This window comes from Dipteris shenzhenensis, chromosome 25, assembly GCF_047967505.1.
Source record: "Dipteris shenzhenensis isolate YYH24624 ecotype China chromosome 25, Dip_SZ_1.0, whole genome shotgun sequence".
Taxonomy (NCBI): Eukaryota; Viridiplantae; Streptophyta; class Polypodiopsida; order Gleicheniales; family Dipteridaceae; genus Dipteris; species Dipteris shenzhenensis.
The window spans coordinates 9285049-9357137 of record NC_141620.1 but is presented as its reverse complement, the minus strand read 5'-3'; the positions used below and the strand labels follow the sequence as shown (position 1 = coordinate 9357137).

Here is a 72089-nt window from a genome sequence, read left to right as displayed (position 1 = left end):
TGGCTTTTCTCTAGTCAAATAACTTATTAATAACCTATTGAATTGTTTTCCACATCCTATTTGCTATTAACCTAGTCTAAGAGCTAACTATGTATGTATTTATGAGTATTCTACTATCCTACATCCAAGCATTCTCCATTGGAGGTGAGCTAAGCTACTACAGCTCCCTTTCTTAGGCAGTGAGCACCCATGTTCAGTTTCAACTTCTCCAATAGTGTTTCACACTCAAGAGGTAATTTGCAAGAGTGTACTCTCTAGTAAGTACCACACATAGCTTCTATTCTCCTAAAACTTCCCCTCATCTCTATCTCTTCAACCTACTCACTATGGAACTCACGACACTCACAACTCATGAGGCATCCACGAATTGAGTCTTGTATGTAAGAAAACTACAATGATTGTCCTCTGTTAAATGCAAAGATGTAAAATAAGAACCCTTACGTCCTCACATTAGCTCCAAGCACTGGGTGATCAAGAATACTCTTGATAAGAAGGAAAGTTTGCAGCTATCGTGGACTCACAACAAGAGACATATGATGTAAAGAGGTAAAAGAAGTACCATGTCTTCCTCATATCAACTCCAAGAATTCATTCTAAAGGGTATTCAATAATATTCAAGATAAGAGGAGAGTTTGTAACTATCACAAACTCAAAACAAGAGACATACACACAAGCATAATGTGTGGTAGAAAGAAACAAGCAAATGAGTAATTAGAAAACCAAGCTTGAGACATCAAGACCCAAGAGCCAAGCATGGAAATGAGATAGCCAATGCAAAAATGTGTGTGTGTGTGTGTGTGTGTGAAGTAAATACCTACTAACCCCAAAAATCCCACATAAAATAATCATGATTCATTGTAAACCCATTCCATTTCCAATCCCACATAAAATAATCATGATTCATTGTAAACCTATTCCATTGTGTGTGTGTGTGTGTGTGTGTGTGTGTCTCAAGTAAATACCTACTAACCCCAAAAATCCCACATAAATAATCATGATTCATTGTAAACCCATTCCATTGCCAATCCATCCATCATGAGTATGAGTGCAACCATAATGATTTAGTTGTATAGCGTAACAATATTCATAGAATCATGTATAACATTAAAGAAGTGCTTAGAAAATGGTAGATGAATCCAAACGGACTAAATGAAACCCGATAAGTATGGGATCTGAGATCAATTCTCCAAGAGAATTTCCTTTGCTCCCCAAAGAAAGCAACCTCAAACCATAAAGGAAATTGCCCAGGAACATCTCTAGTGTAGCACACTGTAAAAGATTCTCAAGTGTTAAAGTTGTCAAGGGAGATCTTCCTCCATTTTCCTGTTTAGGTAATCCCAAAAAGGTATAGTTCCCTTCACCAATATATAAGTCTGACCAGTCAATGATAAGCATAACAAGTAAATGTACTAGTCTTTCCCATCCAATGTAGTAAGAAATTATGAGGACGGTATGAAGCAATTCTACAAAGGAATAAATTAGACCAAGCCCAATAATTTATATACATATACACAAATTTGTATCCATCAATACACCACTATTCTGGTCTATCCACAATCCCATAGTTATTATAGTGCCAAAACATCCATGAGAGGAAGTAGAGACATTCCTCCTCGCCCAACCAAGGACCTATCAACTGTGAGTCAAACGTGACAGGACTACAACTTCATCAGGAAGAAATAACCAATCATTTAATTTACTTCTTCATGCCATATATCAATCCGATCATAACAAGATCAATGAATGAAAATTTGTGATCCTAACTACTAGGCTCTCACCTCTAGTTTAATAGACCAATAATATGTAATTATACTAAATAGAGAGCTCACATATTTACTTCCATTATTCTCAGAGCTCACATAATTTAAAATATTACAATGGCCATAAGATGAATAAGTTAAATGTAAGGAGACATTTATGAAAGTAATTATATCAGAAAGGCTCAATTTTTCCTATCCTCAATCTCGATGTCCTAATTCTTTGGTGTGTTCTCCAAAGCTTCTTTATAGAACATAATCCTCCTACAAGTAAAAAGAATTAAAAGCCATAACTCCTTGTCCAACCAAGGACTTAACAAGGCTGATTACCTGATTAAATCATCAATCTTCAAAGAAGAAATTGCCAATCAATGCAATATAATAAACGGATCATATATCGATAATCTAACACATCTCTGTATATAGGGGAACCTCACACTTCTTATAAAGTCAACCAACTAAAAAGCCAGCTCATAGAAAAGCCTATTCATTGTAAGAAATCAGATCTATGCGCATGGGGTAAAATTGGGCTCTTGAACTTTTGCTAGTGAAGCAAATTCAAGGTGCTGCAGAAGATTTTCTCCAAAGGGACTTCAGAGAAAAGTACGTAGACAGCCAAAAAAGGCAAGCGACCACCTCGTAGACCTAGAGTGCAATTGATCCATTCGACAACACGAGGCAAGTAGCAGGACATATCTTCAGAACAATATCGTCACTAGCCGGAAGGAAGACGTAACCAAATCTCATTCAAGCAAAGACTCATGAATTGGAGGACTTCATCATGCATGAACGGAGGGAGAATGTCCTGGTCCAACGAAACTAAGGTTTATGGAAGTGGCTGAGCCTATGCAGGCTCACAATAGTTTCTTGCTTTATAACCCAAGCACAGAGCTCCGAAAAAGGGGGAAGCCTTGATGATGCAATGGCAGAAAACATCCCACAACTAAAGCATATTGGCGAGGCCTTGATCCCGTCAGATTGATCATCAAATGTAAAAACATGTGTGAGAAAATAAATTCTACTCTATCGTGGAGAATAGACGTAACAGTGTAAGCTCCTCTCTCCAACTCATCATCTCGGTCGAGTTTGACGTAGAACTGCTTATAGGCAGAGGGACCGGATTGCTTTGTCAATGAATGGACAGAATGCTTGGTCGGTGCGGAGCTTCTCTCTTTGAGCCCATATGCACAATATATTAGAGGCAAGGCCGCGTGACCATGGCCATTACCACCTTTGGGGTCCGTGCCAGGTGGGTTTGGGAAGAGAATCGGGAGTGGAGGAGGAAGCATCCACGAGCTTGGACGGTTACCTGGGCATGCCTCTGCTTGCCGCGGCCCAATATCGCAAGAGGAAAACGCATATGAAGGAAGAAGTGAAAGAGGAAGGCAAATACTCAGAAATCAGCTCGAAATTCCGCTCGAAGGAGGTCGAAACAAGTGGATTGAAGGATGAACAGGGCGTGACGTGAAGTGAGCAGAAGCTTGCCAAGGTTTGTCTTACATGCAATATGCAGAGGGCGGTGAAGACAAATCTAGAGCAGGGCACGTGGCAACCTATCCCTCCCGTAATTTATCACGTGGGGGTGTCAGCATGGTCAGGCCACATGTGCAGGGCAACCTTTGTACAAGTGGGTGCACAACCCCTACGGGAGGGCTCTGGTTGGGAGCTGCTGAGGTGAGAGGAGACACTCTGTATTGAGGGGATGGCTGAGCTGTCTTCTGTTGAGAATTTTATCAGTATCTTGCAGGAGTGCAGGAAAGGAAACAATATAGCGTCTGCAAAGCGTGTGTATGCATATGTTTGCAGTAATGGACTGGATGCTCATAAAGCTGTTGGGAACTATATTGTGCCACTATTTGTGAAGTGTGGAAGTGTGGCTGATGCTCAGCAGGTTTTTGATAGGTTGGTTCACCGGAGTGAGCATTCATGGACTTCACTCATGTTAGGATATATTCAATGTGGGCAAACGCTGCATGCTCTTGACCTCTACAGTAAGATGCAAGAGGATGGTGTACGTCCAAGCAGGTATACGCTTATGGCCCTACTAAAAGGTTGTGTTAGCCTGCGAGATCTGGAAAGAGGCCGAAACATTCATTCCAAAATCTTTCAAGGGGGGTTTGAAAACGATCTTTGTGTCGGAAGCACTTTGGTCAACATGTATGCCAAATGTGGCTCACTATTGGAGGCACAAAAAGTCTTTGACAGGCTGCCCATTCGAAATGTTGTGTTGTGGAATACACTCATTGCTGGGTATGCTGACCATGGACATGGTAAAGAAGTGCTCAAATGCTTTGAACAGATGAAACTGACAGGCAATCCTCCAGACGCAGTCACTTTTATCTGTGTATTGAAAGCTTGTGGCAGCAAGGTCATCCTTGCGGGCCAAGAAATACACATGGAGATTACAGAAATGGGATTTGAAAGGGATCTTTTTCTTGGAAGTGCATTGGTCGACATGTACGCAAAGCATGGCTCAATTTCAGAGGCACGGATAGTCTTCGACAAGCTGCCAGAGCGAAATGTTGTGTCATGGGCTGCACTAATTGCAGGATATACTGAACATCAACTTGGTTACGAAGCACTTAAATGTTTTGAACAGATGCAGTTGGAGGGCATCTTTCCCAATGCTGTCACATTTGTTGGTGTATTGAAAGCTTGCGGCAGCATAGGAGTCATAGGCAAGGGCCGAGAAATACATGCTAAGATTGAAAAAGAGAGATTTGAAAGAGACCTTTTTGTGGATAATTCTTTGGTTGACATGTATGCCAAATGTGGCTCACTTTCAGAGGCACAGGAAGTCTTTGACAAACTGCCAGTTCGAAATGTTGTGTCATGGAACACAATTATTGCAGGATATACTGAACATGGACCTAATCAGGACGTGCTGAATTGTTTTGAGCAGATGCGATTCACAGGCATTTCTCCAGATGATGTCACGTTTCTTTGCATCTTGAAAGCTTGTGGCAGCATAGGAGCCATAAGCAAGGGCCGAGAAGTACACTTGGAGATTATAGAAAAGGGATTTGAAAAAGATGTTTTTGTTGGCAGTGCTTTGATTGGCATGTATGCAAAATGTGGCTCAGTTTCAGAGGCACAGGAAGTCTTTGACAAGCTGCCAGGTCGAAATGTTGTCTCATGGAGTGCAATGATAAAGGGTTTTGGCATAAATCATGATGGTGACATGGCTGTACGATGTTTTGAGGATATGCAAGAACAGGGTGTGAAGCCAGATTCTATTACATTCACATGTCTTCTTGCTGCATGCAGCCATACCCAGTCAGTATTGAAAAGCCGCAAGTATTTAAAATTAATGAAAGAAGATTATGGCATTTCACCGACTATAGATCACTACACTTCCATGATTGATCTTCTTGCCAGATTAGGTCAATTGTTCGAGGCAGAGAAATTTCTCGAAACAATGGGGTGTACTCCATCTGAAGGAACATGGATAGCTTTACTCAGTGCCTGCAAAGCGTATGGGGAAGCGAAACTAGGACTGAGATGCTTTCAGCAGCTTGTCGAGATGAATCCAGAATTCTCTGCTTCATATGTGCTGATGTCAAACATCTATGCAAGTGCTGGCAGGTGGGATGATGCACATAAAATAGAGGAGCTGAGGAAACATGCAGGGGCCAAGAAAAAGCTTGCGAGTGCTTTGATAGAGGTGAACAAGAAGGTACATGAGTTTGTGGTTGGTAACAACCAGAGTAAGACAATCTCAGGAATGCTAGAAATTTTGAGCTCACGCTTGAAGGGTGCAGGTTATGTGCCAAATCTGGATCTTGTTTTGAGAGTCAGCAGTTAGAGGAGCGGGAGGCTGCCTTATGTGAGCATATAGAGAAGCCAACAATGACTTTTGGCTTCTAGACACATTACTGACAAAAAATTTGGGAATGTGCGATGACTGCCAGATGCAGCTTAGGTCATATCCAGGATTAAAAGACAGTAGGTCATCATTCAAGGTGACTGCTCTGTACATCGTTGCTTATGTTCTTTTGGAGATACCTCCTGATCCATTCTTAGGTTAATGGAAGCTTTTGCACGCAGACACCCAGGTGAGCGCCTCTCTCTCTCTCTCTCTCTCTCTCTCTCTCTCTCTCTGCACACACTTAACACAGACACACTTTTTTTTTTTAGTGAAGTCCAGACAATTATATTAACAAAAGTTGTCTTCAAGAAGGAGAGCAATTACATCTTAAGAAAACTTGCATGTAAGCCAGGTAATTAGAGTAAACCAACTGGCCCGGATGGATGCTCGGAAAAATAGAGTTGTTCAGAGAAGAATCACCCAAAACCCAATGGTTTCTGTCCTTCCAAAGAGTCCATAGGGCCCAATAGCGAACCCAGGAAAAGAACCCAATGGTTTGTCTCACACACACACACTTTTTTTTGTGGGGTGAAGATTTTATTGCTTCATATTACACAGTAGCTTCTTGGGAAAGGGGAGTTCAAAAGTACATCAAGTTAAAAGCTCAGTACATCATAGTCTATGTAATGAGTTTGCAGACAATCAAACAAAGATTGTTGCAGAGAGCGTCTAAAAAAACGGAAAGTAGAAAAAGTAGGATCACCAAAGACTCTATGATTTCGATCCTTCCATAGAGTCCACAGTGCCCAGTAACAAACCCATAAGAAAAATAACTCAAACTCATGTCTGCGTGGGTGCATCCCTAAAAGCTAGAAATGCTTGCCAAAGGTAGCAGTAGAAACATCATACACCAGCTGAGAGGCATGAACATGGTCTTCCGCTGACCCAAATCCTGCTTGTGATTTTTGTGCATATACTATTTGTAGAAGCCATGAAGCACAAAAAGTAAAAGAGTAGAAGATTGAGAGTAGGAGAAAGGATATACGAAGGCCAAGGAAGGGTTGAAATAGACCACAGCGAGCAGCGAGCTAAGGATAGCAAAAGGGGCAGAAGAAAGTGACGAAGGGTGCGAGGTAACCGAAAAGGGAAAAGGCAAAAAAAAAAACAGAAAAGGGAACTAGGAAAGGTGAAAATACAACAGATGAAAGGACTGCAAAGCAGCGATGAAAAGAGGTATCCACAAACCAGAACATCTCATATGCACAGACACGCAAACCCACACACATAAGAAGAGATAGAAGACGAAAAAGAGGGCAGGAAAAGCCAGAAGTGCACGCCAAAAGGAAGTAGAGAAAAGTTGTGGCAGAGAGGGAAGACGGATTGAGCAACAAATGCTCCGAAACCCCAATGAGATTGCCTAGGGTGAGGCGAACACGGAGGGGCCACATAGCTTAAGGGGTATGAAAGGCATACCATGAACGAAATTAAATTTTCATGCTTTCCACATTATAAGTAGAGAATATAACAAGTAATAAGGTAATAATGGTAAAAACTTTTATCCAAGGTTGCAAGAATTAAGAGTTTAGTCCCGGGTTTAGAGCACTTTTAGTATCCTTGATCTATGTCTGTATCAAGGCATATTTAGAATCATTACCAAATAAGAGAGGCTAAGAGTAGTAAAAAAGTGGAGGGGGAGAGAGAGAGATTCATCAACTGTCTAGAAGGACAAATTAGCCTATGAGACCAAAGTGTCATGACACTCCTTGTGGGGCGGGTGAACTAGAGGTGCCTATCAGACCTCTAAACATCTATTAGTGATTCAAGAAAAGACTAGATCACTCCGGATCATCATCTCTCCTTGTTATATAGGTGTCTCAAGAACATATCCGAGATCTATTGTTGTCATTCTTGGCTTGTTGTTGAGGGCTACACATGTGGACGATGTAAGTAGCTTGACATTTAGATGTAGAAACCATGGTGCCATCAGTGGAGTGGGTGCTCATAGGCCTTGTGTCCCCAGTTGACCTAGTGTGTCTGAAACTCTCTTGGTCTCATGTCCCTTGCTTCATGCTCTTGTGAAGAAGACTGTGATCTACTTTCAATGGTGTTGTCCTTTGGCAAGCCTCATGAGTCTAGATCTTAGTCGAGTGACCTTATGTACAAAACATGTGGTGTATCTTTGATTGGTGTAGTCAATCGCATCCTTGTATTTGCGAGTGAAAAGAAAATAATCTCTCCCTCGTGACATGCTTCTATGTCTCTACCTCTAGCATGTCACAATGCTTTGTGGTTGCAATCTCACCTCAGCCTCAATCTAGAATATGCTTGATGAGGTCTTGAGATGGCCCATCGTGATCCGTACTACATGGGAGAGATGGATTTTTAGGTGCCCCAAAGCCTAGATGAAGCCATTCTCACTCAAGTGGAGGACTTTGTAGAAATCCATTTTGGTTGCATGTGGTTGTGAGGCCCGATTCTTAGGTCCACACACACACACACTTTTTTGGGGAGGTGAAATACACCCCCCCCCCAACAGACTAGTTAATGGAATTTACTAATCACCATCACAGGGTGTGGCATCTAGAAGCAGTGGGAAAACATTGCTAAAAGATGCAAAGAAATGTCACCCATATGATAAGCATCATATAGGGATGTATGCAAAGAGCACCTAAAGAATACATAGGTATCTAAAGAGGCACGGGAAGACATGCGATGGTTTCTATCATGCCAAATGTTCCAATAGGTAGTAAATCTAACCCACAAGAAGAAAAGACTGTAGTTAGTGGGAGAGGAATGGAATCTCTCGAAAATCCAGAAGTGCTTCGAAAAATAATGTGAGGGGAAGCAGGTCCGAAGGCCATCGGATAGTCTTGCAAGGAAATCCTTAGTAACTGAACACATCCACAATAGATGGATGGTTTTTTCTCTGGGAGAAGAGCAACTCAAACAATGTGTAGGTGCAATGTGGCGATGGGCTAGTGCGGTCCCACTAGTAGAACCCCACAATAGACACCAACACATGAAAACCTTTTGCTTGAGAGGAAGCCCATTCTACCATATGGTAAACAGGCATCTTGCCCACCATTTGAGAGGTTTATTAAATCTCCAAAGCTCATTGACATGATGTTGTATCCATGACGGAGGGACCAATAGTAGCTGATAAGCTCTCGCAATAATCAAGTTCATCATCGAAAGGTTCCAGCAACTAGTTTCTCTTCTTTCAAGTTTCCAATCCTCTAGTCGATCTTGCACTTGAAGACAAGGAATTGGGAGGAAAGGTTGAATTAAGTCCGGCAGCTTCTTCCATATAGGTCTAGAGTGCCCAGAGCATAATGCCTATTTGCTATAGGAAAGGGCATGAAAGTACCATCATCTTGAAGGACATCCTGCACATATTTGACACCTTTGTATGCAAGAAAATATGCCTTGAAAGAGTCTACTCCAATGTATACTTTCCGACGCTATAGTATCTCCCATATCTAGTGGACGTCTGGACTAGCAAATGTATTGCAAGATTACTTGCCAGGGAGCTATCAATCAACTATAGAAAGGCCTGCCATGGATGTGTCCTTGAAAAGATCCCATAGATGAAATCCTAGAAATTGGTCTCCCAAATACCAAATGCCTATGTACGAACCTTAGTGCACATTCCATCTAGCATTTGCGTTTATGGCTTCTTCTGAGCTACAAAAGTAAGTTTCATGGTAACTTTCGAGGCAATCAAATGATAGTGTATGTTTAAAATGTTAAGCCCTCCATGCATTTTTGGGGAATAGACTAGCTCCACTTTTAGGAGGATGCCTATGAGCAGGTTTATCCGAGCGTGTTTTTCAAGAGATTTTTAAAAATGTTTTTCTTTAGGAAACATGGTTTTTACACTTTTATTTTCACTAGAACTAGATCCCTTTACCATAAAAATATACAGACTAGTCACTCATTCATTTTTACACAACATAATTTTCTTATTTAGAGACATCCCTTTGTACCCTTGTTATTACCTTAAAAAAGTGTTGATTCCTTTAAGAAACATTCCTCATAATCACTCTCAATGTAATAATACTATGCATATATAATTACTTATTAACACATTTATATCATATGGCAATATCTTTTTAGTGTTTTTATAGCATATTTATGGACATGTTTCTAAAGAAGTTTAAATTACTATAAATAAGTATTAACTTGGGCTTATATATCACTCTCATAAAATACATGTAATATTTAATACTATATATGAAAGATTTTCCAAAATATAACTCCTTAGATGTGCTCAAATGGGGTGTTCCGATCAATTTGAGTGGTTGAACGACTATATTTGGACATTGGATATGAAAGTTATGTCACTTTTAAAAGTGTTGTCCAAGGTAGTTTCGCCAGCGAAACTACCTTGGGAGACTTGCTTCAAAGGGGTTTCGCTGGCAAAACTACCTGGATGGCTTGCTTCAATGAGTTTTCTTTGAAGAAACTCTTTCATGAAGATAGGTTGAGAGAGGGTTTTCAATGTCACCCCCTATTAAGTAAAAGTTGTAAGAAGGATCATAAGGGAATTTTCATAGAGAAGTCTACTCTACATGTGGGTTTCTTCAAAAGCCATCCCATTATGCTCTCACCATTCCTACAGATTCACCTAAAGATTTTTGTATAAAATAGGCATTGCTATAATACTTTGCATATTTCTAAGTGAAACTATGTTTTCTTCTAATCGATTTTTGCCATATTTATGCATAGTTGGAAGCTTTTTTTTTCCTTCGCTCGGACGCTCGGAAGATTTCGCTCAGAAAATGCTCGTCCCCCTTTTAGGAGGTTGAGACTTTTCTTATCTTCCCTTGTTTTCCAAAGGTACTCCATTGTGACTTGAAAGCATCCAATGTTTTCTTATCCCATGCTATGAGTTATAAGCCATGATGATTGCTTGTAGGATGCGCAGGCGTACATGTAATGGCCATGTAGAGAGCTTCTAGTAATCTAGCTTTTGTTGGATATGTTGCATCACCCGAAAGTTTTCCTCCTTTAGTCATATATACTAGCCAATCGGATATTCCAAGTACCACACTATTTGTCCTGGTTCAAGGATTTGACCCAGCCACAATAACTCGTGTCAATATTTGGCAATCATAGGCAAAATCTTTCACACACACACAGCACCTCGCCAAGCCACAAACCAACAACTAAGAGAAGGTGAGTAGTCCCCCCCTTATTCTTGGTGGGATTTGTTGCCTTAAGGTGTGACGTGAAAGACTAACTTAGCTATATAGGAATCTTTTCAAAGTCAATGCATCAACAAAAGAAGTCCTCCAAGAATGTCATGATGATGAGTTGACTAAACTTCCAATATCAAAGCATCAAGTGATTTGCTATAGAATAACAATATAATAGCCTTGTTCAAAATCAAGGGTCGATGTCTTGTCTGTGAGCCTGAGTAGCCTTTTGTTTCAAGTTTGAGGACCAAAATCTTGCTTGCGGCCTTTTCCTGGTCTAGCCAAGTGAGCTCTTATGGTAGCTCCCTTAACTCCCCAAGCCGTTTAGATCTCTTTCCCTAGAGAACAATCAGTAATTGAAGGTGGTCATTCAATCCTTTAAGGAAAGAGCATTGGTGGGTTGCATTATTGGGCTCACACCCACTTGCTAGGCTCATGATTGGATACAGGTGTGCTTGGCTTTAGAAGATGACCAGATTCATGAGGTCACCATTTATGGGAGAAGTTTTTTTCTCATCCAATTGAGTTTCCTTGCATTATATCATGGCCCTTGTGGAGTAGCATTTGGTTTTCCTTGGCCCACATACAATGGTTCCATGGTTTCATAGCTGATGATATGGATTCTACACACCATGTGCCACGTTTCCTAGTTATGCTCTATTTCCCACGACTATTGAGGGATTATCATCCCATTTTGTCTCCCATCTGTGACTATTTTGGTACAATGCTGGAGACCCTCCCTTCTACAGCCTCAATCCTTATAGATGTTGAGGTTCCTTGGCTCATGGTGATCGCAGAGTACCTAAAGTCCTTTCTCGAGGAGATCTTTCTAAAGACCTTGGACGAGCATGAGTTCTGATAGAGGGTTGACGTTTTGAAACTCCCAAGTTAGTGTCTCCGGTGCAGACAGATTTGACACCTAGTGAGGTCCTAACCCCACATTGTAGGTTGGGTCTCCACCCAGCCGCACCCTCGCTAAGGTCAATAGCAAAAGGGTTGAGCAGATAGACCCCTCATCCATACACATTGCAATATGAGTCATAGACCCCTTGGGTTGAGCCATCCCACAGGGTTTGGGCTCAAGGGGACTGAAAAATGCTAAGCTAGAGAACTACAAAGAACCGCAAAAGCGGTGCATGCCATTGATATTAGGTGAGAAGCCCCCACCATATCCCTTTGCCCAAGAGGAGTAGGCAGAGAGGGATTCCTCAAGAGATCTTCTTTGATATCTTAATAGACTCTCTCCTAGTTGGTTCCCCATGGTTGCCAACTAGCTTAGGTGTCTACCCTGAGATCTACTAGAAGAGAGATGCCCCTTCCTAGCCTATCATTCATTCCACCCTCACTCCTCCACCTCTCTCCTCCCTCTATCTCCACCCTCAACTACACCCCCGCCTTACTCTTTGTCTTCCCCCAACCCATCCCACTCCCCTTGCCCCCTCGCATTCCTGCGCACCATCACCACCTAGGCTCAGGGCATGGCTCCTACGAGGCTAGTGGACATAGGAGACATTCCCATTTCTCTCTCAATGTATGAGACAAAGCCCCACCTAGGGAATGTTGAGAAGGAGGAGAGAGTAAAGAGAGCTTTGCATGAATGTGGGATGAGGGAGATGGAGGAGACACCAAAGGAGGATAAGAGAATACATCAAATTGCTATTAGCTATCAACCTTATAAAGGATAAGGCTCCTAGGTGCTCCCAAAAATACACCAAAATTCCACCTATATCATAGGAAACCAAGTCTCAGTAATCTCATCTAAGATACAATCCTCCCATCACCTTAATTTTCAAATCTCAACACCCTCCTTCAATACAGAATGGCAAAGGAGTATTGCATTACATTACGTGCTATACAAAATAGGAGAAGCCTTTATCAATCAGAATTATTAGAAGGTTTTGGACTCACTAGGAGACATTGTACTAAAAAAACCAGAGAAGTGTTATATGCTAAAGAAGAAGAGGTAAGGTTCCCTTCTTCCTTTTCAATAGTGCACTCTCTATTAAAGTGGCCTTGTTTGCCACATTCCCTTCTTTTTTACACCTAGGGTGCTTCTTGAAGCATTAGCTTCAATGTGCCCTTTCTTTTTACAATAAGAGTAGGTAGTTTTGGTATACAATGCTTCATTAATAATGGATGCACCCAATGTAGATGCTCCGTGGATTTTCTCTACTTCTCCTCATCAAGAGAAGAGATAACACCCTTGAGCATAGGAATTGGGTACATTTGTCAATGTTGTGAACAAATTAGGCATGATTTGATAACGACCTTGAGAACCATTGCAATTGTGCCCTTTTCTTGAATCTTAGCACTTACAAATGTGGTCCTTGGCCATGAGTAGGATAATGCGGGAAATGAAGATGCCAAGATTCTCTTAAGTCTACCTTGCTTGTTCTTCCTTTTGAAGAAGCATTCACTGCTTTTTAACATATGGTAGACCATTGTCACTATCTTCAGTAGAATATCTCAATGGCCTCCACTAGGGTAGACATATTCCTTGTGACTTTTTCATCTTATCGACCTTGTTCTTAAGTGACTCCAATGATATTATACCATTCTCAAATGCAATGCATACATCCACATTGCACAATAGATCTGAATATTTCTTCATCTCAAAACACAATATATGTGTAATACATGTACCTCATAACAACCTTTCTCATATCTTGGAAGCTTGCCTGAAGATATGACTTCCACACCCGTACCATATCTCTCTTTCTTTGATTGGACACTCCAAAAGAGTTGATTTCTTTTTCTTTTGAAATAGTTCATTATTTAGCCTCATAGATTCCAAGATGTACTTTTTGTCATCTTCAAATAGACAAATAAAAGATAGACTCTTAGAAACTTCTTTATGTCCCATACTATAACAAGTTCTCTTTTGTAGCTTCATTAAATACAATTTTGCATGCTTCACAAAAGTGTTGTCCATCAAGGGCTCCAACATACATATTTCTAGGAATTTTTACCAGGAGAGTAGATACTTTTTCTCATCATCATCATTGTATAATGGCCCTTGTAGGTTGTGGCTTCATGAACTATATCAATCTATCTAAACTCATCAAGTACATTGAAGAAGTCGATATGCTTTTGAAAAGTTACCAGTGGTCCCTCTAGATTATTTGATTCACTTGGAATCCTCTTGAAGAATATCAGGCATCAAGTAATACTATTTCACTTTGCATCCTCATATAACTTTCATGCAAACTTCTCATCAAGCTTTCTTCAATCGGTTAACAAATCGTTCATGTGCGATTTTGCGAACAGAATATTAAGAGGTTTCCCATATGTATCCCCAGCATATATACCTATGGTTATAAAAGCATCTACAAGAATTGAATTTGTAATGAAGGCTTCTATAGTTTCTTCATCGCCACTATCACTATCATCATCACTGTTCAACCTCTCCCCTTGATGGAATGGGGTCACTCTTTGGGTAGCTCTTTGAGGTGGGGGTCTTTCTTCTCCTCTTCTAGATACATGTAATGTGCACCGGCAATTGGACAGTTGCTATTAAAGGTGAAGGTAGTACACAACCTTGAGCAAATTCTTGAACTGCTCCAACTAAACCAGTACCCTGGACTTCTAGTAATGCATCGCATGTTGCATAAGGCATCACCTATTTTTGGATACTTTTTTGGATTTGGCGCTTTTCTCAAGAAGAATTTCTTATCACTTGTTGACAACTGCACAATACGCTCTCCTTTTAAGCTATGATCATGGAAGGCTTGCATGAACCCATCATTGGTCACATTTAGCCTCATGATTGCACTGCCACTTCCAAGTGCTTCAATGGTGAATTTCAAACTTGCCAAGTGACAATATTTTGGCTTTTCCATCTATTACCAACCATAATTCATGTCTCTCTCAAGGTCATCATTCTTTTCCATTGAAAGCTTCTAGGTGACCATTATAAATTTTTGAAATTTTGAAAAGCATTAGATAAGAAACCATTATCTTTTTGGAATCTCCTCATCAAAGACCACTGCAAATTACTCAATTTTCAAAATTTCATGCAATCACTCAGTAAAAAATATTTCTCTCTAGATCCTAATTTTGCAAGTATGATTGGATCTTTTCTAGAGAGGATTTTGGATATGCTCATCCTTTTAGATTTATCATACCATCTTTCAGGATCAAGATATTAAAGCGGAGCTTTGTCGCTACTCTACACACACAATGCTCGCATAGTTGTTGTCCTAGACTGCACTTCTAGCCCTTGTTGCCATAGGGTTAACAAACTCCACTGGACCAATTTGATTACCTATCCTCGGGTTACGGTTGAGTCTATAGACGATGTTATGCTGCGGTTGTCTTTACCCAATGAGTATGGTAAAGATGGTGGCAGTGATAGATGGAGCGAGTTTGTTGTCAATCTTTTCGTTGTAATCCACGAACACCATAGATTGCTTGCTCAGTTTTTAAGAAGGCAGTGTCAACCATTTCTTGAAACAAACACACATAACGCCCTTGAAGAGATATGGCTCTTTGAAAGAGGCGACTTGTTGTTTGATCATCTATCTATTGATTTGGATTGAAGCTGATGTTGGGCAAATGGTCATCAATGGGTAAGGGCCACCTCTCAGATGGCTGCTAAAGCTTCACTATATTTTGCACTTTCCTTGAGTGTTTTGTCATAACTGCCTTGCATAATTAATGCATGTTTGTCCAAGGATCTGATGAGTGTTTCCTAGATGGTCCATTTGATTTTAGAGTTTCAATTTATTAATGACCAATTGCGAGGAGCATCTACATTATCTGGATCATGATGATTTGCATCCCACCGGTAGCGACGGGGCACCGCATCAAATATGGGATGTGTGCGAAAGGAAGATGGAGCCTACATGTATTCAAGGAGGTACTTTTCATTGAGCAGCTTTGGTCTACGCCAAGCAGTCTGTGGCTCCAATTTCTTGCTGATGTCTGGAGTGATTTGTACTCATTGAAATTCTGGAGAGGTCCCATCCTCCTCTTGACTGCATGTTTGGGTATTGCCTCCAAAAATCATCAATGGGATTACCGAGCATTGGAATCCTATCTGTATCTTGTTGCAATTCCCTTGTGGGTGTGCGAATTGAAGCTCATTGATAGAATCATTAATGGTGTCTTCCATTGAAAACTCAAGGGAGATTGGAGGAACATGTGGTCTTGGGTTAGAGGAAGAGGTTATCGGGGAAAAGCTTGAGGTCGAAGCAAGTAGTGAATTTGAGAAGGTAGAAGTAGGGATGTTGGTGGAAAGTGGAGGGAGAGCAGGGCAAATTGATTTAGCAACTTGATAATCCTCAAGGGATGGATTGTCAAGTGTTGGAAAAAAGTTAGGTGTAACTAGATGATAGGAGTTAGATTCTTGGATTAGGCGATAGTGTTGAGAGGCATGGGCAAAGAGGCATGGCAAGGAACATGGATTAGCATGGATTTCTAGAAAGGTATGGAGGATAGTACTGGAGTTAGGGAGGCATGTGAGTAGATCAGAATAGAGAATGGCAAGATAGGGGAGATTAGATTGAAGGTAGACCACATATTCCTCTGGCAGATCCTTGTCACTTTTGGTAGGCATTGACAGCTTTAATTTTGGATTTTTATGGGAGTTATTTCCCCTGAAAGTTGCTGGTGATTGTTGTAGTAAAGGTAGGAGTCCGGCTATTACCTGAAGAGGGGGGCTTCCTATCAAGCATTCATATAGTAGTATTGCATTAGCTTTTAATCATATGAGATTTGCATGCACTGAGAGACTGAACACATTCTTCTCATCTTCATCCATATGCTGGCGTAGATCTCAGAGAGTCTTGGTGCCTACTAGTCTGGTCCAATCAAGACCAAAGACTACATATAACATTTTGATTTGCAAGTGTTTCCAGAGTATGCATATTCTTCCTTCAAGGTGATCCTCTTACTGGAGGATTGCAACAAGCTCTTGGTATAATGTAGTGATGCCTTGTAGCAGAAGATCTTGTGCTGACCCCTCTGCATTGTCATCGGCTTGACCTAGTAGTTGAATTTCCAACTTGCAAATTATTGCCTTTTGATTTTGCCACTCCATGCACATGTCTTTATACTTACCCAATGTGGAGGTGTATGCAAGCTTTAGATTATTGAATTGTTGAGCTACTTTTGGATGCCCTGGAAATTGATCATTAACCATGCAGAGTTGGAGTATCTCTTGCTCTGGAGCATCTAGTTTTGCTTTGGTGTGCACAAGTGTCTCACCTGATGCCATGCATTCCTTCTCTAGAGCTTAAATTTGACGTTGACCTTCTTTGAGGTTGTTCTACAACTCATTGTTTGTGTCTAACGTGGCATGGAGCTGATCCTCTTTAAGTAGTAATCTTTCATTTAAGTGCACCAATTCCTTGTTGATATCATCACAAGTGGCTTGCATATGGGAGAGGGATAACTCGACCTTTTCCTTTCGGTTCAAGGCATCAGATAGTTGTAGGTGTTTTTCTTGGAGAGAAACATGGCTTGTAGGTCATCCTTTCTACTTTTTGCTAGAGCACTTTATGCAAGGAGCTGTTGCTGCATTTGTTCTGCCATGCTTTCCTTGAGCTTCATAATTTCAATCTCGGTATTTTGCAACTTGGATTGGAGTGATGGAAGCATCTGTCTTTCCATTTCTCTTTCCTACTCATCTAACACCATGGTAGCAAGTAATTGAGACCATTGTTGTAACTATTGGCTATGATGTTGTATGGTCTAGAATGTGCTATGGCCTTGCTTGTATTAGATATACAGTTGACTCCCATGTGCCCATGTGGAATTTTGATCTATTTCTTAAACAGTAGTCTATTGGGGGTTGACTCTAGAGTCATGGAGTCTTCAACATTGGTGACTTGTGATTCCTGGAGAGGCATGCTATTTGGATCTCTTGCAAAGTCATTATGTAGCATGGTATCCGCTTGGATTTCCGCACTCGAGTCCTTCTGTTGCAGGAGCAAGACTAAACTGAGTTGCAGTATTCTTTGGCAGAGTTCCACATTGTCATTCTCTAGAATCTATTCAGATTGTTGCCCATCCATGCTATCCGCATTGAGAGTAGGTGGAGGGTCTAATTCCCATTCTGGCAATAATATCAATGTTTCAAAGTCCTCTATATCTTGTGTTGAGAGGGGTCTAGAGTCATCCTCTTGCTCTATTGCAAACCCAATTATTATTGCCAATAGATGGGCAATGTAGCTTTTGCCATTACGTATAGTGGATACATAATTGGTTATTAGCAAGGATATGTGTTGAGCCCAATCTTGTAGTTTTGCTCTACCAAGGAGTGTAAGAGTTTTTACTGACATATAGTTTTTTCTCACTCCTGTATGATTGAAAATGTCAGCAAAAACTTAGCTGCCTCTTTGCATATGGGATCCAGAATCATACCATGGCGTATTCCCTCGCTTTGTGACTTTGTGTTAGGTGGGAATAAATCCTGAATTTCAGAGAATCTTGCATCCAAATGTTTCTTTGGATATTCTTCTTGTGCCTCTGGAAATGAGAAAGCCTCCTACATAGTGGATCTACTGAGGTAGATCTGTAAGGCTTTTCTTTATATGTTACTTTGCCATACTTATCTTTCTCCAACTCTCTGCTTTTATATGATGTTATGAATTGACAAATGTATTCTATCATAGCAGGTGTTGGTAAGAAGGATTTTAGCTTCTCAAAAAGACTACCTAGTTCCTTTGACTGCAAGTTGTAAGCATCGGGTGACATGGTGAACGTTGAGACTCGTGGCGACACAAGCTATATTGTTCCATCTATTGCTAGCTCTGTGTTGGTCTGGTCATCAAGGTGTTCTATTCCTGCATCCTACATAATCAATTGCTCTGCCTCAATTTCTCCTGCCTCTAGGATCCTTTGGTTCTGTGGCATTTCTTCTCAGCATGTTGCAATTATTTGCTCATCAAAATCACTATCCAGGACCACTAGCCTTTGTCACTAGCCTTGGTTGTTTTGGTGTTGACCTCTGGGTCGGTGATTCTGGACCGTGTCCTTCTTCAGGTTGGTAATTTGAGGAGGGTTGTTGAGGTTAAAGGCTTGGGCCGTTTGGCATGGTGTCGCTTTGTCGATGGTATTATAGGCCTTTTTGGACTGTCTTCACCTTGGCATTACACACATAAATCAGGTTCCAGTTTGACAGTTGCTAATATAGTGCCATGTGCTAAGAGTGCTTGTTTCTTTTGTGAGTGGCTAATGCATTTTACTCTTTTTGTGATGAGGGTGCCATGTGTGTGGATAAAACAAGTATCTCTTGGGGCTTTTATTTATGCATTTTATTCATGGTGCTTGAAACATCTGGGTGCACTATGCATGACTACTAGTGAGGTAGGCATTGCTCCTATATGCTTAATTTGCTAAGGGAATCATAGGGTATCTAGGACTCAATCATCACCTCTGAGCCCTAGGTTGAAATCGATTATAACTACCTATATGTGTGAAGGCATACATATGCTAGTGAGTGCTCGTGAAACAATCTAGTCCTAACTATGGAAGACTTGGGAGCCCCAAATTTTCATTATTGTCGGGGATGGCTTGCATGTTAATGTAGTAGCGCTTCAGTCGGCTCCCGTTTATTGTTGTTGTGAATTGGACTCCATCAAACAGCCTAACTCGTTCAAGACTCCTCTCAGACATACCTATCAAAATAGACCAATTTTGCTTCACTAAATCTTTTGTAGTAATGTGTGTCCCAATTCCCCTAGGAGCATTTGGTGCCATCCTGGTTTGCATTGAACATAAAGTCAGAATGATCTATATAAAACTTAAACCTTGGGCCATATGATATGTGAGCAAGTACACAATCAAAATGCCCATGCATTTAAAATTTTAAAGTTTCAAAATTTTTAACAATTGTTCACCCCTCTTACATACATATATGTGTTGTAATTTTGAAATTTAAAAGTCCCTTCCATGCATATACATACCATTATTATGTTAGAGAAGTATTTTTCAAACCCCCTCTTGTCCATAAATGGTCCATACCCCCTCTTGTCCATAAGTGGTCCATATTTTTGAATTAAAAAGTCCCCTCTATACATGTACATACCATTATTATATTAGATAAGTATTTTTCAAACCCCTCTTATTTGTATATGGTCATAGGTCCCCCAAATTAAAAAATTCCCTTCGATTAATGAAGCTAATATGTCACATGTTTATAAAGTTTCTACCATACTACTTGACTACATAGTGCCTACACCCTATTAGAAGATAGTGCCTATACTACTTGACTATATAAACCATTAGTAAGCCTTCTAATTTTGTGGTGGTATAGTTCTTGCACAAGGGTCATAAGCCAAAGGTCTCCTTTAAGCATTTGGGATGGTCATACCATGTGGAGTGCACACAAGGGCAAATGTATGTGCTAGCACCCCCAATACCAATCAAATATTTTGAAAGTCAATGAGATAGGGTATAAGAGTGCAAGGACAATGGGGTGAAAGTGTTGGTTGAGAAGGGGTCTAGGTTTGTTGAATCCAAACACTTTTATCCCATTATACATATACCCTTGCAACCCCTTCTCATTAGTTTTCAAAATATTTGACTAGGGTATTATTGTCAACACATACATTTGCTACAAATTATCATGAATGTATTGACAATGTCTTGCCTCCTAGATGCAAGATGACTTAGCAAGGCCATCAGCAACTCATTGGGAAAAGGGGGTTCAAGAGCCTAATGGTGGAAAAAGGGCCACAAACAAGGAATGAATACTACCACATGCCATATATTACTCATTATCAAAATAAAACCTATAATATTATTAAGGTTGAATTTATATCAAGAAAATTTTGAATATATACAACTAAGATCATTAGGTGGGCCTATTGCAGACCCAACTGGTACAAGACTATGGATGTACATCTACATCCAATGCTTTGCCCCTCATCTCCCATCCCCCACCCCCAATCCTATCCATCCTAATCACCATGATCTCCTTCAATATTGTTGCTCTTGTGGAGACCTGGTCATTCTGTGTTGTCTTTACTCCACCAAACCACTTCCTCCCATATCCCTCCCCCTTCACAGCTTGCATTCATACTTATGGAGAGCTAATTATCCTACTATCTATGTGTAGCACTTGATTAGTCCACCTCATATCCCTTCCTCTCAAACTCTTGAATCCATATCATAGTACAAGAGTGCAAAAAATAAAGCAAATCAATACAAGAAATTTAATGGTAGAAAAAATATATGACCATAAGACAAGAAACTTGAGTGTGGAAAAGACATGGAACCAAAGCAACACACAAACCAATTTAGCTAGATATGACATATCTCCACCATAAGAAGAGGAGTTCTCTTATTAGGGTTGTAGGTACATGATAGCTCCATCTACTATTAATGATATGGTTTGAGGCTTATTCATCTTGTAGGATGTTTATGTGCCAATTACGATGTCATTACATTGGTTCCATTTTGTGGCCCCAACTATGCACGGGGTGATTGGAATCTAGTACATACATGCTTCGCTTATCAACATGTGACACTTGTATAAATCCTCACTTAGAGTTCCTTAGATAAAGAGACAGAGTGAGCTAAAGAGATCATTTGTATGTAGATGGTATACCTTAGACACAATATCATAGGATTGCTAAATAGCTCTATGTGGGTGAAACATAGGGAAAATTTTATATATGAGGAGAATTTCAAGCATAAGCTCGATTAGAGGCCTCATTATCTATATTGATACATGATGGTTGCATCCATGAGAAGTCTATTTGTAGGAGAGGAGTTATTTGTATTATTTCTAGGAAGAAAACTACTTGTAGGATACTAGAGCTAGCAAGATTATCGCTAGATGCTCCATTGAATATGGTTGATGAAGGATGTGCACACTTTCCAAGCAAAAACCTATGAGCAGAAAAGTCCGAGCGATAGTTTTTGACACCAACCATGCTTGTATATTTCCAAAGGAATATACAATTCTTTCTTAATTTCTCATTTATGGAACCATATACTTACTTATTTTTCATTACAACCCTCATTTTAGAGAACATCATCTATATATGAACAAATAGTGAACACTTTAGAAACTCCTATAAATGCCTTCTTACCATACTGTCTTTTGAGTATTATGGTAATTCAATCAATTTAAAATACTTTCCCTAATCTTTAGCAATCCCATATTTGAAGCTCTCATATAACAATGTATACCATATTCCTTGGATGAGTAGGAAAAAGATATTAGAAACCTCATACTTGAAGCCATTATAATTGATCATAAATTAACCTCTAATACATTATCAAATATGGGAAGGCAAGGTAGGGATTTTAAAAATATTCCCAATTCTCTAAACCTAAGTACTTTTAAGGAAATGTGGCCTCTCATGAACTCCTTCCTACCATAATATGAATTAGGGAGAAGTAACTCTCATATACATCTTGAAATTTTTAATTTTTCTCTTTTATAACTATAAAAAGCCTACCATTGCATAGATCATTAAAATTTGAACATTTTTTCTTTTTACAGCTCCTCAATCTGAGCTAAGGAGCAAAAGTTATGAGCCCTTCTGCGTAGGCTCTCCAAGGGTATTTTGCCAGTGGAATACGGCTGGGGAAAGCTCTTCAAACCATATTCCTATGGCAAAATACACTTAGAGGGTCTATTAAAAAGGTACTATTTATTTTTCTTAGGTCATCCCGAGGAACTGTAAAGAGGATATTTGCTCAAAATTTCATGATCCAAGCAATGGTGAAAGGAAAAGAAAGGATTTTTGAAAGTCATAAAATAAGTCACCACTTGGACATTATATATGTATATTATATAAAGGTATATTTATATCTATATCTATTTATCAATGTTTCATATTTACTTACATATTCCTTGAAATAATTTGGAATTTTTTGCTCCCCAAAAATGACTTGAGCCTATATATTTTGACCCCTCCCACCTTTTGTCTGCTCGTCGCTCGGGGTTTTTGCTCGAAAAATGGAAACCCCCGGTTGATGAAATGGATAGTTTTTTCACCTTCTATGGCCTTATATTTTTATTCCATTATATTTACTGATTTGCATACTTAATTTACCTTGTATACAAGTGCAAAATGGTAAACTTTGAAATATTATGAGTAATAATCTGAACAATTTTTAATGAATGGTTTTGAGTGGTTATGAGTTGATTTATAACTAGATTTATAATTATATTTCTCAAGTAAAGGGGGCTCATATTTCTCGATTGAAAAGGGATATGAATGTCTTTGTAATTATTTTTGTGATCAGTTTTGGAATGTAGATTAATTTAATGAGCTAGAAGGTTTATTTCACAAACTCGGTGTAATGCAAGTTGATCATCCCATAGGCAAAATCCTTCCCATGAGTCAAGTTTCCTTCTAGTGATTTTTCCTAAACATGCACAAGGTTATATGAGGTTTTTTCCTTTCATGTATCGATGAACGACCCTTTAGGATTATTTGTTATTGTACCCTTGCAATCCTTTTGATGCATCAAGGGAAACTTATATAGCTTCATGTAAATTTGTTTGTTCATGCATATAGCTGATGATTTTGTGGATATGTAGACTACTAGGTGTGCTAAATACAGAATTGACTAGGGTCAAAAGTGTGAGTTTTAGTGCTCGTACAATGTAAGAGTTCATAACGTTTTGTTTTGTTTTTTTCTTGTGAGTGCAAGTGAGGAAGTCTAATATTAAATTCTAGCCATTTGCTACCTAACTTGGACACACAAGTGACTCTATGTAATTTGAAACCACAAGGGTGGGCTACTTTATAACCCATTTTGAAATCTAAAAGCTACCTAGTATTGTGCTATGTGTCACCACAAACCACTAAGGAATACTAGTCATGCTCTTGCATTTCATGGTCGATGAATACCTAGAAAGGTCCAATAAAAACATTAAAAATTTGAAATTTACCATTACTTTATTGGGTTCTTCTAGCTACTATGATTGTCAACATTTAGAGTTGACTTTGTTTAAGGCATTTGAACATGGACCATTTGAATTGGATCCTAAGTTACCATTTCCACTTGATATCTTTTGTTGGTACTCGAACCTTCCTAAGGGCTTTCACTATAGCATGTTTAACAAAGTCCCTTTACCATTTTTCAATGATAATTTTTATTATGGACCACCTCCATACTTGGAGTTGGATGTGCAAACAAGGTCATGAAGGTTGACCAGAACCACCTATGGGTTTCTTAACTTATCTCTCTTTATTATAGGTACAAATTTTGAGGAGAATGACCTATGGGCTTCTTAGTATACCAAGAAGATACACAAAGAAGGAAAGCTTTGCTTCATCGACACCAAGCACAATTAAATGGTAGAGGTTATGTGTGTGTGTGTGTTGTAATTCCACCAAAAAAAATGTCTGTGTGTGTGTGTGCGCATGTGCGCACACGCGTGTGTGTGTCTATGTGACACACACACACACACACACACTTTTTTTGGTGAAATCCATTTAAGATTATATTACAAGAAATAATCCTTCAAGAAGGGACAACCAGTTAGAAGCATCAGAGGTTGTCATTATATGGCAACAAGGTAGGATAATCTAGATCCCAGGCATGTAGACAAATTTCTATAAAGATGCTTGGAAGAAGTGATATTTGGCAAGAGAGGTATCACCAAAGACCCGATGTTGGTTACGGTCTTTCCATAGGGTCCATAAAGCCCAATAACAAACCCAGTAAAAATGAAGACCATAACCCTACCTGACTAGGTGAAAACCAAACAAACCAGGATTGTTTGCCAAAAGAAGCCCTGGGGAAATGAACCTAAAGCCATTGTTGTGGCAAAATTAGGAAATCATGAGACTCTAAGAAATGCCAGAACATATAGGACATAAATCCCCCCCCCACACACACACACACTTACGATTCTCCTTTTTCTTTCGCATCCACTTAATTTCTTAATTTTCCCTTTTCCTATTTTTTCTAATTCCTTTTCCTTCTATGTCACAAACACTCCCTAATTTTTCCTCATTCCTCCTAATTTTTTCCCAATTTCTTTCTTAAAGCTCTAAATTTTTCTCTCTCCCCCCCCTACATCTTTAACCAAATTTCTCCGATTTTTTCCTCTTCCTTCCCATAATTTTCATTGATTTCACTTGATTTCCCCCCAACTATTTTAATTAATTTTTTAAAACTAACTTTTTAAATCCTTTTTTCTTTTTTTCAAATTCTCTTTTAGCTCTTTTTTTTTACACCTTTAAAGTCCACATTGAGCTGTTTAAGTTTTGTGTTTAAGCCACTATTTTATTGTGACCTTGATAACAAGGGAGGGGTGCTTATGACACATGCCTTCCCAATTATAGTTAAGTTGGTTTTTACCATGTTTTCTTGTTGGATGGTGGCTTGTATGTCGACTCTCCTCTTCAATTAAAAGAGATGCTTATCGGGAGTTCACCAAGCTCCAATTTTTTTGCAAAAACATTATTGTCATTTCTTATCAAAGCTCTTATATACTTTCTATGCAATTTCATAGGTGCTTTACCTACATACTCAAACTCTTCCTTATTCTATAATGTTCTCTTTCTAACCTTTACTTTGTCTTTTCACTATGAAAAAGGGGTTTTTGTCTTGTTTTCCACACACATGTCCTTTCCCGTGCAACTTTGGATGGTTGCACATAGTACACTTAAGTCATTAAGGCCTTTATCGGCTTCTTAACTCCTTTCTCTAACTTGTGTTTTGTTTTCATTTCAGAATATTCCATGGGATGTTTTGTGCTAATCAGAAGCTCTCAATAACCCTCTTCTGGCTCCTTCTCCCTCATCCCAAGCATCTTTGGATGGTTGCACTTATTACATTCCAGTCATCATGGCATTGCCTTTGACTCACTTTCATTGCTCGCCGAGCAATTTTCTCTTTCTTTTGTTTTTTTCTTCTTTTTAAGAAGTCTTCCACCCCAACAATTCCCAAATTAGCCCACTCCATCCCTGTTATGGCTATCATATAAACTCTTTTTTCCCCTGGTTACTTGTAAAACCAACAGCTCCGATTGCTTTAAAATGGCATGTCTTACTCAAGCACTTCTCTTACTCTTTTTCCACTGCTTATTTCTAAAACATTACTAGTCCTTTTGGGTAAACAGTAGGTCATCACACTAGGTGATAACCTACTGTCTCACCTAGTGTGTACCTACTGTCTCACCTAGTGTGTTGTATCCTACTGGGGCAAAGGTGGGTACACACACACACAATTACTATTCTCCTTTTTCTTTTGCATCCACTTAATTTCTTAATTTTTCCTTTTCCTATTTTTCTAATTCCTTTTCCTTCTATCTCACAAACACTCCCTAATTTTCCGTCATTCCTCCTAATTTTTTCCCAATTTCTTTCTTAAAGCTCTAAAATTTTCTCTCTTTAACCAATTTTTTCGTATTTTAGTTTGCTTTATCATTAGGATCCCCGTACCCATAATTTTAGGAAATAGTAAGCATGGATATCTTGATATTGTAATATTAAAATTCCCTAACTCATATAAATTTATTTGGCTATAAAGGAAATTTTAGCATTTTAGGGGTCTCCAATGCTCTAAAAAATAACTCCATCTTCAATGTTCTAATAGAGAAAAGGACCCTTCCCACCATACTTGCTCTCCATGTAATTGAGCGTTCTATTAATACAATACGAGATAGTACAACATTGTAAAATATGATTTCCCTTGCCAACTATTTTGCACAAAAATATACAAAAAGCAAATGTTCAATAATTGATAGTACAAAAAGAAAAATTCAATAAGTAATATTGTTGAATTAAAGGTTTAGAGAAGAGCTCTCCATGTTTTGATATCATAAGTAAGTAGCTTGGGATAGGGATCATTGAGTCTCATTTGATTGAATTTGAGTCAAAATCAACTTGAATTCCCAACAACACGACTCATTGCACGCAGCAATTATTCTTTAACCATATTCAAACAATTCAAGTATTAAAGTTGCTCATTTCTTCATATTTTATTCCTATAGATTCATAAATCTTATATTGAGGATACTAAAAAATGAGTTATTAACTATATTTCACCCAATAATTAAGGTTTCCACATTTCTTCATATGTCCTTCTTATAGATACTTAAAAAGGATTTTATGGTTTACACGATAATTTGATATGGGTGCGTTAATTTTTAGTCAATTTTTGGTATGAGAACTTAGCTTGGAACTTAAGACATTAGCTAGGGAATGCACTTTGATTTCTTTGAATATGGATTTTAGATTGAGTGTAAGATTGTGAATGCTATAGAGAATATTCATGAGGCAGCTTAGATTCATAGTCTCTAAATGTTCCATAATGATGAAAAGCTCACATAACCTGGCATCATATATGCTTTTAAGAATTATGCATGATCATTAGTAATAAAGGAGTATGAGCATCCAAAAATGATCATCACTATTATGATATCCTAGCCTATCACACTATCCATAGTCTACCACCAAGCAAACATTAGTGGTCCTTTGAGTAGATCCCTAGTATTAAAGTCTAAAATATTTGTACTAATGTGGCCCATATTTTCTTTTACCATAATAGCACCACAATCCACAATAGCAAAAAAACTAGTAGTAGTGGAGCTTTAATAATTGTTTAAGATTGACTATGAACATTAGGGCACGTATTACCTATGTAGGAGCATATAATTTCCTATATATGAGGCATGCGTAGTCCAAATAACAAAAAACATATTGCACAAATGCCAAGTCCATAGATACTTCATACAAGGTCTCAAACGTCTTTGCACATGTCACAATATCCAAAGACTTTGATGAAGTAGAATGTAAGAGAAGAATAAACTTTTGCATGATTCAAGCTAGCAATCTCCTACCAACAACCATGCCCATGCTTTCAATTTAGATCAATTTTTGATAGCACCTAACCTACCAAAACATATTCATCAAGCATGTCACACAAAAAGCTATACTAGGAAAAAGGCTACATTGATCATGGTGATCATGTTGCACAAACCAACAAAATACATTTTGATCACATTGAGTAGAGCTAGCAAACTAAAGAATATACTTGCGTGATTTCTAGAAAAAGTCTATGTTAATCATATTTTTTGTAGAATCAACAAACTAGAGTATAGATTTGCAGATGTTGATCATGTAGAACTTTCAAACTAAAGAGAACGCTTCCAATTTATAATTTCCAGAAGAAATATACATTGATTCCATTGGGTAGAATCAACAAACTAAAGAATAGGCTGTATACAAAAAATCCCCCAAAAAAATGACCAATGTGTTTAGCCTAGCAAAGAAGCACAAAATTGCATTTTTCAGACCATGACTTCATGCATACCTCCACTTGTGTAGATCATCTCCAATTTTGGATCATCAAGCAAATCTCTAAGTAAATCTCCAATTTTGGATCATCAAGCAAATCTTAGCATGGTCTCTTTCTATGTGTGTATGTGCACGCACGTGCATATATGTGTGTGTGGAAGGCAAGACAACAACCTCTTTTTCATAGTCAAAAGACAAAGGAGTCAAAGTAAAGGATAGAAAGAGAATGTTATAGAATTAAGGAAGAGTTTGAGTATGTAGGTAAAGCACCTATGAAATTGCATAAAAAGTATATAAGAGATTTGATAAGAAAGGACAATAATATTTTTGCAAAGAAATTGAAGCTTGGTGAAGTCTTGATAAGCATCTCTTTTATTGAAGAGGAGAGTCTGCATACTTGCCACCATCCCACAAGAAAACATGGTAAGAACTAGCTTAACTTCAATTGGGAAGACAGGCGTCATAAACACCCCTCCCTTGTTATCAGGGTCACAATAAAATAGTGGCTTAAACACAGACTTAAACAGCTCGATGTGGACTTTAAATGTGTAAAAAAAAGAGCCAATAGAGAATTTAAAAAAAAGGAAAAAGAAATTAAAGAGTTAGTTTTAAAAAATTAATAAAAATAATTGGGAGGAAATCAAGTGAAATTAGGGAAAGTTATGGGGAAGGAACCACAGTAAAAATGCAAGCTCTTGACCCTTCATGTTGGCTACGTAGTCTTATAATGTCTCCTTTCAATTTTGCAGAATTCGCATGCAGCAAATATAAAGCTAAAAGCTACTAACACAAAATGAAGAGCTACACTTTAAAAATTATAAAAAATGAAGCTTGTACTTTAATAAAGTTGATATACTCCCCTAACCTCTATGTTTCTATGATTGATAGGTAGATTTTACATTTTTGGAGCATATGGAATCCTTATTACATTAGTGAATATTTTATGGGAGTGATGCAAAGTGGGTAGAGCTTTTCTTTTATTTGGGGATGGGGGGGGGAAGCTTTTCTTTTATTTGGTCGAAGAAGGCAAGTGGTAATTATAAGGGAGAGATTGTAAGATTTATGGTGCAAAAAACCTCTGGTGATATGGGCAATTCATGTATATTTAATGAATTTATAGAATAAAAAATCAACTCATGTACTCATGTCCCATGGTTACATATTTTCGAGTGCACCAGAGAGAGAGAGAGAGAGAGAGAGAGAGAGAGAGAGAGAGAGAGAGAGAGAGAGATCACAACATTGTGTGTGAACAACGGAGTTGGCGCTTCAAAAACTGACCCTTCACTCAAAAATCACCCTTTAAGACGGTATAATGTAGCTTATAGGGCAAAGATAACATCATTGTAATTTCTAAAGAAAAGAAAAGAAAAGAAAAAGGAAGTGCATATTTATTAGGGAAGAATTAAAACTACAAAAAGTAGAAACACTCTATGATTGATGGATAGACATTAATAATTATTAAGGAGGAAGGTTGGTGTGACATGATGGGTTCAACTCACATATAAATCAATAACATCCTCATAAGAAGTCTAAACAAAACGTGAGGCCAAATATAGGGACACAATACTTTCATAAAATAATACAAGTAGGAGCCACTTGGAAAATTGCAACGCAAAGGGAATTGAGCAAAATATGGGGAAAAAATTTAGGAAGAGAGGGAGAGAAGTAAAGAAGGGGCAAGGAAGGAGTAGCATAGTAGCAGCGAGGGCTACGCCAAGCCAAGTTGGAGAGAGAGAGAGAGAGAGAGAGAGAGAGAGAGAGAGAGAGAGAGAGAGAGAGAGGTGAGGCAAATATTGAGGAGGGGAAGGTGAGAGATCAAGATGATACTAAGTTGAGGAAGGCAAGGCAAATATTGAGGGGGTTGAGGGAAGGGGAAGGTGAGAGATTAGGATGATAGTGAGGTGAGGATGAGGGGGCAAGGTAGCAAAGACAAATCATGTGCTACGAATGTTTCTTGAGTTTTTAAATGAGCTCTCTACCTAATTTGTTATAATTGAGGAAGGTGAGAAAGAAAACCAAATAAACCATCATGGATGGCCTTAGCCTAAATCAATTCATAGGAAGGGGTTGGCAGAGTGGCTGGGTCTTATCTATGTGAGTGGCTGGGTCTTATCTATGTCTTGATGTGATGGACAAACTTATTATGAGGCTACTAGGGGAGGTTCATTGTAAGGCTACTAATTTGGGTTGGGAGGTTGTCTTGCTTTGGATTCGCTTTAGAAATGCGCATTTGCCCCTCATCTTGAGTGTTTTTCTGGAATACAGTGAATGTCTTCTACTGAGGGGAGAAGCTGTCAACACTCGAGTAGTAAATTGCATCGGTAGATCTCGTATGGCTGTTTTAAATGTTTGTGCTATGTTTATTTCTTGGTTTATTGAGGGCATACAAAACATCTTGGCACTAGCATGACAAGTGCTAGTAGCAAAACCTTGCGGGACAACTCTCTCATTGCTTGCTCAACCATTTAATTCAGGTCCTCGCTTGCGCATAGTAACACTAATTCGATTTTTTGAAGATGGTGGTGATTGGGCCTAATTAGGCCTAGTGGGATTTACGTATGTAGGTGGCTAAAATTTATGCTTTTGAGCTTTACGCATAGGTCCTAATTTTGTCGCGGCGGTATAATTCCACGGTGCCACCGTAGGCCATGTATATCTAGCCTTCTGTGAAGCAGCTACTTGTGTGTGTGTGGAGATTGCATTCCCAGAGAGTAGATCTCTAGAGCTTAATCTCTCGTCTTCACCTCCTTCAAGGAGAGGCCTTTTTGTCTCTCTTTCCTCTGCCCAGTCTTGAATAGCTAGCTAGCTGTTTTGTTGATTGCACTGCAGCACACCTGGGGCCTCTTTCAAGCTCAACTTCCGCTTCTCAAAAATTCCCCATCTGTCCTATCGAAGTGATCGGCCCCAGGTGCAAGATTTCCACCCCTGTCGGCTCCCCCTCGGGCTTGCCACCTTTCAAACTATTCAGCGATGGCGTGAAGATGCTGTGCAACGATCATATGCCCCTTTTTCAGCTCACCCTGGCATTTGGTGGGAACTATGATGGAGCCGATGCTCCCTCCCATACCGTGCTGTACGTCCTGCAGTTTTGCTCCTATGCCTCAGTCTGTCATGCCTCCGTGTTGTAGCTTTGCAGCAGCCTCGTGATTCGAAAATTTTGATCTGGAAGCTGGAAGTAGCGCGTGATATGTTAGGGCAATCTCTTTTGTCCTCCCCTCCTCCTCAACCAGTGCCTTCTGCAGACCGGATGGCGTTGGTGCCTGTCACAGCTCCTCCATCTCTACAGCAGCCCCCGCCCCCGGTACCACCAGCACAGCAACAGACCTTATTCTCGCCCAAAGCTACTGAATTGGCCTTCTATCCACCGGCCCTCGCAAAGCACGAAGCTGTGATCGCGGATCGTGACTTATTCTACGACACTTTGAACAAGTTTCACGCTGCTCTTGGCACTCGCCTCATGTAAGTTCTAACTCTACTTTCTGTGAGGCAGACGACATACCAATGTACTTTATACCTGATATGAAAAATATAATTCCTGTGAAGGCTACGCGGATGCGTGGCAAATAATTCTAAAGTTGACATTCCAAGAGTAAGTGATATTCCACGTGAACTGCCTTCTGTAGTGGAGTCTGAAGTCTAGCATCGTAAATCCTCATGAAGCGACCGAGATGAAACAGGATTGAGAGTATCAAGTTCTCACGCCCGATGCAAACGGTAGACTTGATTGACAGTCCCTTTTTAAGGAGACCTCATTGCAAGTAGCTGTCTCCGTTATCCTGACCAATTTAGAGGTGCGTAGAAAGGACTACTTGGCACAATAAAATCAAGGGTCTTGGGCTTTGTTCTGGGCTGGACATGGAGAATACTCATTCCAAGTGTTGGGGCTTCGTGGTTTACAATAATCTTTTGAGCGCCAATGGGCTGAAATGTGGTCCTGTGGTGGTGGGGCCATCCAGTATTGACCAGTCGATGGATCTGAGACGCAGAAAGATTCCTGTGTTCTCAGGATACAGGTTGTTCTTGTGCAGACTGGACACTGCCTTCAGTCAAAATACACGTGTGGGTTTACCCATCTACAATTGAGTCATTTGGGCTGCTTTTAAAAAAAACAAGAATGAGTTGTTACTTCCTGAGGTGACATGCTCAGTATCCTATCATCTATAGACAAGGTTTTGCACGCATTAACGTTCCTTCTGGTGTTTTGGAGTCTCTCTAAATTTGATCAGCTTATGGGGTGTACTCTATATGTATAAGGGTTTCAGTTTTCTGATTTGCTCAGGATTCCAACAATCGGTGGCAAGGAGCTTGATTTGCACCTACTCTATATAGAAGTTTCTGCTCGTGGTGGACTGGAGCAGGTATTACAAAATGCTGTTTTAGAATTCTTTTCTCCTTTTATGGAGTTCCAATTTAGGATATGCAGAAAAAACCTATTGTTTGTTTTCTTTCAATTGAAAGACTGCCTCAAATGATTGTGGGGGTGAAACGCCGGAGGTTAATTTCCCTCTTTTACAATGGTATCGAGGGTAGAGGCTTTGGAGAACAGTGGTGGGTCTTAGCACCGCCTTGGTGGTGTGTTTCTAGTCTCTGTTCTTCCAGCATTTGCAGGTCTGGTATTTTATAGTAGGTCTTGTTAGGCTGATGATTGTGTTTTGCATTATGGTTTACGTTTACTTGTTTCAAGTTGTTGGTTTTTAGGTTGGATCTAGCTACCCCTTGGTTATAGAGGTGACTGCCCTTAGAAAATGGACCATAGGCAGGTGCCCTGAGTGTTTGTAAAATTCGCCCCTTGGCTGATGTTTTCCTGTGCTATGGCTTAACATTTAGTTGATACATCTGCCTGTATTGTTCTTAGGTTGGGGCTAGCTACTGTTTGGTTAGAGGTGGGGACCTTGTTGGTAGAGTTTCTGCAAAAGTCATATGCACTTGCTTTATTTGACTGGCTTTTTGTGGCAATGGTGCATTAGGTTATCAAGGATCGGAAATGGAAGGAGGTTACTGTAGTTTTCAACTTCCCTCCTACGACAACCAGTGCATCTTACGTTCTACGCAAATACTACATCACTTTGCTGCATCATTATGAGCAAGTATACTTTTTTGGAGCTCAGGGACAAGTTGTTCCTCCTCCAGGTATTTTCCAATCATCACCTTCTGGAACAGATCCACTGCAGAAGTCTTATTGTGCATTAGCTATCACTTGTTTCATCTGAATTTTAACATTTGCAGCACCTTTACCGGGTCCAAGCCCAAGCTCAGGGCAACCTTCAGCAGATAATGGCTTTGCCAACCATGGATCAGAGGAGGCAGAGTCAGCTGTAAAGAAAAGGAGGCGGAGGGGAACATTAGAGCCAACTCAATTATATGGAGGTATTGTCGTATGATGCTTTTGTACTTTTGAAAGTAACAATTGATTAATCGCATGCTAAAATGTGCTTGTTTAGTAAGACATCCCAATGGTATCTTTCTTTGTCTTCCTTGTTTTATTTAAAAGGGTCCCCTTTTCCTCTTGATCTCACTTCTGTCTCGTGTCAGTTGATTTAGGAACGTCTGTTGGCCATACAGTGTCGGGGGTGATTGATGGGAAGTTTGAGCATGGGTATCTCGTAACTGTCAGTGTCGGTACTGAGAAACTCAGAGGAGTACTATATCACATGCCATCGGGAAGCATAGCCCCTCAGTTTGCAGCAGTGGCAGGAATGGCTAGTGGTATTGGTTCTTACTCTGCTCCTGAGGTTCGAAAAAGGCGAAGGCGACGCCGCAAGGATGAGATGCCAAAAAAGGACCCCAATGCTCCAAGACCAAACAGAAGTGGATATAATTTCTTCTTTCAGGAACAACATATGCGGCTTAAGGCTTTGCATCCTGAAAAAGACAAAGACATCAGCAGAATGATTGGGGAGTTGTGGAACAAACAAACAGAAGCAGAGAAGGCTGTAAGTGTCTTACTTCTCCTTTCCTTGCTAAGTTGCGCTGGGCTTTGACATTTGTACGTTTCTCTATGACACGTCTCATTATGATGCTACGTAGTGTTTCTGCTTACAACATAACGGCTTGCTGCAATCTTGCCAAGACATATGTTGTTCGCTTCCTTTAAATTTAGCGTCAGAGCTATAGAATAGCCAACTCTCTGCTGGGAAAGACTGTCCCAGGCTTCACACTATGCCAACAAAATCTCGTGCACGCAAGTGTATAAGAGAATGAACACAAACATAAACCAGAGAATACACAGTTTGTAGAATGGCGAAAGAATAGAAGGATGCTCCAAGATAGATACAAAATGTGGTGCTCAACCTACCACCACCCTTTTGTGTGCTGCCTAGATTTGGACTGTTGGAACTCCCATAGGCTTTCATCTACATCCACTTGGCACCTCTTCTTTGGGCATCTTCTGCCCTAGGTCTCCCTCCCCCATGCTCTCCTTATATGGGGGCTTACAGATGGGGAGGTGACCTTTCCAACAGATTGGGTGTTGGAAATAGAGGATTGAATCACTCACACCTCACTTCCTCTCTAGCTCATACAACACTCAGAAAACTGAAAGAGAGAGAGGACAAAACTCAGATATATTCCTCCACAATCGTGGGCAACAAAAGCTCAAGAGTGAGCGTGTACGTTTCTGGAGTGCTGTCAATGATGCTGAGCCTCTTCCTCTCCCTATGCGCTTGCCTGTGTGCAAGGCTGTAAGTGCAGGTGATGAGGAATGAGGGGGGAAGGGGGGGCTTTTTATAGGGGGCTAGGCCCCCTCATTTTGGCCGACGAGGGAGTCGGCTCCCTGCCCAAGGCACTGACCTGCCAGCCCACCAACCGACCTGATTGGTCGGCCTTTGCTGGCTGGTCAGGCCGGCTTAGGCCAGCCCTATTTAAGGGCCCATAAGCCCTGCTTATGGGCTGCTGTTGCAGCTGCCAACTCTGCCCGTGCGTAGGTCTAGGAGCGCCTAAGATGTCGTGCCATCTTCACGCTGCAGTGTGGGTTCTCTGACAGGTAGGTCTTCTGCCTTTTCACCTCCCCTACCCCCTTGTCCCCTCAAATCGGGGGCTCACAGGTGGGGCAGTGACCTTCTAACACCCCCTCTCAATGTCACAACTGTGGGCCGATCCCCATGCGTCGAATGAGGTGCTCCAACTGCTCCCTGGGAAGCGCCTTCGTGAAGACATCTGAGATGTCGTCGTTGGTTGGGTAGTATATCAACTCTATGACTTCTTCATCGATGAGTTCTCGAACAAAGTGGTAGTGGACCTCGATGTGCTTCGTCCATGCATGAAACACAGGGTTGTTGGTGATCGCTATGCAGCTTTGGTTGTCGCACATAACTGTAGTCGCATCTTCTTGGGCCACATTCATATCCTCCAAGATCCACTTGAGCCACAATGCTTCACATGCCGCTGTACAGGCAGCCCTGTACTCCGTCTCTGTAGATGAAAGGGTGACAGTAGGTTGTTTCTTACTCAGGCATGACACGGCTCCTGATGAGAGTAAGAAACAATATCCAGAGGTCGATCTCCGGGTATCAATGTCACCTGCCCAATCACTATCATAGAAACCTCCCAACTCAATGCCTCTGGTATAAGTGATGCCGTAAGTGCAAGTACCCTTCAAGTACCTTAGCACCCTCAAACCTGCGTCCCAATGAGCCTTCTTGGGTGTGGCGGAGAACTAACAGAGCAATCCAACTGCGAAGGAAATGTCTGGTCGAGTATTGGTGAGGTAAAGCAAACTCCCCACCAAGCGTCGATATAGTGATGAATCAATTGGCTGAGATGGATCACACACTCAGCTTTAGACCAGTTTTCATGGGAGTCACTGCAGCTTTGCAATTTTCCATCTCAAAGCGTTTGAGCAGTCTCCTACAATACTTCTCCTGTGAAATAAAGATATTGCTCTTTCCCTGCTTCACCTCAATCCCAAGAAAGAAGTGAAGTATGCCTAAGTCAGTCATCTCGAACTCCTCCATAAGAAGTCTCTTGACTTGAGCAATCTTCTTCGTATGATCCCTAGTAATGATGAGGTCATCCACATATAGAATCAATACCAGCCGCAAATCCCCCTCTGTGTCGAGATAGAGATTTGCCTCTGATGGACTCCACTGAAGCCCGATATTCTGAAAGAAAACATCTATCTGCTAGTACGTGGCTCTGGGGGCTTGTTTCAGCTCGTATAAGGCCTTCTTTAGCTTGTAGACTTTTGATGGGGATCCTGGAATCTGAAATCCTGGTGGCTGTGCCACATATGTCTCCTCCTCTAGGTTACCATTCAAAAATGCAGACTTGACGTCCATTTGAAAAATAGGCCAACTGTGATGAGCAGCCAAGGCAATGACTGTCCGAATAGTCACCATCCTAAGCTGTGGGGGCAAAGGTCTCGTCGAAGTCAAGTCCTTCTGACTGTGCATAGCCTTTCACCACCAATCTTGCTTTGTACTTGTCCAATCTCCCATCTGACTTGGTTTGGTCACTGAATCCCAGGTGTCATTTTTCAAAATGGCATCCATCTGTGCCTTCATGGCTTCTTGCCATTCTGGTATATCCTTTGCTTCCTGGAAGGAACGGGGCTCCGCAAGTTGAGCTACCAAAGCGAAGTTCACGAAGGGTTTTAAGACCGTCGCGCTCCAAAACTACTCTCGGGTATGTCCGTGACCCGTGAGTCTGCTAATGTCTTCAAATACCATTGAGGTAGCTTCTTCTGAGATGGAGGTACTTTGGATGAAGTTGACTTGGGAGCTGGCTCTGGAATGGTATGCTCCTCCTCCTCCTCCTCAGGGTCTTCAATCCGCTCCACCTCGCAGATGGTGACTTTGGGTGGGGGTAATGCTGGAAGTTTTGGAACCTCCTCGGCAGGCTGTGGCTCGGTCTCTTCGAAGATCACATCCCGCTGATAAGGATCTTCTTGTCCGGGTCGAATAGGCGGTAGGCATTGGACTCTTCACTATATCCCACAAAGATATAACTCCGGCTATGGGGATCCAGCTTTGTACGCTCATCTTTGTGTACATGCACAAATGCTTTAGAACCAAAAACCCTCAGATGAGAAATGATGGGTTTCTTACCATAATAAGCTACGTATGGAGTCTTGCCATCAACAGCCTTGGTCTTGGTTTTGTTGAGGATGTGAATGGCAGTGTATCAGACTGTAATAATAATGACTTTGCATCTAGTTCACAAGCTTAGATTAGCATCCAGTCGGTTTATCAGGTTGTAATAACAATAGTTTAGAATGAGAACTAGCATTAAGCTGAGATAGAATGTAAGAACACATTACACGGTTAGAATTACCATCTAATCGCATGTCATGAGTGAAGCAGTCATAAGAAAATAGAACCTTTGAATCCAACTAAATGCAACATTTTCAAATTATAAGGTCCAGTTGAGTGAAGCAATCGTATCCAAGGACATATAAATGGCGAATTATTGCTTTAAAAATCAAGTTATATAGAAAAGCCAAATGTATAGTCAGCCCCTAAAGCTATATACCCATGTGGTATACAACTAAGTTTTACTCTTCTACATTTTGAAAAGAGACCACCATCGTATCGAAGTATGGATAAATACAAAGACAATTTACTATTTTTTTTTTCAAAGAAGATTCACCGCAATAGGCTTTCAAGAGATTCCTCCCTCGCAACATGGTCAACCCTGTCTTTGTGACGGTCCTGTGCTTCCTCTCAGCAACTCCATTGTGCTGAGATGTGCGAGCTGTCTCTTAATCCCTTTCTTCTTGCAGAATCCATTGAACTCGGAAGTTCCTCTCAACTCTGTTATAGGCCATTTCAAGATCAACCTTGAGGAAACATAGATTTAAACGGTTTTTCTCAACCTCATCCCGATTCTCAGGATAGAGAGTGTCTTGTTGATACTCTTTTATCAACAAGGAATCCCAACCCTTGGGATAAAGACTTTCCCCTTACTTCCATGCTCCCACCACCATCATTCCACTAGGCAATGCCCGTGGTGGCTCAAATGTTTTAGGCAAATTACAATCCAATCTTGCTTCTTGTTGGTGTGCTCCATCCATGAAAGAAATTCGTCTCGATTCTCATCATACTCCATGAAACTCATCCCAATTCTTGGGATAGAGAGTGCCTTGTTGATACTCTTTTATCAATAAGGAATCCCAACCCTTGGGATAAATACTTCCACGTTCGCACCACCACGGGGTAAGGGTCATTGCACTAGGCAATCCCCATGGTGGCTCAAATGTTTTAGGCAATTTATTACAATCCAATCTTGCTTCTTGTTGATGCACTCCTTCCATGAAAGAAATTCGTCTCGATTCTCACCATGCTGCATGAAACTTATCCCAATTCTGGGGATAGAGAGTGCCTTGTTGATATTCTTTTATCAAGGTCTGCCTTCTTCTTGCGGCACTCTTTAGCGAAATGACCAAGCTTCTCATAATAGAAGCACTTCATCTGCCTCTTTTTCTCTGCATCCTCGGTCTTGTTTTTGTTCTTGGAGTCTTTGAACTTACCCTTATCGGGCTTGTCCCTCGCCACGAGAGCCTTCTCGTCCGATTGCGTAAACAACTTTTCCCAAGCCTCTTCCTGCAATAGTAAAGGCCCAAGCTCCTCGAAGGTGAGAGGCTTGGTTCTCTGCGTAGAAAAGGGGAAAGGGACAGATTTGGAAAAGGGGGATAGACTAGCAGAAGGAGAGAGAGATAGGGGAAGAAGGGAGGAGAAAGGGTAGGAAAGAGAGGGAGAGATTGAGAGGGAGTAGGGAAGAGAGAGAGAGAGTGAGTGAGCGTAGGTAGGAAGGAGGAAGGGAGAGTAGATAAGATTAGATGTCACATCAAAAAGTACATAGTAGGGGGTGGATGGAGACTTATATAGTCCCTCCACATTTTCCACCTAAAGGGCCTCTAACTTGGCCTCTTTTTCCCCTTCATTACAGCCATCCCTTCCCATAGAATTTTGCCCTCAAAATTTCATATGCGGGCTGTTAAATAGGTGCAGCAAACAGCAAATAATAATTAGCCTGGTAGGAGATAGGGGTTGTCCTGGACAATGCTCTCTAGCTGCCATGAGTTCTCATCCTCAAGGAGTCCCTGCCACTTGATAAGATACTCGGTGTAGACTTTGTTTCGGAGTACATGATCCGTGAAACCCATGATGCGCTCCGGAACATAGAGTATGTGGCCCTCCTCATCCATAGGTGGTAGCTCAGGAAGGACTTGTACATGCTGTCTGACATGTGGCTTTAGCAAGGATACATGGAAAACATTATGAATCCTGGAGCAACTGGGTAGCTCCAACTCATATGCCACCTCGCCAACTTTGCGGATGATCCTGTAGGGACCGTAATACCTGTGAGCAAGCTTCGTGTTGGTGTTACCCTTCAGTGAGGCATAACGGTTCTTATGGGCGTACTTCTTCTGCTTGGGTTGGGCATCCTGCATATTCTTTTTAGCCAATTGCAGAAGGGCATCCATACTCTCCAAGTCATTTCTTGCTTGCTGATTTTTCACAGCCATGTCTGCAACTAAAGATGGCATACCCACTGTGCATCCATACATAGCCTCGAACGGGCTCATGCCAATAGAGATGTGCTTGGTACTGTTTTAACAAAATTCAGGAAGTGCCAACCACTTATTGCAAGACTTCTGTGTGTCATGATAGAAATGCCTCAAATACTCCTCCAGCCTTTTGTTCACCCTTTCTGACTGTCCATCCGTCTCAGGGTGGTAAGCAGTGCTAGGTGTAAGAGAAGTATCCACTGCTGTAAATAATTCCTGCCAAAAGTGACCCATAAATTTTGCATCTATGTCGCTGACAATCTCCGGAGGGAAACCATGATGCTTAAAAACATGCTCGATGAACTGCCAAGCAACTTGTGACGCAGAATAACGGGTCTTAGTGGGTATGAAATGGGCCTGCTTTATCATTCTTTCAATCACCACAAAAATGCTATCCCATCCCCGCTCTGTGGAAGGCAACCCTGTGATGAAATCCATAGCAATGTAACTCCATTTGCCTTGTGGAATAAGTAATGGCTGCAAGAGACCCGTGGGTAACCGGCTGTCCACTTTATTTTGCTGGCAGGGCAAACATTCACTGACAAATTTAACTACATCCCGCCACAAGCCATCCTAGATAAAGCTCTGGTTGACCTTTTCATATGTCTTAGTAATACCCGCATGTCCTGCCATAGAAGATGAGTGCATCTCCTGTAAGATCAGCAGTCGGTACCATAGTTGCCAGCCGAAACGGAAGAAATGGAAACGGAAGAAACAGAAGAAACGGAGTTTTTGGCTCCCGCTGAAACGGAAACAGAAGAAATGGTAATATGATACAATTTATGTATAAAAATTTATTTTTTATACGTAATATAATTATCAATAGAGTGCAAATCATACATAATACAATTATCTATACTTGAAGCATCATGCATGCTTCTATGATTCTGTGTCATCATTCATGAACTAAGTTCTAAGTTCCAGGTTCCAAGTTTGAAGTTATCACAATCCGAAGTTTGAAAGGGAGGATGGAGAGGTGAGAGGGAGGATGGAGAGGTGAGAAAGGATGGAGAGGTAGGAGGAGGATGGGGAGGTGAAAGAGGATGGAGAGGTAGAAGGAGTCGGAGGAGGAGGATGAGAGGTAGGAGGAGGATGGAGAGGTAAGAGACGAGAGGTAGTGGAGGGATGGAGAGCAGCTGAGGATGGAGAGCAACTGCCAGCCTGCAAGATGGAGAGGATGGAGAGCAGGCTGCAGCCTGTAGGGTGGAGAGCAATGTGCTGAATGCAGGGATGGAGAGGAGAGCAAGTTGCGGGTGCCAAGGCCCGGGAATCAAAGATGGAGAGGCTGGAGAGCAACATCACAAGAGGTGGCGGAAACAACGACATGAGGCGACGAATTGGTGAAAAATGTTTTAATCAAAAGAGGGCAAGAAACAATTTAATCAAAAGAGAGCCAACCACCCCCAACAAAACAAAGCCCCCCCGCCCCCCCCGCCCCCCACCCTTCTTTATGCAAAGCCACCCAACAAACAAACCCACACCCTTTAAAAAAAAAAAAGGGTATTACGAAACGGCTTTCTTCAAGAAATGCCGTTTCCGTTTCCTGGCAAGAAACGGCCGTTTCGTGCAACTATGGTCGGTACTTTGAATCTGGCACCAAATAAATTCTGTCCTTGCACCACAACAGCCCATTATGGAGCTTAAATTCAGCATGCCCCTGGCTTGATGGTCTCTGTAACTCCACAAATATGGGAGCTGCTTTAGAATCCTGCATGTATTCCTCTTGAATACCATGAATCTACTCCTGGTAGATGGTAGAAATGGTAGACAAACTGCAAGCCCACATACGGGATAAGGCATATGCAACCATGTTTTCTTTCCCTTTCCTGTACTCGATGTCAAAATCATAAGACTGAACCTTAGCTAGCCACCTCTTCTGCTTCATTGACAAGTTGGGCTGCGTAAGTACTGAGGAAATACCTGAGTGTCCTATGATCTGTCTTAACCTTGATTTTGCTACCGTACAGGTAGTGGTGCCATTTTTCGAAAGCATGGAGGATAGCCAACATTTCCTGATCATACACATGATAATCTAGTTCCTTGGCATCCAATTTCCTGCTTTCAAAAGCAATTACCCCGTGTTCCTGTCTTAGCACAGCCCCCAATCCTTAGCCATTGGCATTTGCCTCCACAATGAAAGTACGTGAAAAATCAGGGCATACCAACATAGGAGCATGAGTGAGGGTGAATTTCAGGTCTTCAAAGCTGCGTTGTGCATCTGTAGACCACATAAAAGCATGCTTCTTCAAAAGGTCTGTTAGAGCGGCTGCCCTCTTGGCAAACTTGCGAATAAAGCGCCTGTAGAAGGAAGGAAGACCTAGAAATCCCCTCAACTGAGTAGGGTTGCGTGGCTGCGGCCAATCCTCAATGCATTTCACCTTTGCAGGATCCACTCGAATGCCATCCTTGCTCACAATGTGACCAAGATACTCAACCTCTTGTGCCATAAAGGTGCATTTGCTGGCTTTAGCATAAAGCTGATGCAATCTCAAAATTTTCAGCACTTGCTCGACATGTTTGATGTGCTCCTGCTTATCCTTGCTGTAAATGAAGATGTCATCAAAAATACCAGCACATATTTGAAAAGGAGAGGCTGTAAAATCTTGTTCATGAGTGTCTGGAAGGTAGCTGGTGCATTGGTCAATCCAAAAGGCATTACCTTGAACTCATTCAGTCCCCTCTCAATGCAAAAGGCTGTCTTGTGCTCATCCCCAGCTTTTATTCTAATTTGATGATAGCCGGACCTCAAGTCGATCTTAGTGAAAAATTGAGCACCCTTGAGTTCATCCAACAGGTTATCTATCCTAGGGGTTGGAAACCTGTTTTTGATGGTGACCTCATTCAAGTCTCTGTAGTCAATGCACATACGGTAAGAACCATTCTTCTTTTTCACCAGGAGCACAGGGGATGCAAAAGGAGAAGTGCTATGAGTGATGAAACTCTTCTGAAGTAAGTCCCTCACTTGAGTTGCCACTTCTTCCCATTCTACCTTAGAGAGTCGATATGGGGCCTTATTGATTGGCTTACTGCTAGGTTCCAGGACTATGGCATGATCTACTTTTCTTCTCGGAGGCAACTGTGATGGCAAATCAGCAAACACATCTGCAAACTTTGAGAGCAATCTCTGCATATCACAATCATCAATACGGGGAGTGCCACCCTCTTTAGTTACTGACACATTTAATGCATATATGGCGCTGCCCCTGTTGAGCTCTCTGGCCAACTGCCTTGCTGAAATGACCTGCAATTTAGGGGCTGCAATACCATGCAATGTAACTGATCCATCCCTGTGGACAAAGCTGAGTGTCAAGGCATTGAAATCCATGCTGATTTTGCCCAGTGATTGCAAGCAATCACAGCCCAGGACAACATTTATTGGGCCCATGTCAAGTGCCAAGAGATCACCTGCAAATGTATAGTCATCAGAGAACTTAATCCTTGCATGGCAACAAGATCTACTGATCATATGCTGTACATTGGCCTCTTCTACTCTCAGCCCATGGTCTATCTCAGTAGCAATCAGTCCCACCCTCTGTAAGGTCTTGCAGTTAACAAAACTGTGGGTGCTACTGCTGTCCACCAACACACGTGGCATGCAGCCAGGGTTGCAAAGTGGAATGCATGGCAATTATGGAGCATGTTTGGTATGCAAGGAACTAGGGCTGGCCGCTGGTTTGGCAAACCCTGCTATGGGACGTGGCAATGTTGGACAGAATGTGGGTAATGCTATGCAAGGACCATTTTTGCAGCCACTTGTCTATGATAACTTGACACCCAACGGCAAGGCAAAGGACTTTAAGGAAGGTGGGGCAGCAGTGAAGTTTGAGACCCTCAATGGGGCTTAGGATAGAATGAGAGCTTTGACTTTTGTCCAACAGTTTGATGCCATCTTTTCAGGAGGTAACTTCACGGAGTCTTCTAAGGCAGCCACCTTTTCACAAAGGAAATGCATTGCAGTGGTGGATAAAATTGTTGCTTCAGAACAAAGCACCGTCTTTTTGGGTTCAATTTAAACATATATTCTCAGCTGCTTGGCTGACTACTACATTCGAGATGGATGTAATGACAACTTGGCATAAGTTGGATGCAATTAATTGCCACAATCTTGAAGAGTGTAACAAGAAGCTCGGGGAGGCTTTACTGCCTATTGGCTCTTATCGGCATGTACCTCTATCAGAGCAGATTGAGAAGTATTGTTGTGGGTTTTCCCAAAGAAGTCAGAGACTATTGCACTAAGACTAGAGTAACCAACATGTCTCAGATGATTGTACAGCTGCTTGGGAAGACTTGTGGTTACAAGAGCAGTAAGAATGATAATCTTAAGAAAGTAGGAAAGCCAGTGAATGCTCCCAAGGCTCCTGTCAATAGAGGAAAGAAACGTGATAATGTCCCTTGTGGGCGTCGCCACAGTTCTCTTTTACCAATGCAAAGCAAAAGTAAAACTTCTTAGTTAACCAAGTCAACATTCTTTGATCGAAGTGCAACTAAAATGACCAAAGGAGATGGTGTTCACGTAGCTTGACCTACAAAATATGACTCATCATGCTCGGGTGCCCGCAGGTTGGATAGAGTTTTGGCCAATTTGTTGGACAGCTAATCCAGTAAATAAAGCTTATGGTTGTGCCATGGTTGACACGTACAATCACGTTCGATGCGTGGCGTTCGATATTAGTGCGGTACTAAATGAACTAAAAAATCTTAGGTGTACGTTCGATGGTACTTTCGATACAAAAAAAAGAGAGGTATATTTTAGAGTTTTAGAGTAAGTTGAAACACAAACATGTCGATGACTTGATTCTTGAAAGTTGAAATATAAATATTTTAGAATCTACATGTTGCATAGGTGCAATTATATATCATGATTCGTGACATAAAGTAGTGAGTACAGAAAGGGGGACCAAGGTCTAATATAGATGGAAAAAGTTTTACAAAAAGCTTTACTACTACAGGCAAGAGCTTAGGGCCTAGGCCCTAGGTCCTAGCCTCTAGGTACTCCCATCACTGTCAAATCCAAGACTATGATCACTCTCACTAGAGGATGATGAGGATCCATGAGACCGGTCCCCATAGTCACCCTTACTAAGAACATTGCCCTCCTCATCATACTCCAGCTCTCTAGCCACAGGGGTGTCCTCAGCAACGGATGTGGTTGATATGCTTCCGGAGCCGAGCCTCACATAGGTTCGGGGTGTCGATGGCACGGATGTCTTGATACGGGCTGTGGATGCTCTGCTACCACGAGTGCCACCAACTGGAGTGGTGACCCTTCTCCCAATGCGAGTGCGTGACACTTGTCGATCTATCTCCTCCAGCTCCAAGTAGAAGTCCCCGAAAATCTGGTCCTGCTCTGGATCGCGCTCTCTGGTAACACTTTTAAGCTTATATGCCGATAGCTTGCACTGATTAACATTTACTTGAAAATTTGACGTGTGGACTGTAGTTAGAACTTTCTAGCTTTCCATTACAATATAGGAAGTTGAAAAGTCTACCTGTCTAGCCATAGGCATCTCATGCATATTGCACAAGTTACAACATACGTAAGTTAGAGCGACAATAAATAAGCCGCTCTAATTGTTTTGTGCTAAGCTTGTTGCGTATCTTTGTGTGAATGAGAGAGTAGGCAGATCAATTCCTCTCACACGCACCAGAGGAGCAATTCTAATGTATATCAAGATTCAAACATTAATGTTAAGTAAACGATTTCAAGATTGAAGAGCCTAGAGGTATGAATTTAAATATTAGAGTGTAACGTGTTCTAGCTTTAGATTTTTAATTACCTGTACAAGAACCCTCATAGCTACTTTTTGTAGATGGGGCAATTGGTACCCAAAAGACTCCCACCAAAAAAGAGGTTTGACCAAGGAGTCCCTCTTCCAACACACGGTGGAAGCAAATGTGGTTTCCCTTTGGTCATTGTAGTTAATAATGCACCATGGTTGTCCTCATGCAAGGCTTTAGGAAGATATGCATCTCTATCAGAGGCCAACTCCGAGTTCGTAAAGAGAGAGGGGGCCTTGAAAGCGGAATGCATGAGGGCAGCAAAACCATGGATGGGTCGTTTCATCCACTTCCACCTCTTGTTGACATGAAAGAGGATATCATCCCGCTTTGGTGTGGTATCCAAGATATCACTAATATCCAAAGCATAACGATAAGTTAGAGTCTAGACTCAAGAGATTATTAATTAATATTCAAAATCAAAGAAACAAGATTCGATATTAGGATTGTAGGTTTATAAGTTACCATGACGGTGTTGGGGTAAAGGCACATTGCCAACCCTTCATTCAAAGATAGGACACCTATGACTGTCTTAAGACAGTCATAGGGTAAACCTAATCCTAATAAAACATTAGTGAGTTTGTGGTGTGGCTCATCATTCTTCACACCCGCACTAGAGTGTCACTCTCTCTCACTCTCACTCTCTTGCTCTCTTCCACTTCTCTCCCCCACACAACTGGTATCAGAGCCTACCTAGCTCCCCCTTTTCCCTACCCAGCCTTCTCCTTTACCTATCCTCTCTTCCGTACGGACAGGTCCGTACGGCCGTACGTCGTCCGTACGGCCGTACGGATGGACTCGACCTGCGCAGGAAGCGGCGGCGCATTTTCGCAGGACGACGGTACAGGGCGGCGCATTTTCGCGGGCGCGGGCTGCAGGGCGATGTAGCGGGCGCGGGCGTCGTCGGATTTTTTGTTGCAGCTGTACAGCAGCTGCTGTACGCAGCATTTCGACGCTGCATTAGGCAGCTGCATAGCTGCTGTGCGCAGCTAGTCATACGACAGCCATACGGACTGTCCGTACAGTCGTACGGACTGCCGTACAACTGTGTACGGGCGTCTCCTTCACGGTTGTACGGACGACTCCTTCACTCACCTGCAGGACTCGTTTGGTTTTTTGCTGCAAGACTCGACTTTTTGGGGGGAAGCGTGCCTGCTACAGGCACCGATAGTACACAGGTACTCTGCAGGGACAGAAGTACAGCAGGTACTTTGCAGGTACTGAAAAGTACAGCAGACATTTTTTGTTGGAAGAGGAATAGTGCTGAAGCACTCTGTTTTGTGCATGTGCGCGCAGTACATGAAGCATTTCTGATACATTCCTGAAGCATTTTCAGCTGTATACTGTGCATTTGTTGAGGTACAGCAGGTACTCTCGTGTCACTCACGCTTGAGGTGACTTGTGCCACAGTGGTGGTGTTTGCGCAGTTACTTGTCTTTCAGGAAGGTCAGATGCTTGTTTTGCAGAAGCTTCTATGCATTTACTGAGTGCAATTCTCAGTTTTGGGTGACCATTTCAAAGGGCTTTTGCCTGGATGTGTTTGCAGTATATGCCTTGAGGCAGTGTGTAGCCATGGAGCACACATTTGCTTTGTTTCCGCAGTGCATTTGGTGACATTTGTTGCAGGTCACATTCTTTGTACGCAATTTGAAAATCTCAGTTGAGCCACGCTTGGTCAGGGCGCATCGAGTTTACTCGGTCCCTAACTGCCCATCATTGACAGTGCTCAAAAGATTTTCTTCTTGGTGTTTGTACTTTGTGATTTGTGTTGTTACTGAGTACACAGGGGCAGTCTATGCATTGCACATTGTCAGGTACAAGTGTCAGAGAGATTTCATATTGCATGCTACCTCAGTGTTGAGGTGTTCTCCACTTGATTCAGGTGTCTAATCAAGGGGCTTTTGCCCAGACTTTGTTTGATAGCACTTGGGTTACCGACAGAGTTCTTCAGATGCATTTTCTCCCCTTGGTCTAAGGGTGATTGCTTGGGATTTATCCCATTTACTGTTGCAGGTTTTGTGACAGGCTGAAGGGTCATTTACTGTTTTTGGGGTGTTTGTCAAGTGGTTTCTGCAATTTAACTCAATGCAATACCTCATCTGAGGTGGGAGAAGTGATCAGTACAGTCAGTACAGCAGTGTTTACAGCAGTGTTGGTGGTTTTGTCAGATGATTATGCACTGTTAAGCACTTGTTGAGCAGCAGCAGCAGTCTGAAATTACTGTTTTTATGCCTCTTTGAGCTCAGAACAGTTTGTCAGAAGGTACAGTATTTGCAGGGTCATTTACTGTTTTGCTGCAGATTTTACTGACAGTAAAAACAGCACCATTGAGAGTGCTTCTGGCTCTTGAATAGAGCAGGTTTTTTCTGAGTGTCAAGCCATCTGATATGGCAGTTGATGATTGGGAAGAGCTTGATTTGTCTGCGAGGGCAGCTATCATGCTCACTATTTCAGACACTCTTGTGTTCAATGTACAGGCTGAAAAGACCTCTTATGGTCTATGGCAAAGACTAGAAGAATTGTATGCCCAAAAGAGCTCAGCCAGTAAGGTTTATTGGCTGAAGAAGCTGGTCGATCTTCGCATGAAGGAAGGTACAGCTATGACCTCACACTTGAGTGAGTTCAATGCTATCTTTACACAGCTGATTGCACAGGGGTTGAACCTTGATGAGGAGTTCAAGGCTACTTTCTTGCTGTGTACCCTCCCCGAGAGTTGGGACACTTTCAAGACCACCGTGTCAAACTCGAATGCCACTCTTATTTATGCTGATGTAGAGAGCTCTCTCCTTATGGAGGAGATGAGCAGGAAGAATAATGCGGGCAGCAAGTCTTCAAATGCTTTGCAGGTACAGGACAGAGGCAGGACTCAGCAGAAGGGGAGATCTGCTAGTAAGTCCAAATCCCGCAGTCAGTTCCGTGGCAAAAAGGACATTGAATGCTTTTATTGTGGCAAGAAGGGACATGTGAAGTTGAAGTGCTTCAAGTTCATTCGGGATCAGAAAGCCAAGAAGGCTGAAACAAAGGATGCAGGAAATGCAAGCAAAGGCAAAGGCAAGGCCAAGGCAGATGACTTGGATGCAGTGAATGTTGCAGCAGAGGACAGTGACAGTGACATACATGATGTTTTATGCTCTTCTGCTGTAATAGCACATGCTTTGGTTATTGATGGCCATGACATGCACACCTGGCTCTTGGATTCAAGTGCCTCTTTTCATGTTACTCCTCATAGGGAGTGGTTTACTTCCTACACAGGTACTCATGGAGTTGTTCATCTTGGGAACAACTACGCATGTCAGATTGCAGGGATTGGCAGTATACAGATAGTATTTCCTGATGGACAGTCATTTATGCTTGATGGTGTTCGCCATGTGCCGCAAATCAAGAAAAATCTTATTAGCACTGGCTTATTGGATGACAGTGGTTACCACACCACATTTGGGGATTCCAAATGGGTGATTACTGATGGCCAGACTGTAGTGGCTGAGGGTTTTAAGAGTGATACCTTGTACCCTCTTTATGTTTCCAGTGTGGGTAATCATGTTGTTGCCATAACCGAGCTGCCAAAGGTTTCATTGTGGCATAGCCGGTTGGGACACATGTCTGTTAAAGGAATGCAAGAACTGTCACGTTTGGGTTATCTGCCGCCTCTCTCTTTTTCAGATTTGCCTACTTGTGATCATTGTATTTTTGGCAAGCATTCTGTAACTCCTCATAAGAGGAGAACTCCCCAGAATAGAGCACCACTTGATCTAGTGCACACTGATTTGTGTGAGATGCCACAGTTATCACTAGGGGGTGCAAAATATTTTATTACTTTCATTGATGATGCCACACGGAAGGTGTGGGTCTATTTCTTGAAGCATAAGGGAGATGCCTTAGATGCTTTCAAGAAGTTTGTCACTCAGGTTGAGAATCGGACAGGTCGTAGGCTGAAATGCCTCAGATCCGATAATGGGGGTGAGTATGTGTCACATGCTTTTGTGCAGTTTTGCCAAGCTAAGGGCATCAAACAGGAACTCACAGCCCCTCATAATGCATCTCAAAATGGTGCAAGTGAGCGGATGAATCGAACTATTCAGGAGAAGGTTCGATGTATGTTGTCTTATGCTGCATTACCCCATGGCTTTTGGGCAGAAGCCGTGCAAACAGCAGTTCACATTATTAACAGGTCACCAAATAAGGCTTTGGAGTTGAAAGTGCCAGAGGAGGTGTGGTCTGGCAAGCCACCCTCATATAAGCACTTACGTGTATTTCGCTGCGAGTGCTTTGCTCATGTACGCAAAGATCTACGCACCAAACTGGATCCAAAGTCTATCAGATGCATCTTTATGGGTTATGGTGACGAAGGTGAAATGGGGTACAGGTTATGGGATCCCGTTAAACGGAAGATTATACGCAGCAATGATGTCATCTTTAAAGAAGATAGTGTACACAAGGAACCCGTGCAACCTGTGGAATACAGGAGGGTTATTTATGATGATGTTGGACAGCAAAGAATGCCCATTTATATGCAGCAGCAGGCTGCTGCAGATCACCCTGTTCAAGAGGGTATACAGGCTGAAAATCAGCCAGATAATTTTGCCAATGATGCACCACTGGATGTGCCAACAGATGGGGCTGTAGTACAGCCAGATATGGTGGTACAGCCACCCGTCATGCATGAAGAACAGGCTGGACAGCAGTCTAATCCGGAACATTTTGTTAGGAGGAGCACCCGTGCACAACGGCCTCCTGCCAGGTTTGTTCCAGGAGCCAATAATGTAACTGATTTTATCATGCTGACAGATTGTGGTGAGCCTTCTAGCTTCAAGGAAGCTATGGGAAGAACAGAGAGAAAGAAGTGGGAGAAAGCCATGCAGTCAGAAATGGATTCCCTACTTCAGAATGATACATGGGACTTGGTGCAGTTACCTGCAGGCAGAAAGGTTTTGCCATGCAAGTGGGTTTACAAAGTCAAAGTGGATTCAAATGCTTTATTTCGGTATAAGGCCAGATTGGTTGCCAAGGGATTTAAGCAGGAAAAGGGCATTGACTTTGATGAGATTTTTTCCCCTGTAGTCAAGATGACTACTTTGAGAGCAGTGTTAGCTCTTGTTGCTCATGATGACATGGATTTATGTCAGATGGATGTGAAGACAGCTTTTCTTCACGGAGATCTTCATGATGAGATCTATATGAGTCAGCCAGAGGGATATGCTGTTAAAGGGAAAGAACAGCTTGTGTGTAAGCTCAAGAGGAGCTTGTATGGACTCAAGCAGGCGCCAAGGGAATGGTACAAGAAGTTTGATGCCTTCATGCAGTCCCAAGGGTATCATCGGTGTGAGACCGATCATTGCTTGTACACCAAACGGGCAAAGGATGGCACTTTGATGCTACTCATTCTATATGTGGATGACATGCTTATTGCCAGTAAATCTCAGCATGAGATTAGTGCTTTGAAGAAACAACTGCATAAGTCTTTTGACATGAAAGACTTGGGTGATGCAAATCATATTCTTGGCATGCGTATTACTCGTGACAGGTCCAAGGGACTTATGTTTCTGTCACAGAAAGAGTACATTGACAAAGTACTGCAGAGGTTTAAAATGGAGGGGGGGAAGTCTATTAGTACCCCATTGCCTCCACATTTAAAACTCAGCAGTAAGGACAGCCCCAGATCAGATGATGATAAGGCTGAAATGGCCAAGGTTCCGTATGCATCTGCAGTTGGATCTTTGATGTATGCCATGGTTGCCACTCGTCCGGATATTGCTTTTGCGGTGGGAGTCATCAGCAGGTATATGGCAAATCCAGGCAAGCGGCATTGGGAAGCAGTGAAAGGTGTCTTGAGGTATCTCAAGGGTACCAAAGACTTGTGCATATGCTATGGTAGGCAGGATGCATTGGTGCATGGTTTTACAGATTCAGACTATGCAGGGAATGCGGATAACCGGAAGTCTACTTACCGGTTATATTTTCACATTTGCAGGAGGTGCTATATCATGGGTGTCTCGGTTGCAGAAATGCGTTGCACTGTCAACCACAGAACCTGAATATGTTGCAGCCACTGAGGCTTGCAAGGAAGCAATATGGCTTACTCGGCTGGTGGGAGATTTGGGCATTACAGGAGATATGCCAGTTTTGCATTGTGATAGTTAGAGTGCTATCATGTTGGCAAAGAATCCGGTCTTTCATCAGAAGACCAAGCACATAGAAGTGAAATATCATTTCATCAGGGAGGTACTGGAAGACAAGCGACTTGAGCTTGTGAAAGTACATACTGATGATAATCCTGCAGATTTGCTCACTAAGAGCTTGCCTACAGAGCGGTTTGCACATTGCCACCACATCATGGGATTAGGATGAGACCATTCTTACTTTATGGTCTTGTATACAGTAACTGTATATTGCTGTAATTTTTTATTCTTTTCTCCCCTTTAGGCACATTGGCCTTTAGGTGGGAGGTTGTTGGGGTAAAGGCACATTGCCAACCCTTCATTCAAAGATAGGACACCTATGACTGTCTTAAGACAGTCATAGGGTAAACCTAATCCTAATAAAACATTAGTGAGTTTGTGGTGTGGCTCATCATTCTTCACACCCGCACTAGAGTGTCACTCTCTCTCACTCTCACTCTCTTGCTCTCTTCCACTTCTCTCCCCCACACAGACGGACTAATATCCGTATCTAGAACGGTGGAGGCGCTAATCTCTGCAATGGTTTCTTTCATGAAGTGATGGAGAAGCCCCAAAGTAGCCCCTTCCATGTCTGACATGCGTAATATCTTGTACAAGGGTGTAATGGTAATGACAATGGCCTTCACCCCTTGCCAAAAAGACTCTCTCAAGCAAAGCCGTTGAATGTCTTTGGCATCTTGTTGAGTTGCATTCAACTCTCCTTTAAGCCATTCTTTATATTCATCGGACTCGACCGTCTTTTGGAGCTTGTTTTGAACATCATAGAGCCGCTCAAGAAGTAGCCACATAGCAGCAAATCGTGTCTTTGATGGCTTCTTGAGCTCCAAGTCGGAGTAGATACGAAAGATGGCAAGAAGCTTGTTTTTGGAGTTGATGAAGCTCACAATGGAGCAAGTGTCACTCACAATGGTCTTTACCCATGGCAATTTACCAATGTCCTCCATGAGAAGGTCAAGGCAATGACTAGCACATGGAGTCCACACTATTGAGGGAAACTCCCCTTCAAGCATGCGACCCATGGACCTACAATTGGAGGCATTGTTCGTTACGAGCATTGTTCGTTACGACTTGCACCACATTTGGAGGACCGACCTACATGACAAGTTTCAGCTTGTAAGATTCAAGAAGAAGAAGTAGATTTGCTTATGGAGATCAAAAAATATAAAGCTACATGACTCTCGAGTCTCAACTTACCTCAAGTATAGCATCCTGAATGTGACGATAGGTAAAGGAGGCGGTGGTTTTTCTTCCTTTCTCTCCTGCATCCATAGCCCGCAAGAAGTATGTGCCAAGAGGGCAAGAGACAAGAATGTTGATGATGTCTCTCTTCTTTCTATCACACCATCCGTCGGAGAGAATGGAGCATCCATACTTAGCCCACCCGGCACACACGGGCTCGAGAGACTTGTTGATTTTCTCCCTCTCTTCATCTAGCTTCTTGGTACGCATGTCGTTGTAGCTAACTCCATCCCATCCTTCACATGGACCAACCGAGGCTATGGCTTTCACCATTCTTCGCCACCGGTCACTTTGAAGCTCATGGAAAGAGAGATTGCACTCAATGACGGTGGGCAATCTCTATTTCAGCTTGTCTTTGGCGCTCCTTCAAGAATGACAATGGACCGGAGAGGCCACCCGTGGCTTAGGCAAGAGTGGCTTGCCTCCTCCTTGGTGCATCACTTGTCTTCGTTCTCTTTGATGCCGTACCGGAGGACATAGTAGCCCTAGCGGAGGCAACGGAGACGGATTGAGAAGCCTCATCCTCCGCTTCGGATGAGGAATTATCCGGGCACACCATCTCCTCTCATGCCATAGAGGTCTTCTTCCTTTGCTTCAAGGGTAAGTACTTTTGACAACAATCTTGAAAAATGTCATTGGGTATTCCCGTGCATGGTCCGCATTGCCCACTCAACTTACACAAATGGATAAGAAGGCGGGTCACACTACTAGTTTGGGCCTTGGGGCAATACTTGCAACTCCACTTGCAAACATTGGACTTCTCTTTCACTCTCTCAAAATAAGCACAATGCAAGGAAAAGGCCTTCTTGAGAATATGGGCACTACTTTGATGTCGCAAAACTGTTACCTGGAGCATAACTTTGGACATGAATAATGGAGCACATGAACAATTTCCCACAGCACACAACACTAGGGTCGAGAACCAAAGGTGCTGGACTCTCCCGAAGCTACTTTATTATTTGAACAAAATCAGAGTACAAAGCTTGCGGCACGAGCCTTGAGGCTGTTAGACACAAAATAAAAACCATCATTTTTTCCATAGTTTGCTTATCATCTTCCTTGCAGATAGCCTCAACAGTTCTGTAATAAGACGGGCTGCTTCTTCCAAGGGCTCTGTATTCCCCTCGACTTCTTTGGCTGCAACTCCACCTTTAAGTCCCAAATAAGAGAGAGAATTACTTGGGCAATGATCACTTCTTTGGATGTGTGGGTGTGTGGATTTGTATGTGTGAGAGCATACTTTTATACTATGGTCTACACCCACTGTTGGGCGCTGATGACGTCAGTGGGAATGTCATAGTAGCTAGTCCGTGCTATGCATGATGGAGTTTATGGTTTTCAATCTTATGAGTGACTATTGTGAGATTGAAACTGCACTATGTTGTGTTTTTAGAGGATGAGTTTGGGAATGTTCCTGAATTCATCTAGGTATATGTCTCTGCCGTATTAGCGGACATGCAAATTTCACCTTGTGAAGTTTTCGTCCAAGTTGTGGCTTGCTGGTATTTACAGACAGCAATTGTAAATGGGTAAAGGAGGGTGACAAAATCTCTATAAAAGGATCCACCCTCTCCCTTGTTCAACATCTCTTTCCCCATTGAGCCTCATGCCGCTGTAGCTCTAGTCCCCTCAAGCCTCTTCTAGGAGCCTTCTCTCTCCCTTTTGTAGATATTCTCTTATGTAGACTCTTGAGTCCATATTTCTCTAGTTCATTCTGTTTCTATGATTAGTCTTGGAGCTCCCGCTTCCTCTTGTATGTATGAAACCTCTTCTTCTCCCTTTCTTTTGTAGTATTTTGACAACACATGCCAAGAGTATCCAAAAAGGACATGGATGGTGACATACGAGCATATGTGATTGACGGGGAAAGGAATCGTGTAGACTTCACAAGCAGTTGTAGCTTGAATAAAGAGATTTGGACTACTTTTTGATTAGCCTTCTCCTTTAGTGCTAGCCTTCGTCATGGCTGAGTTTGCCCTTCACCTTCGGAGTGCCGACAGAAACTCAGTACGAAGACTTTGTATAAATGGATGCTCAAGTATGTGTGGGTGTGTGGATTTGTATGTGTGAGAGCATACTTTTATACTATGGTCTACACCCACTGTTGGGCGTTGATGACATCAGTGGGGATGTCATAGTAACTAGTCCTGCTATGTGTGATGGAGTTTATGGTTTTCAATCTTATGAGTGACTATCGTGAGATTGAAACTGCACTATGTTGTGTTTTTAGAGGATGAGTTTGGGAATGTTCCAATACTCCGCTTCTGAAAGAATTAGAAAGACAACACACTTCTTTACCTTAGCACATCCATGCTTACTCTGCAATATAAACCCGATCATAGGAATGAATCCCATAGCTCCATATATGTTTGGAATAAGAACTTGAATATCTTTGCTATGTCCAATTCCTGGGTTTTATGCCATCAAGGAATTCTTCCGAAATCCATGGAAGTATAACTTCGATAAATAATCAAACCAAGTGCGTATTAATCTTGTTTCCCTGAAATAAACAAGGATAACAAGACACAAATATTCACGGCTTAGGGACAAAAAATTATAATAAATGATAAATAACTATCAAATATACTTAGCCTTTACTGGGAATCCCTTTTTAATAAGGAGTTTCCACGTATATCATGCTTGTAATCTCGGGTTTCTGATTCGTATAAATTCTTCATCAAGATCATCATCTGGCCCTACAAGACCTCTATGGCTGGGCTGTCTGCTGGCTGAGTAAGTCATGAGGTTTTTGGGAGATCAAGGCCAAGCTATTTCGTAGCTAGATTGGTCAGAAAAACATTGGATCGTTGAGATGAAAACCACCACGACTGAATCGCAATTTAGATGACTCCAAGACTCTTGAATAGAAATCAACTATGTATGCAGTAAATCAGCAAAACAATTTGCTGTTTGACCACAGAAGAACAGGGAGAGGCAAGTCATAGGTTAGGAAAGTGCTCGAGGGCTATTCTATCACATCGCCTTGCTGATTTTTGACACCAGGGCAGTCTGTGGCTGTTGGTGGGCTGCCAGGGCTACCAGACGCTCAAAAAAATGAGAACCTCTAGATCAGTTCGTTTTTTTGCTGCTTCCAAGCTACGCAGAGATTTCTGCAAGTGCTATGGGCTGCTTTGGAGCTGAGCAAGAACTTCTACAGGCATTTCGACTTGTTTTTGGTTGCTTTTGACTGTTGCTGCTGGTTTTGGGCGACCTCTTCTAAGTTGCTTTTGGGCTGTGCCATGGCATAATCAACTATTCTTTGCAGGATCTAGGGTTTTCCAGCCCAGGTGACCTGATTTCTGTGGATTCTAGGTAGAGGAAGGGTAGCCTGCTTTTGCCGTTGATTATTAAGAAGGGTTGGTTTTTGCTGTTGGGCAGTGGCCAAGAGGGCTACAGATAAGGACGACTTGTTTGGAAGTGCTTGGTGGATTGATTGCACCATAGTTTGGCTATCTGGGGCTTTTCTGTAGTTGTTCAGCTGTGTTTGGCTGGTTGGGCACTGGGTTGTGCAGGTGCAGGAAGCGCACTGTCAATGCCTTTGGGGTTCTGTTGCACACTTGGTTGGCAGGGAAATTGCAGGATTGCCTAGTAATTGGATGCCTATTCGCCATATAAGGTTGAGCAGGGATTGCAAGGTGCGTAAGATATTGGAAGTCTGTGGGCAGTGGTTTGCCGGTGGTGCAGCTTTCAGGAGACCTTGTAATCAGCTGCTTGGCTTTATATGAATAGTAAAGAAATATCGCAAGGGACGCCAGCATTTGGGGCAAGTCGGTGTCCTTGTTTCTGAGTAGGAACGCTCTAGCTCCGTGTGATTTAGCTTGTGGTGTTTAATTGTTTGGCTATTTACTGTGTATGCTATAGTTAAAGTGGATCTCACCACCCTTTAATCTGTGAAGGCTGGTTTCAATGGGTCCGTTGCCGGGATCCACCTAACTTCTTCAAGAGGTGATCTTGAGGTTGGCTTGGTGCAAGTCCACCAGACTAGGTGAAGGAAACATCATACTAGTCAGTAAATATGTCTCATAGGGAAAGATCTTAGACTCTTATGGAAGAGGAACATGAAGAATCCCTATTGATGATCAAGGTGCAAGGGAGGAGTACCAGCATGTCGTTGAGCATCAGGTTGACAATACTGATAAGGAGGATGTGGATTTATTTAAGGCGCAATTGCAGAGTTTCATGAGTTCATTCACGCAGTTTACACAGGATAGAGACCGCATGTCAGCTTTCAAGACCAGCCCTCACAAAACCTTTATGGTTTGTAGCAATCTACTGCTATGTTGCTGCCGAATCAGGGCAATAATTTTCAGTCCATGTTTTTTGGACAGCAAGGAGTTATGGCACCGGTATTTTGGGGGAGGATCAGTTTTCCAGGCGATGGTCAGCCCTCAAGCACAATTTTCTGGTATGCCTGCGAGTCATTATTCAAACCAGCTCTTGGATTTTGTGTATGTGGCATAGCCAAATTACCTACTACTGCATTAGGCATCTTTGCCCCATGGTCTTGGTGTGGGAGATAAGTGTGGATGCTGCTGCTCCCTTTGCTCAGACACTTGCTATGATAATCTGATGCCCAAAGGGAAATTGAAAGTATACAAAGAAGCTGGAGCTGCGGTCAAATTTGAGACGTTCAGTGGTACACAGGACAAGCTCAAGGCTTTGATCTTTCTTCAGTAGTTTGATGCAACGTATATTGGAGGAAATTTTTTTGAATCATCTAAGATTGGGCTGCAAGCTTTCTGAAGGGTAATGCTCTCCAGTTTCTATGCCCAATTGGCGGTGAAATCAACATAGCATCAAAGATAGAATCTGTACCAAAATATTGAGGTTGTTGCCTCAAATATGGTTGAGGTGGTTGAGCCACATTTATGGACTGCACATTATTATTTTGAGGAGTAGAAGTACCCAAACCAAGGCCTTGTGCTGGCTGCTCATATTGTTGCACTGGCTGTACTTTTTGTACCTCTTTCTCAAGTGCTCTTTTGGGTGATTGGAAGTCACTTTCTAAGTCATTTTTGATAGCTGTCCCTCATGGGAAACTGATGCATGAGTGTGCGGTCCGCCATGAGAAGTTGATGCATGTGTGTACTCACTACTCACTGCACTTGCAAGCTGTGCATTCAACATAGTAGCATCATCTGACTCACTGCTAGAACTAGTATCACGGTTGAGCTCAGTTGTAGCTTCATGTGTGGCCTGCTCAAAAGGCATTTGTTGTGCTCCCTGCAGCTGTACACTAGCTGGATCATTAAGGCTTTCCTGCCTTTTCCTTTGAGGAGTTGTGGAGCTCTCTTGCTCATGGGTACTCACCATGTTTATGGTTGTAATATTTAGCTGTCAAAAAGTGCAGCAAAGATATTCTTCCACCAAACTATCGAGGCCCACCTCTTGAGAAAGAGTGTGTGGTATCCCGGCAATGGAACCAATGAAACCGGCCTCTAATCACTCAGAGGGCAGTGGAACTAAACCTTTAATCACTTCAGCACTTATTTACAGCTCACAAAGCATATATCACAATCATTAACCATTGCACGATCACCATTTGGCATTTACCCATTTGTTCACAAACAAAACCACTGAAAAAGAGATGGAGTCTAGAATGCCCCTGCTCAACAAACATAGACAAGTGCACCCGATTGGCCCCAAACACCGTGGCACCCCTTTCGGTATTTCTTTATATTTCACAGTGAAATGATTACAAGTTGCATCTGGGAGACCTTCCCTGCAATTGAGCACGCAGCCCCAATTCACTAAGCCTTCGCAAGGCTTTCAAGCATAGAACATCATCACATAAGTGCACTTAACCCATAGGCTCAATCCAAAGGCATTCTCTTTTCCATATGCAATTCCATTGGCTGTCCAGATGCAGTCACACTGCACCCCAACTGCACTCTCTTTGAGTGGTTTCCAGATGGCATTCACAAAGCTTTTCAAAGCTCCAAAATAAAATCAGCAAAGTACCCAACCAAAGAATGACTCATGTAGCACTGCCTGGGTACCTGTGAGCCAAGAAAGAGGCGGCACACGAGGCCAACCAATAGCTTATGGCAAAAAGAAATTGCAGCATCAAAATCACAACTCACCAAGCCCTGAAAACTTGAACCAAGTCCTCAATCGCCAAGAGGACATAGTAGCCAATGCCCAATTGCATTCTCAGCCAAAGAGGAGTGCAAAGGCATGAAGAAAGAGCATTTACAAGAGCCGACCAGCAAGAATTCCACTCAAAAATGTGAAAAGAAGCACTTCTGTCGCGAAGAAATGGGAGTTCTTGGGCTCAAAAGAAGCGTGCTTCAGAGAGGAATGCATTGAGAAGGTTTTGGAGAAGTTTCATCGCCGGAAAGTCCTCCAAACCAGTCAACCAGCGCGTGGGACCACTCGAAATTCAACAGAAAGCTGTAGCTTTGCAAGAGGAGAGGCTCAGGAGGCGGTAGAAGCAAAAAGGTCCAGAAAAAGCCACTTTTGCAAATTCGACCAGCAAAAGAAGTGCTCAGCTCTGCCCGTTCTACCAAATGCACGGAGGGAAAAGCATATCACTACGAAGGGGAGACAGAGGGGAAGCCATCGGGCCAAACGGAAGTCGAGGAATCCAAACGGGTGAGGAGTTATGAAGAAAAACGGAATTCAGCTGAAGGAGGCTGAAAAACCAGTCCAAAATCTCAACAAAGGAAGAAGATGAGAGAGAAAACCACACGTGTGAAGTTTAGAAGGCCCAGGAAGGTCTAGGAATGGCAAAGGAGCATGTAGAAGGCACTAGAGCCACCTGGAACTCTAGGGGGACCACTGAAGGTACATGGCCCTCTAGGGGGCCCATTAAAAATGCCACATCATCATTTTCCAACAACCACTCTTTTAATTCCTTGGAATGCCTTTGGGCCTAGGGATTAATTACGCTTATGTGCTAGGCACCATGCCGCGTTTAATTACACATTATTAAGCCCATACTTGGACTTTTAAAACCAAAGTTGTCATGGTCTTGTAGTACATTAAAGCACTTAGAATTTCACGTCCCCGTAACATCTATCATGACTTTATGGCTTAGCGTCTAGGGCTGGCTAACCATCTAATTTAGGGCCAAACCGTGGTCAGGTCAAACTGACCTATAGCTTGGGTCAATTGACTAGGCCTGGTCCGTTGATTGACCCTAGGTCGGCCACATTGCTGGTCCTAGGTCAGCCACTTGGCAAGGCCCTACCCTCCTTTTATTCATCATCTCTTGGATCATCTCTCTCCACCTCACTTGGGTGATTCCTTTGCTGTATATACAGTTGCCATTGCCTCATGTTTGTGTCGATTCTCTCTCTCTCTCTCTCTTTCGATGTATGCGTCCACACGGCAGCACTCTAATAGGGGCGTACCTCAAATGAGTGTTCATGGCAGTCTCGAATATCTCAAGTAGTTGGAGCATGCTTTGTACCAACTATGGTTTGAACATATGATTGGTACTTACACATAGTATCATAGCTACGAGGAAACGTCCCCCCCATCTCAGAAGACAATATTGTGTCTCTCTCGAATTTGAAACATCAAGCATGCATATTCTCCTTCAAACCTATGATTTCATTATGCTTTATACAAAGATTGAGCTGGAAGATCTGAAGTTTAGAATAAAAAAGCATGTGGCTGAAGTTTTTAGCTGAGATTTGACAAAGATACATGCAAAGTGCTAAAAGTTGAGAAAACAGCTTATGTTTTGAAAAATAAAGATCATGACATCGATTCTAAAAAGAAAAGATACACAAAGGTAGTGAGTGTTGAAGATGTTTGCTTTTGGATATATTTTATTTTAGATAATCTTTACATGAGTTTATGGGATGTCTTATTTCTATCAATACCTGCCCTTTTTTTTTACATAAGCTTAGCCAAGTTAGGCGTTTTATAGATGATTTATTTGTAACAGATGTTCTTGACTTTATGTGCAAAAATGCGTGTGCTTTTGGAGAAGGAATATATCCTCGTGACTCTTGTAAACTGAAGTGCACTTCAAGAGGGGATTCTTGTGTTTTCTTAGATCTTAGGCTTTCTCATCTACTGTAGGATTAGAGGTTGATATATATGATAAACATAAACAACCTGAATATAGTGGTTTACACATTACAAAAATGCCTTGCATTTACTCAAACATTTCTGATTTGGCAAAATATCGAGTCATTTCTTCCCAATTCCATAGATTTTTCCACCTTTGTACAACTAAGGAGTCTTTTGTCACTCAATGTAATAATTTGATCACTTTACCAATACACAAGAGGTATAATCCAATAAAATAATGAAAAAAGTACGCACAATCTTTAGATATGAAGTCTTTTATATATGGTGTATCAGCCTTAGGCATGTTTAGAATGATTGAAACATAAGCTGAAAACAAAAAGTGGGGAGCTGAATGGTCCGTTTGCCTTTTAGTTTCAAAAGAGAGTTTGATTGAGCATGCGTGCTTCCTAAGTTAGGATTGTAATATTGCACCTTTGTAGGAAGCGGTACATAAGTGCAAGGGCCTCATTTAGTTTTTTATGTTTTAAATAATTCATTCATTGTGTAAATTCTTTCTTTCATTCCTACACATGAGAGAGAGAGAGAGAGAGAGATTTTATTCTTGTTTTTTGGAAGATTTTGTTTCTTGATCTTTCTTTCTTCTTTCTTTCTTGTTTTCTTTTTCTTTCCTTTTTTTTTTTTGGGTTGTATTTTAGTAAGCGCTGGATTCGCCCAAGAGACTTCGCGAGTCTTTAGAAACCCAATATAGCTGCTTATGCTTGGGCACTGATGACAACATACGTAATGCTTTGCTTGCTAAGTATGCCTTTTTTTTTTTCAAAAAAGGTTTTTTTTGCCTCTTTTTTCTTCTCTTTCGTTTTCTCTTTTATTTTCGTGTAGATTTTTGGACTTTAGAACAACAAAAAATATAAATTTGTATGATTGGATATATTCTCGTCTTACGAAGGCATATAAAATACGAGCATTAGAAAGCAGTGGAATGACAATTTCATAATCATGATTGCTGGAACTGCAGGTGTATCAAGAACAAGGCTTGAAGGACAAAGAGAGGTTCAAGAGAGAAATGGAGGAATATCATGAGAAGCGTAGGACCGAAGCTCATTGTCAAGGCAGTGGACCAGTAGATGTATTCAAGCAGCCAGTGGTAGAGTGTGAGAAGAGCAGAGATAAAAGGCCTGATTGTTCGACTTCTGGTGTAGCTGAAGCAGAGTCATGCTCAGTGCTGATTGAGGAAGAAAAGCGTGAATGTGATGCTGCTGAGAAGAAAGACACAGAGGTAAACAATGGAATTGAGGAGCAGATGTCTTCAGGGCCACCACATGATCAAGGGGCCACTGGTTAGCTCTGGGATCATGTCATTGTGCCAGTCCGTGGAGCTTTGGTAAACCATATTTTGTGAAGGGGCAGCTGGGTAGCACCTGCACCCATTCACTTGAAGTGCGCACACCTCAGATTTATGTCCTTAGTTCTTGCCCTTGATTGGTGAAATTGCGGCTCTGAATTGGACTTGTGTACACTGTATACTAGACCTTCCAAAGGGCAGCTCATTGGCTGTTCTCAATCAATGCCTGCTAACGCATTGATGAGCTAGGATTAGTGATCATGATGTAACTATATTTGCAGAGCAGTGCACGTGTACACCTCTCTCTAAAGGTTCTTGCTCTAGGGCTAACTTTGAAAGTCAACGAGTTTACAGTGGGAATGAAGCTTTGTTGCCTCTGTTCTGTCATCTATGGGAGCGGCCAGGCGATTTCTCCGATCTGGATCTCTTCAAATTGCTTTCATTGTCGTCCCTTTGTTTGGGGGGTGTTTTTCTCCCTGCTGAATTAACTTCTGAGGTTTTGTTTCTTATGTATCACTAGTGCTAGGGTGCTGGAGATACAGTTTCTTATAGATGTCAGCACTCACTTGCGAAGGGTAAATGTGGTGTTCTCCCTAAAATTAGTATTTAGCAAGTGAAGGTTGTGTTCTGGTTTCTACTTTTGAACCTTGTGCTGAACGTGCTAGTCTAGGAAATAGCTATATGTTATACTTGCACGGATGACATACTCCCCTTCTAACATCTCCTTTAAGGTTCGTTGGCTCCCATGTAGAATCCTCCTTGATGCGATCCTTCCACTTGTAGAAATGTTTTTGCAGCATCATTCTTGATTCCCTTGAACTTATTAGTGACTCGCTTAGGTTGGAATCCATAACAAGCATAAAAGGACCTAAACTTGTACTCGAAAGCTTTTCACTATTCTATCATGGGAAAACAATTTTTTCATAAAGACCGTCTCTTGGAAACATATGCATGAAGGGTATCTTTGAATGTTGGTTTACTCTTTCTGTTTGGCCATTAGATTGTGGATGCTCCGAGAGAGCAAATTTTGAGAGTGGTATCTAGCTTGTCAAAGACAAATTTCTAGAAGTTACTCGTAAACTTCTTCATCACTATGTCAATTGACGAACCATAGAGCCTAAACAACTGATTAACAAATTGTTGTTCCAATTGACTTGTTGTACGGTTGATCTAGTAGGTAAAATTTGGCTATCTTTCTAATGTAAACCATATGGCATCCTGACCCTTTGTGCATTCTTGGCAAACCGGTAATAAAATCCATGGAAATACTTTTTTCATTTAATACCATGGATTTGCAATAGTTTTAATAAACCTGTACTCCGTAGGGGCATTAAGCCTTGGTTGCTTTACAAATTCACCAACCTACCACATAGTTCTAGACACCTTGGTCAATCATGAAGCTCCCATCTTGGACCTTTTGCCAATATGAATTGAAGTGTCTATCACTTGCGCAAAGCCCTCTCAAGGATTGTAATAGATAGGAGGATATCTCCATGTAAATTGCCTTATAAGTTATTCATAGGAAGATCATATTATTAACCTTGGTTGCACATATTTGTTGTATCTAGTGATTTATTATGGCTACCAAGAAATTTTTATCTCGTTTGTCAAGTCATGGTTTCTTTACAAAGAACCAATTCTCAGAAGATACATAGCTAGTGATTTATTACGGCTACCAAGAAATTTTTATCCCATTTGTCAAGTCATGGTTTCTTTACAAACAACCAGTTCTCAGAAGATACACAGCTTGCAATGGTGCATTGCTAACGTTTTTTTGCTAAAGCTAAAGCCATGAAGTTTCTAGAAGAGAACTACACAGGTATTTTTTCTTTTTATCAATGTTTTTTCTCACCAGGAGCAGTTCTTTACTAGGAGGTTTCGAATATCAAGTGTCTTGAAATGTATACTATTGTGCAATCTCTATGTATAGACACTCAATTCATGCAATGAGCTCTCCTTCAAGACATCCTTTGGCTGTGGTGTATTCTCAGATTTGGGCTTTGTTTGGGTAAGGTTTGTACAAGGTTTTTTTTTCCAAGTTCTATCATAGTGACATGTGATAGCTCAATTTCCATTTCTACCCTTCTTTATAAAGGTTCTAAATTAAAGTCTGAGTACAAGTCAGCTATAGAAATTGACTATGTCTTTTTGGGCTTCTATGGTGTATTCAACCCACTTCAAAGGAACGATAAAAAGAAGAGGATAGAAGATAAGCACATAAAGAAGCAATTTTTCTTGAGCCCATTTTTTTAAGTGCATGTTCATGTACTTTGAGTTGTAAATTCATACTATTTTATTGTTAGGGATTAGGCATTGCCATTTTGTCTATAAAATGGTAAGTCCTTCTCAATGATGAAGCGTAATATCATTGTTGAAAATTTTGATGAAACTGGCTTCTGTACATGGGCAGTCTCGATTTGTTACCTATTCATATCAGGCGTTTTGCCACTTGTCAAGGGCACCAAGAAAACTAAGTAGAATGATGAAGATGACAAGGAAGGTGATGAGAAGTCGAATCATTAATCATGCTCCATCTGACCAAGGATCTCATTCACCCTGTCTCAGAGCTCACATAGTTGCAAAAATTACACGGCGCCAAGGGCCTAAAATTCAAAGTTGGCACTTCAGATTCAATTTTCAAAAGAATCATGGCATAATCGACTCCAAAGTAGATGAAGATGATAGCCATTTCAGTGCTCCTTAAGAGTATGCCACCCAAGTATGATTTCTCAATGATTCCCTCATGTCAACACTCAAGAACCTTCCATCTCCATCTTTTGAGAGATGCATTTCTTCACGTCTCATAGAAGAAAACAAGGTGGAGGATTCCTCTATATCGACATCCACCTCCACGACTTGCACTCAGGCCTTAGCTATGTCTACCAAGGTTCAATTAAAATGTACCTTTTGTAAGAAAAAGGGGCATAATGGAGTCTAGATGCTTCAAGAAAAATGCGTCAAAGAAAAGGTGTGGGAGATGGGACATCTTTTTTGTGCATATGTGAGCAGCAGTAACATAGAAAGGTTATTATTATGGTAGATATTAGTAAAGGTTATGAAAAATACCTTTATATGGACTCCATATTAATAAATGTTATGAAAAATGTCATTTATTTAGCTTGTGAAGTTTAGAAAAATAAAAACTGGACTCACAATAAAGGGGAAAACTTTATGGAGAAAAGCTAGGCCAAAAGATGAGAGATCTCTTACACCCTTATCAAAGACATGCTCATTATATTCAAACAATTACTTTCCAATGAGCATGTCGGAGTTGCTAGCTTTACACTCAGATAGATCTCTAGAATTCTTATGAGATTTTCACGTTCTCCCATTTGCTATACTTTATACAAGTCCTACTCTGAATACAAGCGTATGTGCTTCAAGGCTTATCAACCTAGAATAGTTTGGTTTTATGCATAAACAAAACATCACAGAGGACATTTTCAAAAGGCTCGCACAATAGAGTATGCCTTGTCTCAATAATAGAAAATAATAATGGTTAGTATTGATTTTGATAGGGCCTATGATAGTCTGTGATAAGATTGTATCCTTGCCACATTGGTTGGTGGATTTGGCCATAAGATGCTACACATTGTGGAAGCTCTCTTTTGCAATGCAACCTCTATATTGAGAAATGGTGGCCATGTCATGAAACATTTTTAGCTTGCCTATTTAGTAAGACAAGGCCACACTTTATCCTTAATGTTATTTCCTATGATTACCCAACTACTTCCTTAGTAAGTTGTAGTGCTTCAAGGCAGAGACACAATTCCAATAGATTCTCTAATGGGTAGCATCGATGAGTTTAGAGTGTCTCAGACTCAAAAGGTAGCAAAGAGATGTGTTATGCAATGCCCCTCTTATAGGGGCCTAGAGCTAATAAGAACAAGAAAAATGGATTCACTGGATTCCCCAAAACAAGATTATTGGGTTTAAATGTCGTACTGGTGGTCGTAATCCCTTTTCTAGCTGCCACGCCTGGAAGCATTTGATGTTTCAAAAAAGCTCAAAGGGAATCCAAAGAAATTAATTTAGCTTTTCCTTTGGTCTAATGCATTTGGCCAAATGAAGATGCAAATAGTGTCTTAGGATGCATTGACCAGTAGTAGTATAAGGAAGATGGAGGGATGCAGTACCATTTTAAAAAAAAAGAATATACTTATAATATAATATAGGAAATCATTTGTCTCATTTTCTAAGTTTCATAGTAGCTTGCACATCGTACAAGTTTAAATCCTCTCTAAAATACTCAAAGTTAGATTATCTAATGCCAAGATATCAGCCACTTGCCATTAGATAATTCCTACATGATGACTCTCAGTGATGATCAAATCATCCATATAAATGACAACAGCTACCATTTTGGCATCCTCTTGCTTCACATAAAGTGAGCTATTAGCTTTTGATTGCTTCAAATGCATATATAGCAAGGTCTTACTTACTTATTCTTTCTCACCAAGCTCTAGGAGCTTGCTTCAGCCCACCTCCTCATGCAAGGCACAATGTAGAAATGCATTTTTAATATACATTTGCCTAAGTTTCCATCCATACATGCTTGCCAATGCAATTCTTGTTCTTATGGTTGTCATCTTGACAACCGGGCTGAATGTCTCGCCCATACTTTTGTGCATATCCCTTAGCAACTAATCTTGCGTTGTACCTCTCTAAGGTACCATCTGACTTACATTTCACTTTATACACCCATTTACAACCAACAACATTCTTACCTTCTAGTCATTTCAAAAGATTCCATATGCAAACTTTTCCTGAGCTTCATAAATCTTGTAATGTTTTTTTGGTATCAATAGATGGAAACTTTTTTTGAGCTATTGCTCGTTGCCCACTAGTTATGAGCATTTAATTCACTTTTGTTCATGTTTAGCCTCAAATTATTTAAGGATGGTCTTTGCTGTGGTTTCCATAAACATTTTTTAGCATTGCAATTTTGAACAATTGCAGATGCTTAAGTATGCTCTCATTGTTTTGTCCTTGTGATTGCAATATCCATAATTCATGGCATGCTTTTGCAAAGTGTATCATGCATATCATCATTCACAAAGAAAAAAGCTCACTGCCTAATTTTATTACTTGTGGAAGCTCCACTTCAGAAGTTTCTTTTTAAAATCGCAATGTCAAGAGATGCCTATGAGGAGTTGATTATATGATTTTTGAGCTCCATGGTACTTATCGACGTTGATTGGACAAAAAAAAAATGTATCATTTGATAATCTGATTTTCTTAATTGTGTGATGTCTACCAACTACACAAACTATTTACTTGAAGTTTGCTATTAAGAAATACCTTGAGCTCCTTGAAAAAGTTGAGCTACCAATATAGCTAAATGATCTTCCATGATTCATATGCTCAAGTTTAACATCTAAATTCATAGTTTCAAACTCACATAGGTGCATAAAATTTGAATCCTAAGGTTTAGATTGCTCTATCTCTTTGGATCAACCAAGTGCTTTGTAGACACTAGCTCTACAAAGAGGATAAAACCAAGATGGGAGATATACTTTTGGCTTTGCTAAGGAGAATTTGACATGTGAGAATGGCTTCAGGTTACCAAAGAAGCTCCGACCAAAAATATTGAGTTTTATAGGCAATCCAGCTTCCCTAAACCACTTCCACAAAGACAAAGTACATATAAATTTAGAAGTTCTATATAGCAAAATTAGTTGGGATGCGTGTCTTCCAAATAAGCTATTAAGTGTTGTGAGCAAATTCTAGTCACATGTATTGAACATGTTGATGCTTGAATAGATAACTACTTTCTAGATAGACTCTACCTTTTGGTAGCTATTTCTTTTGAACAGAGATCTATTCCTTGTGCTGGCATACTTGGCAAACAATGGGTTGTCTCCAGCAAATATACAATCCATGGTAGAATCAAGAATGCTAGAAGGATTTGAGCTTAGAGAAGATAAGTCTACATGTCTATGGAATTCACTTCATCCAAAAGATAGTGGAAGCCTTGATAGAACAATAGACATAGAAAGGCTTTTACTTTTGTTCCAACAAATCTCAAACTCAAAGATGCTCATTCACTATATCAACAACATTGTTGCATCATTCATGTAATGGAGTCTATCAATCATAATGTAGAGAGATTTTCAAAGAATGACTGCCATTAGTTAGGCTTCAAATTCTAGCATAAGCAAACCCAAGGCTATTGCAATCATATATATGCTCCAAGATAGTTTCCTCATTTTCCCTATCATAAACATTACTAGGACAAGCAAACAATGAGTGCATTGGCTTTCTGAAGAGGAACCTCTACTATGGGAATTAGTTGAGACTGAGATCGACATTGGTTCTTGCACCCTAGTCCCTCGCTTTGAAGTGCTTTTTCCAATGACAATACTCATGAATAAACAAATCCAAGACAAGATCTACATGTTGCAGAAAAAGATAAAACAAATGGAACCTCCGCTCCTAGCATTTGTGCAGTAACACATAGCATCCAAAAGATGAAATCAAAGATATCTTAATGCTATTGTGGACACACCCTCAAACCCATGTTGTTATTGTGATTGTAGTCTAATATTTTAGAGGTAGCTACAAGGGCTAAATGAGATTGGTGTTTCAGCATTCAATTCCATATTTGAACTAAGCAAAAAAGCTTGCAATTTGCAAAAAACAAGGGCATGCAAGAAATGCATGTAGACTTTGAATCAAGGCATGTCACCAAAGTTCTTCGCCGGAATTCTATTCAAATTGATTCATGAGCTGAACTATGAAGGGCAACATGGCTTGCATGGGAGTGTCATTAATGTAATGGAAAATGTAGAGAAGTCACGAGTCCTACAAATATTTCTAGATGATGAGGCATGCCTACTAGTTGGGATCGCATACAAACATACATGAGTGGGGTTGTGTGACCGTTAAAAGCATTGTGTGACCTTATCTCAACACGGCTATATGTTGATAATAACATGATCCTAAGCAATGCTCGAGTCAAGCATATCACTGCTCTATAAGCAATGGAGCAAGATATAGTTCCACCAAGCACAAAAACTAATAAAGATGAGGTTGATGATGGCTTGGAAATAGACACATTGGTACACGCATTGTATGCGGAGAAGTTCTATTGATTGTTGCTTCTGTGGATCTTCCTGTTCCCCAGCCCTCACAACGAACCACCGTACAGAAGCCTTTCGACTCGTACGGCTCGCCCTCCCGGATCAAGTGCTATTCCATTTACGAAATTCCCTAACGACACTTACCCCTGTTGGGATAAATTGCCTTAGGGGTGCGCATAGCAACAAGTCATTGACCATAATGCCTCCATCATACATATTGCACCACCCACAGACAACTCATCACTTAGCTTGTTCAAGGATACATTTTGTGAGGAGATGTCTTTCTTGACCTTGTTCTTTAGGCAGAGAAGAGTATGCTACCAACTATGTGAGAAAAGCTACCAAGAGATTGCAAAATGGGGACCGATCAATAGGACACAAAAGATTTGCAAGAAACATAGAGAATCTATTCTTTAAAAAATGTGAAAATACTGATCTCAAAGATTCTATCTTCCACTTGGGTGTGACAATGAAAGGGGAAACTACAATGCCAAAAACTTAGCACAAAGGATGCTTGAGATGATACAAGCATTGAGAAATTGCTGAAATCAAGGATAGGGTATAAAGACTTTGATGCCTTGCGAGCATCAAAGGACTACAACAAAAAGATGAAGAAAAATGTGTTGGCAAAATGATTTGCCACCTCGAAATGCCTACATTCTTTGTGACATCCTCATGTGTTGAGAGATGATAGCCAAGCTTGTTGCAATGCTTGCAAATGCTAAATCAAACAATCTGATAATGAGAGCTAGGCGTCATACTTGCAACATCTTTTCTGGTATGGCCCTATCACAATGGCTAGATACTATGTGCATTGATTCAATGTAATCAAGCAAGAGCTACAAAGAAATGAGGCAATTGTCACCAGTGTCTCCGATTGCTTTTTTGTCATAGAGTTATAGCATAGAGACAGCCAGCATGACCATGTCTTACTATGGATTAAAGATCGCCAACTCTTACAAAATCGCCAACATTAAATGTAACTGCATTCATTGAGCAATACATATCTGTTGATAGTGACATCTTGCCCCCATTGCCATGTGATGCTCAAATGCACTACCATTGATGCACATGCAAGAAAGCATGCAAGGAATGTAGATACAGCTCCTAGAAGCCACCAATGTGATAAACATGCATCTTGGAACCAATCAATTGCTACATTGAACCTTGCAATCTGCAAGTTTAGTTATTAGTGAAGAAAATAAACAAATGATTTGCATCAGCTTGCCTATGACACAAAAATTTTGTTTGATGAATGGCTAGCATTGTTACAGACAACAAAAAGTAGATACATTCAAGCACCTAGATAATCTGCAAGCAAGCCAACAATTTTCATGAAAAGAAACCCAAAGGACATTTACACTAACAATTTCAACCCCAAGTTATTTTGTCTCTAGTATGTAAACACAGATATCCAATTCATCCTGAACCCACATGCTACAATAGCATATTGCATGTCCTATATCACAAAAGTAGAGACCATCATAACTAAAGCAATGAAGGAAGCATTTAACTACTTCATAAAAAATAATCTCAACACAATAGAGCATTTGAGAAATCTTGAAAACACAATGATAAACACTCAAGAGATAAGTTTGCAACAACAAGCTATGTACATTACACTGTCATTGCCTTGGCAAGCTGCTCGTGCTACCAGAAGGTTGTCTTCGTCAACACTTCCTATGAAGAAGATGAGACACTACTGCTAAAATGCAAATTGTGCAAGCCTTAGATGATCATGATACCGAGGTGTTCTTTGAAGATATCATGCAAATATATTCAAACTGTCAACCCACATTAGGTAACATTTGCTTGGCTGAGTATGCGTCACAATACAAGACAACCAAAGGTAGGCAACAAAAGGTGAAGAATGCACAATCATACACTTTGTGAACTTCAATGAATGCAAGGATCCTACATGCGTCTACCATGACAATTGCTTGTTGTACATGCCATTCAAGCATGCCGAGCAATCTACCATGAGAATATATGGATACATGGCATGACGCATACAAAGAAAACATAAGCATTATGAAGCAAAACAAAGATGACTTTTCTAAATCAATTATTCCAAGCATAAGAGATAGCAAGCTAGCATAATCAAGCAACAGCGTAGCAAGCAAGCAATCCAAGTATGATATCGTGATGGACATGCCAACACATAGAAGTATTGATAACAACAATTAAGACATCCATAAAGCATATAGATTCAAGCCAAATAAGGATTACGATGCTGAGGTAAGACAGTTGAAGACAGAGTAGCAAGATGACATCTTGCTCCCGCAAGAGACTACAGGTAGAGAGCACAATCCCCCTATTCTAGAGTGGTGGTGCCAGCACTAACATTATTGTTCAAGGCTTGATGCGGCACTACTCGTATATGATTAGGAGTGACATAGACAACCCGATGGTATTACTCATGGCCTACATAGGGAAAGTTGCTTTCAACATAAGTGGCACAACAATTCACTTAGATTTGCACCTTCCCTTGGTTACTCATAGCCCAACAAATCTAACGGATGAGAAGCTAGATAACTTGAATGTGCTACACACAAACTTAAAACTAATCATGTTTGATGAAGCATTGGTAATCGGGCAGAGAATGTTAAAAATCATCGTCACTAGATTCTGCTCAATCAAATGCAATCACATGAAACCATTCAGTGCCTTTGTTATTATCTTCTATGGAGACCTTTATCACAAGCAAGTCCAATTAGAGATACTTAGACCTTCATAAGGATACCTCACCCAATGAACTTGGTTCAATGCTATGAGATAATGAAGACAATGCACCAATAAAACAACACATTCATAGAGATATTGAACAAAATAAGAGTTGGCCAACAAACTAATGCAAACTTGAACTAAATGAACAACATGTTCCAAAACAAACTTGACCAGATATCGAGGTGGCACACATCTTCTTCACAAATGCTCAAAAACAAATCCATAATCAATATATATTCAAAAAACCTATTGGAGCATCTTACGTTCTACC

At 41.2% G+C, this 72089-nt stretch overlaps 1 protein-coding gene and 2 pseudogenes across 2 annotated transcripts; 2 read left to right on the top strand and 1 right to left on the bottom strand.

Moving 5' to 3' along the window:
* Positions 1-2320: 2320 nt before the first annotated feature.
* Positions 2321-5785, top strand: LOC147885419 (pentatricopeptide repeat-containing protein DOT4, chloroplastic-like; annotated as a pseudogene).
* Positions 5786-30680: 24895 nt separating this feature from the next.
* LOC147885417 (high mobility group B protein 9-like) lies at positions 30681-62500 on the top strand. 2 transcript variants are annotated; one of them, XM_087396924.1, is made up of 6 exons: positions 30681-31441; positions 32262-32340; positions 32950-33112; positions 33209-33349; positions 33524-33915; positions 61683-62500. In XM_087396924.1, the coding sequence occupies exons 1-6, from the start codon at positions 31170-31172 to the stop codon at positions 62007-62009; spliced, it is 1374 nt and encodes a 457-aa protein (XP_087253050.1). In that variant the 5' UTR covers positions 30681-31169; the 3' UTR covers positions 62010-62500. The 2 variants fall into 2 exon arrangements, with proteins under 2 accessions (XP_087253050.1, XP_087253049.1); XM_087396923.1 differs by having other exon boundaries at positions 33515-33915.
* Positions 44474-52954, bottom strand: LOC147885418 (uncharacterized; annotated as a pseudogene).
* Positions 62501-72089: the final 9589 nt, after the last annotated feature.

Bases quoted from the DNA above. Each gene is read 5' to 3' on its own strand.
- LOC147885417 (XM_087396923.1), top strand. From the start codon at position 31,170: ATGTTAGGGCAATCTCTTTTGTCCTCCCCTCCTCCTCAACCAGTGCCT. The intron at 31,442-32,261 runs GTAAGTTCTAAC...TGATTTGCTCAG, and splicing joins GCTCTTGGCACTCGCCTCAT to GATTCCAACAATCGGTGGCA. The intron at 33,113-33,208 runs GTATTTTCCAAT...TAACATTTGCAG, and splicing joins ACAAGTTGTTCCTCCTCCAG to CACCTTTACCGGGTCCAAGC.